The 71,195-nt window shown below is 48.8% G+C and overlaps 1 protein-coding gene and 1 long non-coding RNA gene across 2 annotated transcripts; both read left to right on the top strand.

The window, feature by feature from the left end:
- Positions 1-33,561: 33,561 nt before the first annotated feature.
- LOC309889479 (adenosine 5'-monophosphoramidase HINT1-like) lies at positions 33,562-37,965 on the top strand (the record flags this gene model as incomplete). The annotated part of the gene is made up of 4 exons (XM_082782331.1): positions 33,562-33,679; positions 35,896-36,035; positions 36,740-36,874; positions 37,939-37,965. 4 exons carry the CDS (start codon positions 33,562-33,564, stop codon positions 37,963-37,965), a joined length of 420 nt encoding a protein of 139 aa, XP_082638457.1.
- Positions 37,966-63,325: 25,360 nt separating this feature from the next.
- On the top strand, positions 63,326-64,483 carry LOC309889405. Its single transcript, XR_014319226.1, has 2 exons — positions 63,326-63,433; positions 64,138-64,483. It is a non-coding gene; the product is annotated as an uncharacterized lncRNA (long non-coding RNA).
- The last annotated feature ends 6,712 nt before the right edge of the window (positions 64,484-71,195 follow it).

The raw sequence follows: 71,195 nt of genomic DNA, 5'->3' as shown, positions 1-71,195 counted from the left end.
ACCCTCTAGCTCTGGTCCCTAAAACAAATTTATGTACTTTATTTAATTGTTTCTGAAGTTCAGTTATATAAGCATATAAATATTCTGATCCTAACTGCGTTAGGTCCTCTCCACTAAATAGAAATTGCTATGGCCTTCCATATAAGATTTTGAAGGGACTCAAATTCCCTTTTATTCTAGGTTTAACTCTAATTCCAAGTAATGCTAAAGAGAGGGATTGAGGCCATGACAAATTAGCTTCTTATCCAATTTTAGCTATTTATTGTTTAATTAAATGGTTCATTTTTTCTACCTGTCCACTTGCCTGTGGTCTATAAGGAGTATGCAGTTGCCAATCTATCTTTAGAATCTTACTTATCTGTTCTACCACTTGTGCACAAAAATGTGAAACTCTATCAGAAGACATTGCTACTAGAATCCCAAAGCATGGTATTATTTCATTTAACAAGACTTTAACCACTTCTCTTGCTTTGTTTGTTCGACAGGGAAAGGCTTCAGGCCTTCCTGAAAACGTGTCAGTCAGAACCAGTAAATAATGATACCCCCCTTTTCTAGGGAGTTCTGAAAAATCAATTTGCCACTGTTGCCCCGAATAATTTCCTTTACCGATTATTCCAAATTTTATTCTATTCTTGGTATTGGGGTTATTGTGTAAGCAAATGCTACATTGTTGAGTTACTTGTTTTATCATATCGTCCCACTAATGTCTGACTCAGGCTCTTCTGCAGTGTGCCAGCTCCCCAATGCGTTTTATTGTGTTCTGTAAGAACTATGGGCCATGTCAAACTAGAGGGTATTACTATGTGGTTATCTTTTAAATATACTCATCCATCTGGTTTCATTTTACCTTTCAAATCTTCAATTAATTTTAAGTCTTCTTTTGTATAATTTGGATATAGTTTGGATTTTACCGTCTGGTATCAAAGACAATACCTTCACCTCAGTTATTTCAGCTGCCTGCTTAGCCTCTGCCAATCGATTTCCAATTTCAAAATCGGTGTTCCCCTTTTGGTGTCCCTGACAATGCATGATAGCTACCTTTTCTGGTTGTTTTACAGCCTCTAACAATTTTAAAATTTCTTCAGCATACTTTGTGTTTTCACTGAGCGGTCAGCAATCCATGTTCTTTCCAAATTGCTCCATGAGCATGTACCACGCCGAATGTATATTTAGAATCTGTCCAAATATTTACCCTTTTTCCCACTGCCAGTTCCAATGCTCTCGTGAGAGCAACTATCTCTGCCTTTTAAGCTGATGTTCCAGGGGGTAAAGGCTTAGACTCGATTACCTGCTGAGTAGTTGTTATAGCATATCCAGCTTTACGTTGTCTTTGCATAACAAAACTGCTCCCATCCGTGAACCAAGTTTCTTCCGCATCTTCCATGGGCTCCTCCTTAAGGTCTGGTCAGCTGGAATACACAGTCTCTATAGTTTCTAAACAATCGTGAATCACAGGTTGTGCCGGAGCATCACTAAGAAAAGAGGCTAGATTCACAATATTAGTTATCACAATTTCCACATTGTCCTGTTCTACCAATATTGCTTGATATTTCAAAATCATCAATTCTTGTTTAAGTTGTTTAAAGACTTTTTGTGCTTCTCCAGTCCAGACTAACTTTGACTGGTTAATCTTTATCAATTCACATAGAGGCTTTACCAATAGTCCATAATTATAAATCCAAAGGCGACACCAACCTGTCATTCCTAAAAAGGTTTGTAGCTCCTTTACCATTTGAGGTTCTGGAGTCTGGCAAATGACTTCCTTATGTTCAGTTCCTAGTTCTCGTTGTCCTTCCGAAATTTCAAATCCCAGATAGGTCACACTTTGTTGAGCCAGCTGGACTTTCTGTCAAGAGACTTGATATCCATTTAAACCCAGAAAATTAAGACGACTTATAGTCCATTGAATACAACTCCCTTTAGTCTCGGTAGCTATTAAGAGATCATCTACATATTGTAACAAAGCACCTTCAGTGTCCGGAGGCATCCATGTTTCGAGTTCCCTTGCTAATTGGTTTCCAAAAATAGTGGGGCTATTCTTGAATCCTTGAGGTAGTAATGTCCACGTAAGCTGCGTCTTTCTGCCTGAATCGGGATTTTCCCATTCAAAGGCGAATAGGTTTTGGCTTTCTGTGGCTAAGCCTAGGCAGAAGAAGGCATCTTTTAAATCCAGTACGGTAAACCAGACTTGACTATTCTTTAATTTAGTCAGCAAAGTATAAGGGTTTGCCACTACTGGATGTATTTCCTCAGTGATTTTATTTATGGCCCTCAAATCCTGAACTAGGCTATAGCTTTTTCATCTGCCTTTTTAATTGGCAATATGGGTGTATTGTATTCTGATTCGCATTCAATCAATAATCCATACTGTAAAAATTTATTAATTATCTCTTTAATTCCTTTCCTATCTTCTATCCTCAAAGGATATTACTTAACCTTAACGGGTTTCTCTCCTGGCTTTAATTTAATAATTATTAAGGTCACATTTTTAGCTCTTTCAGGGGTTTCAGTAGCCTAAACTCCTGGACATACTTGATCTGTGATCTCTAAAGGTATTTCACTTTTAGGGTCAGTTTGTATTAGTGCCAAGCTTAACACATTTATTAGTTGTTTTTCTCCTATTCTTAATTCCATTTTCCCTTTTTCAAAGACAATTTCTGCTCCTACTTGCTCTAATAAATCTCTACCTAAGAGTGCCCATGAGGAGCTAGGCATATATAAAAATCTGTGTATGCCCCATTGTTTCCCTAACTTGTACTTCAAAGGATCACAAAAATAAGCCTTTTCGGTTACACCTTGTCCTGGTTTCAGTTAGAACAGAGTTAATTTTCTTCCTAGTAGCTGGTAGAATGCTATGTTTTGGCTTAGGATGAGAAGAGTGTTGATAACACCCTGATGTTTTAATTGTTGCAGAGCAGTGCTTATACCAAGCCAAGGACATCTCAGCCTTTTGCTCTGTCCTGCCAATAGGCAGGCTGGGGGTGCAGTAAGAGCTGGGAGGGGACAGACCCAGGACAGGTGACCCAAACCAGCCAGAGGGGTATTCCATAGCATCTGACGTCAGGCTAAACAATATATAGGGGTGGCTAGCCGGGGGGAGGGGGCCGGACTGCTCGGGGTTAGGCTGGGCATCGGTCAGCGGGTGGTGAGCAATTGCATTGTGCATCACTTGTTTGTACACATTATTATTAGTAGTACTATTATCATCATCATCATCATCATATTATTATTATTATTATTTTGTCTTATTAAACTGTCTTTATCTCAACTCACAGGCTTCACTTTCCATTTCTCTCCCCCGTCCCAGAGAGGGAGGGGGAGGATGAGCAAACGGCTGTGTGGTGTTTAGCTGCCGGCCGGGTTAAACCACGACACGCCTTTTACCCTAACATAATAATTCTGTGAAGGCATTAATGCTTGATTTAGAACTGAATATGTTGCCCCATATCAATAAGAAATTTCACTTCCATTCCTCCCCTAGCTTCATTATAACCAGCGGAGGTACTAGGGTAGATTCCCCAGGTCCCCGTTATTCCTGTTGAAATCAGGGGTCTATTATCCTAGGAAAAGGCTAGTCAATTTGTCCTCCGAAGCCAGGTCCAAACCGTTTTGTTTTATTTATTTATTTATTTATTTATTTATTTTCATTACATTTCAGAGTTGGTCCAAAAATTCCATAGGGGTTTCTTTTAGACCTTGTTGGAAGCATATTCTCAATTCCCAATTCATCCAGATTTTAGTATTTACTTAACCGTTCATAATTTTCAGGATGATTCGGGTCTTAGTGGGGGTCGGTCAGGGGAATGCAATTGTCCACAGTTCCCTGAGCGGTCCCATCGGCAATCTGAGCTCGCACATGAACTCAGGTTGTTTTAAGAGTTAACTGGTTTTCTGTTTCTGTGACAACTCTCTCGGACCCATCATGGTCCCTTTGCCCTAAAGGGCTAACACCCATGATTTTAAGATCTCTGCCTCGGGCAGAGGCAGAACTATTAACATTCCTACATCCTCTTTCCCTGCTCATTCAACTTCAAACACCTTTAACACTTTCAACAACCCTTTTAACACTTCCTTTATCTTTCTCCAGCCTGTACTTCTCTAATGCCAACATCAAAGGCTCAGTCAGGGGCCAACTTAATTCCGTACCTTTTCCCACCAAGATGCTGAAACATCAGTATACAACATTTCATCCTGTTCTGCTTCTCAAAAAACAACGTTAACTGTAGCAAAATATTATAGTTTAAAGTTCCATTTAGGGGCCACTTTTCTCCACATTCCAGCTTATAAAGCGGCCACCACTGATTACGATATTTTATCAATGTTTTCCTGTTCACGCTTCCACCGGCAGATCCTCCGATATCCTTCCAGTGACTTAAAACACATCCTAACACACTTTTCTTTAAAATTTCACTGCTTGTTTGCCCCCCCATTTTCCAGTTTACACTTTCAGAATACACATGTTACTTGCAAAAGCGTATCACAAAACGTATCACTCACAAAAATACGGGCACGCATTATCTTTCAGTAGCGATGTCACAAAGCTACTATTACCAGCAATATTGCTAAAATCACAATAACAATAGTCAGAGTCAAATTCCACATGCGATAAGTCAGAAAACCAAACTGTGTAACACCGTAACGATATCTCTCTTATAACAATGCCACGAACCTACTATTACCACCAGAAAAATAGCCAAAATCACAGTAACAATAACCAAAGTTAAATACCATACTCCATGAGTCAGAAAACCGAAATAGATGACACAATTCCAGATGGACCTTAAAGCGAGCTCTTTCCTTAAGGTCCCCAAATATACTTATGGTGCTTACCACAAAGTATATACCAAACACTGCCTCGCAGAAGATCACCTTCTGACTTACAGACAGTTCCAGATACAGATGGACCCCAAGGTCCCCAGATATACTTGTGGTACTAACCACAAAGTATATACCAAATACTGTCCTGCAGAAGTCACCTTCCGACTTACTGGACAGTCCCAGATGACCGGTCTACCAGAAAACCAAACCAGAATAAAGAATATACTCACTTACAATGATGGGGTCCTTGTCTGCCTCCGCAGTGATCCGGTGAGTCGAGGAGTCCCTCCGGGAAATCCCGGGGGTACCCTAGGGAGTCCTGTTCCCAGCGGGTCCTGCGGTCCGGCAGAGAGGTCGTCCCATCTGGGGTGCCAGATTGATTCAAAGATCGAAGCCGAAATTCCTTTAAGTGGTATATTCTTTATTGCAGCGCTGGATGCACGGGGGATCTCTCCACCTATCGTGCATACCTAAAGCGGAAAGCAGTCTTGAATTTATACAATCAATCTATCAATATTCTACAAGCACCTATACATATGCATTACCTATCCCCACCTTCCCTCGCTTCTTATGCTAATTAGCCTTTTGGCACCTTGCGCCTGCGTAGAGCCTCCCAAGAATTGTGGGCAGGGGTCTTTGGGACGTGGGCAGGGGTCTTTGGGAGGAAGACCCCGAGTCTTCCTCACAGTGTACTTTTCACCTTTGGTCAGGAATCTGCTGAATTGGCAGGTTTCTTAATTGCAAGAGCTGGTTGTTGCTAATTCTTCCATTTGTTGTATCTTTATAATGAATTCCAATGTCCAGTTTTGAAATTTATAGTCCTTACGTTTGTTTCTCTGTCCGTCTGCCGCTTCCTTATCATGAGGTCCAGTGTCTTGTTTCGAGATATACAGTCCATGTCTGGGGATTGTCCTTGCCTCCCCAATACCTCCTTAATCAGAACTAGTAGGCGCGCTCTCCTGCTTGTGGGGCGCCCGCCATTGCAATCAATCGCGAGTAAATTACTACTTCACTGAGATCCTCGCCTGAGCCTAAGCTATCGGCTACGGAGTGTTTCTCGCCCTCCCTTCCAACCCAAGCCACGCTATGATTCTATGAGCGGAGCGCCTGTTCTGTGGAGCTCGTTTCCCAGCCGTGCAGGGCCCAGATTCCCTCCGCGGAGCCGCCCAGCCCGTTTTCGGGCGCCCACTTCCTCCCTCCCGGTCGGCTCCCTCCGCGCCCCGAGGGCACGCGACCTCCCTGAGCGCCGATAAGCACCGGGTCGACGGGAGCGGAGCCGCCGAGAGGGCGGGGACAAGGGAAGAGGGCAGGCGAGGCAGCCAATCGAGGCGCGGGGGCGGTCGGCGGCGATCTGTCGGCCCAATGAGCGCCGCGGAGGGCCGGGCCGAGTGCGGGAAGCGAGGGGGCGTTGTACCGAGCGGGCGCCGTCATGGCCGACGGGATTGTTAGGGCGCAGGCCGCCTGGCCCGGTGGCGGCGCTGCCGCTGCTTTCGGAGCTTTCGGAGAGGTCGCCTGCAAGGGCAAGGAGGTCCCCGCCAACGTTCTCCGTGAGGATGAGCGGTCGTGGACGAGGAGGTAGCCGCGGCGTTGTTGTGCGAGTCTTTCCTTCCTTTCCTTTCCCTCGGCCGCTCGCAGGCCCTCTGAAACGAGGGCCCGTCGCGGGTCCCGGGAGTGCGGCAGGGCGGGTGGTGGCCTTGCTGCGGGAGGGAGGGAGGGACGGACGGTCGGTCGGTCGGGGTCTCTCCGGCTCGTGGCGCTCTCTACTGCAGCGCCTCTAAAACGCCGCGCTTCTTCGGTGCCTGCCCCCGGGGTGCCACGGCGCGTACTGGGTCGCCGGCGCAGTCGGTCTCCTTGGGGGTTCGGACTGTATGCATATAGGCAGTGAGCATCGCAGTAGTGACCGTAATCAGTCGTTTCTGCGTAGCAGAAATGCAGGTCTTGATGCGCCTCGTGATAGCGTTCTAGAGACGCCCCGGCTCGGCTGTGCTAGGCTTTGGTTATGGCACCACCCCCACCGCGCACACGAGCGCGCGCTCTCTCCAAAGTGGCTTGTGAAAGGGAAGAATTGCAGCTTTTCCTAGCTTTCTTAAACACCTAGAAACCAGTCAATCCCGCAGGCTGCGAGAGCTTCCCAGCTCTCATTTCCGTGCTGGAGGTGGACCGTGATAAGAGCACGCTGGCAAGGTTCACTGATGCTGGTGCGCCGCAACGTGCTAGGAACTAAGTGAGCAGCTGCTGAGAGTTATGAAAAAATTGCAGATGTTATCTGCAAGGTGTTAACTCTAAGTTAGTGTCCAGCATAACCGTTGTTGCTGTTTTTAAGTTTGAAATGCTAAAGATAGGACAGTTAGGGATTTCCTCTGCTTCTGACGGCAGGGTTTATCTGCAGCGTGGAAAACAGGCCCTTAGTGAAAGGGGCTGCGTTGCCCGCTCTGCGTGCTGACTCGTAGAATGGTTTGGCTTGGAAGGCACCCTTAAAGATCATCTAGCCCAACCCGCCTGCCGCGGTCAGGGACGTGTTTCACTAGATCGGGTTGCTCAAAGCGTTGACGCGTTGCTTGGAACAGCGCTTTCTTAATAGGTCTCGGTAATGTTGCAGCTGCCGCCCGTTTGGAGTATTGGAAGCGTTCAACTGCTCTCCGGAAACCGTGCTTGCGGTAGCGCCCCGCCTTTACGAAAGGGCGCGTTTCCTGTCTCCTTCGTGGTGAAGGCTGCGCGAGGAGTGTGCGTGTGCGTGTGTGTGTGTGTGTGCGCACGCGCGTCTGTTTTGACTCGGCCGTACTGGCTGCAGCAACGTATGTAACCTGAACGCTGTGCTTGATTGGAGAACCAGGCCGTTAACTTGAGTCTGATGAGTGACTTGAGAGCAGACAACCTACTCTGACCGCTCTTAGTGCGACGCGTTTCCTGGAGGACGAATTAGTTGCAGTTTCTCGCTTGGTCTCAACTTGAGGTGGGGGGAGGGGGCGGGGGCTTAGAACCGCTTTTGGAGCGTAGTTGGCTCTAGCGAATGGTCTTGAATTTGCTTAGCTCGCTGTACCGAAGGCCTGTTTTACGGTTGAGCGATGTTATAGGGAGGAGCGTGAGGAAGGCTTATAATTCTCGATTGTCGTGCAGTGAAAGGCGATGGTGAGTAAGAAGTACAAAGCATCTGTGGAATCGAGTCTTATCGGCAGTGTTTCAGTCGCATCTAAAACAAATAAAAATAGCGGAAGTCGCTAACCTGAAGTACTCGGCTGTCTCGCTGCCCCCGTCACCTTGCGCGCTGGATCCTGCTTCTGGCGCCGTATGCAGTTTCTGTCTGCTGGTGATTTGGGGAGTTCCCTCGCAAGTAGTTGCGAGTTGATGGTTTCCTACAGGTCGGTGGTATTTGTGTTTCGAAGGTGATGCCTTGGCCTCGGTCTGGAGGTGTCTGACGTCGGTCCGGCCGTAACGGGCTAATTTGGAACGTTCCTTCCCCTGAGTACGTGGCGTTCTCGAGGACGGAGAGTTAATACGGCCTCAGCCGGATTACTCCAGGTTCTTTGAAGATGCCTTCCTGCCTCTGGCCGAGGCAATATTTGGGCATAACCGAAGGACAGTTAGCCATTGTTTGCCGCTTGTGTGTCTTGTGCGTAGAAGGTAGAGAACTTTGCCTATTCAAAGCTCGCTTAAGAAGAATCGCTGTTTTGTCGTGCGCGTTTGGGGTGCCTGATAATCTGCTTCGGTAGGACGAGTTCAGTGGGGCATAGTGATTTGCTTAAGCTGTTGCCTTTCTCTGAAGCCGACTAGGTTTTAACTGTTTACTCTTCCTCCAGTGCCTTGCGTTCCGTGATAGTTCGCCTCAGGCTCCAGTGTTTTTTCCTAGTCCTTCCTGAGAAGGCAGTTGTCCGGTTATGTGAAGCAGACGATTCTGGCGGACCCGTGAGTACTGTGGGAGCTTTCTGTTTGCTAGGCTGGCTGTACCTGTAACAGGTTTGTAACTTCCTAGACTCTTTCCCGTCCCCTCTTTTCCTCTGGCTGTTGCAGAGGGGCGCACAGTAGGCTATTTGGGGTTGTCCGATGCTGTAGTCTTTCGCCTCTAGCTTGTAATGGAGTTGAGCTTTTTGACTGAGAGCAGTGATATAAAGCGATGCTCGTCTCCAGCTACGCGCTTGCAGTGCAAAAAGCAGCGTTGTTCCGGCGTGCGGTCTGATGCCCGTTTTCACGGTTTCCGGACAGCGGGGGTGGTGCCTTGACTATGCAGAAGAGGGCTTGGGGTTTGGGCAGGTCAGAGGCGAGGAAAGGGAAAGCTGGTTGAGCGGCGCCTGGGTGTTTGTTTCGCTGTTAGCTATGCAAGTCAAGTTCCAAGGCTCTGTGAGCCCACGCAAGAGAAAAGGCACCGTGAAGCTTTTATTTTCCGCCAGAGTGGCTTACGTTGCCCGAAGCTATGACGGGGGCTTTAAGCCCCAAGACAAATTCAGCTTCTGTGACTGTTTTGTAGTCTGTTACTGTCTAGAGGGTAATTCAAAGAGCGGCGGTTGAATTGTGAAGGATTAGCTAACCGTGTTCTGTGGGTGGTTCTCCGCTCGCGTTCATTCTGTGCGTCGTGGCACAGCACGTTAGGTGACGTTATTTCCTTTTTCCAGCTTCTTGGGCGTTTCGTGGTTGTTGGCAAGAAGTGTGCTGTTAACCTGGACCTGACCAATGGATTCCGGATGGCTGTGAATGCCCACCCTCGGGCCCTTCAGACTATCGTGTACATCTATGTATTCTGGGTGGCGGTCAGTTGGGCCGGCCTCCCGGCTAAGGTTTTTGCACCGCAGGCGTCACTGCACGCGTACGGGTCGCCGCCGAATAGGTTTCATATGTTGCCCATCAGTCTAGCCCCTGTTGAGGTTTGATTTATTATTTTTTTTGGACGGCTGTCTGTGGAGGGTAATAAAGAGCTTTTGAGCAGCATTTGCACAATAAAGATGGAGCATGGGGATATCACCTCTGTCTTGCGTGTCTTACCGATGGAAATAGTTCCGCAAGTTAAAACGGTGTCTCCCTGGAGCGCACGTGCGCAGAATGTTTTGGTCCGTTGACAGTGTCGTGTAGGTGGTGGTTTGCCCATTCATTTGGAACGCGAAGCTAGAAGCGCTCGGCGGTCCTGTGGGTCTCCGTCTTCCTAAGACGATCTAGGATGTGCTGTGTGTTTGAGGCCTTGCTATCTTCCCCCTGCTCCCGAATAAAAGCGTGCCCTTTTATTGCGAAATAGCCGCGTTGAGGACTGGCAGATGTAGAACCAGAGAAGAATAAGGTTGGAAGAAAGCTTCCAGGCATTGTCTGTTGTCTGCCCCTGTCCCGAGGAGGAGGCAGAATAAACTCTACCGGGTGTAATTTCTGACAGGTGCTTGTCAGCCTGTTCTTGACTACCCTAGGAGTTTTGCTACCGCTTTCTTTTCGGTCCTCCTCGTGGGTTTCGCAACTTTGAGAAGGAATTCCTCCCACAGGATGTAGAAGGCTCTGGGATGCTTGAGTCGGCTTCTGATAAGTTCGAGACTCGGCTGCCGTTCTCTTTATTTTTTTTTTGTGTTTATTTTTAGTGTCTTTTTTTTTTTTTCCCTAAACGAAGTCCGTTGTTCAGTAACTAGAAGAAGGATTAGCTAAAGGCACCATAAGGCTTTTAAATGCGATCACCTCTCGTGCTTTGTTAGACCTATGGCTTCGCTCTGCTCCTTGTTTAATCGCGATTACATTCAAGGCTTACTGGAGCGTGGGAACGTTAAAATGCTATTAAATACTCTTAGTGTTTGAAACTTGCTAAATGAAATGATTTTTGTGACTCCGTTCCTCATAAAGAAACTTGATTCGTTAGCCAACCACTAGAACAGGCTGCCCAGAGCTGCATCCAGCCTGGCCTTGAAAGCCCCCAGGGATGGGGCATCCACGACCTCCCTGGGCAACCCGTTCCAGTGCCTCACCACCCTCTGAGTGAAAAACTTTCTCCTAATATCTAACCTAAATCTCCCCTGTCTTAGTTTAAAACCATTCCCCCTTGTCCTATATGATCCTTCCTTGATAATATTGATTATTATTATTAATTAAACAATGTAACTAAAGGGGAAAAGAAAGGGGGAAAGGGGAAAAGAAAGGGGGAAAGGGAAAAAAGGAAAAAACCAAAACAAATAAAGGCTACGTGGAAGTAGTGCAGAGGAAAGAAATTACTCTCTACTTCCCACAAATGAGCGATGCTTGACCACGTCCTTGAAGCAGGGCCTCAACGTGCGTAGCCGGTGTTTGGGAGGAAGACCGACGTTTTCACAACGAGAGCCCAGCCTTCCCCTCTTCTTCCTGTTTCCACCTTTTATTGCTGAGTGTGACATCATACGGTATGGAATATCCCTTTGGTTGGTTGAAGTCAGCTGCCCTGGTGATGTTTGTCTTCTTGCTTTTTTGCCCACCCCCTAGGAGGGTTAGAGAGAGTCCTGATGCTGTGCCAGCGCTGCTCGGCAGTAGACACAACACTGGTGTGATACCACTGCTGTTCTAGCTACAAGTGCAGAGCACAGCACTGTATGGGCTGCTGCAGGGAAAGTTAACGTCCCAGCCAGACCCAGTACAGGCTGTTGCCCCTTGTCCTATCCCCACTAACCACTGCACAGAGGGTGGCGAAATCCCACTGTCTCCCACGCAGAAGATATTTGTAAACATTGATAAGATCCCCTCTCAGTCTTCTCTTCTCCAGGCTGAACAGACCCAGGTCTCTCAGTCTTTGCTCATAGGGAAGATGCTCCAGGCCCCGTATCATCTTTGTTGCCCTCCGCTGGACTCTTTCCAGGAGATCCTTGTCTTTTTTTGTACCGGGGAGCCCAGAAGTGGACACAGTACTCCAGGTGAGGCCTGCCCAGGGCAGAGTAGAGGGGGGGGATCACCTCCCTTGACCTGCTGGCCACGCTTCTTTTAATGCACGCCAGGATCCCATTGGCCTTCTTGGCCACCAGGGCGCACTGCTGGCTCGTGGTCAACCTGTCGTCCACCAGGACCCGCAGGTCCTTCTCCGCAGAGCTCCTCTCCAGCAGGTCATCCCCCAGCCTGTACTGATACATGCGGTTGTTCCTTCCCAGGTGCAGGACTCTACACTTGCTCTTGTTAAACTTCATTTGGTTTCTTCCCGCCCAGGTCTCGCTGAATGGCAGCACAGCCTTCTGGCGTGTCGGCCACTCCTCCCAGCTTTGTATCATCGGCGTACTTGCGGAGGGTGGACACTATTCCCTCATCAAGGTCGTCGATGAAGATGTTGAACAAGACCGGACCCAGCACCGACCCCTGGGGAACACCGCTAGTCACAGATCTCCAGCCGGACTCTGCGCCACCGATCGCCACCCTCTGAGCTCGGCCAGTCAGCCAGTTCTCAACCCACCTTACCGTCCACTTGTCTATCCCACGCCTTCTCAGCTTTGCTAGCAGGATGTCATGGGAGACAGTGTCAAAAGCCTTGCTAAAGTCAAGGTAGATGGCGTCCACTGCTCTCCCTCCATCAACCCAGCTGGTGATGCCATCATAGAAGGCTACAAGGTTGGTCGAGCACGATTTCCCCTTGGTGAATCCATGCTGACTACTCCTCATAATTTTCTTCTCTTCCAGTGGCTTGGAGATGGCATCTGGAACAAGCTGTTCCAACAGCTTTTTCAGGGACAGAGGTGAGACTGACCTTTCCAAGAGCTCCACATCCTTCTTGTGCTGGGGGCCCCAGGCCTGCACGCAGTATTCCGGGTGGGGTCTCCCAAGAGCAGGGTAGAGGGGGAGAATCTCCTCCCTCTCCCTGCTGGTCACCCCTTTTTTAATGCAGCCCAGGACTTAGTTGGCCTTCCGGGCTGCAAGCGTGCGCTGCTGGCTCACGTCCAGTTTCTCGTCCATCAGGACCCCCAAGTCCTTCTCCGCGGGGCTGCTCTGAAGTTCTTCTTCTCCCAGCCTATAGAGATACCTAGGATTGCCCCAGCCCAAGGTCAACGCCTTGCACTTATGGCATCCCTTCCCTCTATTGTATCGACTGCACCGCTCAGCTTGGTGTCATCTGCAAACTTGCGCGATTCCGTCGTCTATGCCATTGCTAAGGGTGTTGAAGAGCACCGGTCCCGAGCCCGACCCCTGAGGGACGCCACTTGTGACCGGCCTGCGCCCAGACATAGAGCCATTGGCCACAACCCTTTGGCCGCGACCAGCCAACCAATTCTTTATCCACCCAACAGTCCATCCTTCAAAGCCCTACCTGTGAAATTTAGAGAGAAGAATGTGGTGAGGGACCACATCAAAGGCTTTGCTCGGTCCAGGTAGCATATCCTATCCCAGGACTGGTTTCAGCCGTAAACAACAAACAGTTATGAAGAGAGATGTAGCTTTGTAAATATTTTTGTTGCCTTGGGTGAATTGGTGTCTGGTCACATTGATTGGCCCACGTGGTAGCTGGGAGATGGCCGACGGGGAGGACTGAGATGTTAAAGCTGCCTGTGGTTGCCTGCCCCCAGCCCCGTCCCCGTGGGCCATCCCGATGGCAGTAGCGCCCGCCTGGAAGCTCAAACTGAAGCGAGCGTGTTCTGATGTCATTACCCTCCAAGCCTGTCAGAGAGGCAGAAGCGCTGTGGCCTCCTCAGGCAGGAACTGCACGTGTGGGGAGGGCCGCGTCCCTGCCGCCGTGTCGGGCCAGTTTGAGCTCCGCTCTCCGTGCGGCTGCAGGGCACCGCGGACCACGCTTGGGCAGCCTCGGGGGCCGCTGCCTAGTTTTCCAGAAGCTTCCTCCCCAGCTGAGCAGAAACCCAGTTGTGATGCGTCAGGGCTGAGCGCAGGCTTTGTATTCCTTCCCGCCACCCCCTGCACGGGAGGTGCAGCTTTCCCCCTCGGAAACACCAGCAGTTGAAGTGGGGCTCTCAGGGAAGGTTGTGGAGCAAGTTCTGAAAAGGTAAGGCCTGCCCTGGCAAAAGCGGGGATTTGCCTGCAGGGAGCAGCGCCCAAAAGCCACCAGCGCGTTTGGGGTGGAGCTGATAGGGTCATAAATAACGCTTGGGGCTACGAGCGTGAGGTCCCACATCTGGTCCGGGGCAATCCTAAGCACAAATCCAGGCTGGGCGGAGAATGGATTGAGAGCAGCTCTGAGGAGAAGGGCCTGGGGGCGTTGGTTGATGAGAAGCTCGTCAACCGGAGCCGGCAATGCAACGTGCGCTTGCAGCCCGGAAAGCCAACCGTATCCTGGGCCGCATCAAAAGGAGGGTGGCCGGCAGGTGGAGGGAGGTGATTCTCCCTCTCTGCTGCTGTGCTCTTGTGAGGCCCCACCTAGAGTAAGTACTGTGTTCAGCTCTGGGGTCCCCAGCACAAGAAGGACGTGGACGTACTAGAAGGCGTCCAGAGGAGGGCCACGAAGATGACCGGGGGCTGGGGCACCTCTCCTAGGAAGGCAGGCTGAGGGAGTTGGGGTGGTTTGGCCTGGAGAAGAGAAGGCGCCGGGGAGACCTTGGAGGGGCCTTCCAGTACCTAAAGGGGGGGGGGGCCCTACAGGAAAGCTGGGGAGGGACTCTTTGCCAGGGAGAGGAGCGATAGGGCCAGGAGTAATGGTTTTGAAGTCAGAGAGGGTAGACTTAGGTTGGATAGTTGGAAGCGATTCTTTCCTGAGAGGGGGGTGAGGCACTGGAACGGGTTGCCCAGAGAAGTGGTGGATGCCCTGTCCCTGGACGTGTTTAAGGCCAGGTTGGATGGGGCTTTGAGCAACCTGGTCTAGTGGAAGGTGTCCCTGCCCAGGGTGGGGGGGGGGGTTGGAATTAGGTGATCTTTAAGGTCCCTGGATTACCCCCTCAAGTGGGGAAACGGGGGAGGGTCCTGTCATCAAAAAGCATATAAACTGTGTTTTGGAACTAGTAGGCGCGCTCTCCTGCTTGTGGGGCGCCCGCCATTGCAATCAATCGCGAGTAAATTACTACTTCACTGAGATCCTCGCCTGAGCCTAAGTTATTGGCTACGGAGTGTTTCTCGCAATTTGGGGGCTCGTCCGGGATCCAGTCACCTACCGGGGAGCCCCACCGCCGCAGCAGGAGGAAAGCATGCCCCGCTGATTTCAACGGTCCTGTGCATCGACGGTGGCGGTTCTGCGGAGAGCTGACAGAGGGCCCGAGACTGATTAAAGAGGCGGGATCCGTGAAGTACTGGGAAAGAGAAGAAGGTAGGCACTTCGGGTTTGCTAATTGATCCGGTAACTCTGTGCACAGACCAAGGTAAGAAATGTTAAGTATTGCCTTGGGGGTCGGGTGAGACTCTGCGTGATGTGTGATTGAGACGTACTTTTGTACGAAGCGAGTGTGGAGTCCTGATCCGCGGTTCCGTGGCTCCGTGAGGGGCGCGGCCGGAGACGGACGAAGCGTGAGATAAGGGAGAGAAAGGAAGAGTCTCGGGAAATTTGGTGTACGGTAAGCCCTTGCGCAGGGAAGTGCTTGGAAGTACACCAGGGAAATTTGGTGTACGGTAATCCTTGCACGGGGGAAGTGCTTGGAAGTACACCAGGGAATCTGGTAAATTCATAGGTGTGTGGTAGCCCTTGCACGGGGAAGTGCTTGGCAGTACACCCCCATTTTCCAGAATCGGAACGTTAGTGTGAGGTACCCTGCAGGAGGGAAATTTCTGTAGCAGCACACTGACAAGGGCTAGGAAAAATGGGAAATATCCCTGGGGGAGTGCCTACCAACAGTTCTTCCTGAAGAATGATAAGAAATTGGAAACGTAATCCCAAAATTAGAGGAGATTGTAGAAGGGGAGAAAAAAAATTAAATATTGTGTATCAGTCTGGACAAAAGAACCAATTAAGGAAACAGCAGTATTTTGGCCAAAATACGGGTCTGATGAAAATTCAGGCTTTACGTTTATGTGTAAACAATAAGCTTCCTTTTTCGGAGAAGGAGCCAAGTTATGCTCCCTATAATCCTAATATTGTACCCGTGGCAGCAGCAGTCACTCCAGGAAGGGAGACAGGGACTGTAGTTAACACTGTCCCTAAAGAAGGATCGTACTCTAGGCTCTGTCAAGAATTAGAACAAGGTAGAAGATATATTGAGAATTTTGCCTTCCCTGGCACTAACAGTACTAACACTAACGGTGTATCCTCTTAGGTGAACTACCCCCCCTCCTTAGCAGCAGAGAGGTTAGGACTTTTAAGAAGGAGAGGAAGTCTTTATTCGAGGACCCCAACAGCCTAGCTGAACAATTAGACCAGTTCCTAGGACCTGACTTATACTCTTGGGGGAGGGAATTATGCCTATAAGTATGTTGTTTACAGGGAAAGAGATGGGAATGATCAGGAGGAGAGCTGCTATACAAGAATGGGAAAGAGCTCATCCTCCGGGACCAGGGGTACTACCGGCAGAGCAGAAATACCCACTTGCCAATCCTGGCTGGAGTAAGGATAGTGTGCAACACAGAAATCATATGAGAGACTTGGGGTCAGAATGAGAAAGTACTCGGGGATGAGTCCCGAGGACCCGGTATCCCAAGGGCTCTTGAAAGTTCATTGTGTGATTAAAGCCTGGCAAGATATGCAGAAAATGCTCCAGAAGGTGGGGGGATGTAGTGAACAGTCACTGGGGGGCCCTCCTGCGGGAGGCCCTGGAGGTGTGTGTCCGGAGGGGAGATGAGAAGGAAAAGCAGAGAGCGAAACTAATGGTATTGACAGTGCAGCGGGTAGTGAGGCAGAGGGTTGGAGAAAGAGGAAGAAAATCTTCAGGGGGAGTCAGGGCCAGGATGGAAAGGAGAGGAAGAGAGATGAAGGAATGGCAGGCAAAGAAGGCTGCCTGTGTTGTGGCCTAAATCCTAGCAGGGACAGGCTTTGATAAGATGTTTTAAGTGTGACCAAGGATTCCCAGGGGATGCAATGTATGATTACATTGTACCAAGAAAAGACTGCCTGGGGAAATGAGGCCTGTAAGTCTCTCTTTGCTGTTCCTTGTGTGATAGCAACATCGCGGTTCCCCCTGCATTCTCTACAGCTATAGGTAACCATACAGCTTGCCTCTCACGGCAGGGTGTGAGTGCTACCCAGCATCTGGGAGAATTTGCCTTGTGCTACCAAGGACTTGATGGGAAACTGCTCAAGACTTGAGATCCCCACCCAGGGCAGATCTCTGGTGGTACGGTGGAGGGAAGATCTTACGGTCCACCCTACCATATAACTGGGGAGGCACTTGTGCGCTTGTTCGTTTAGCTATACCCTTCACCCTGGCATTTGAAAGAGAAACATCACAAATACCCAGAAGAAGTTAAAGAAGCTTAGGAGTATCATTCGATGACAGAGTATACGTAGATTCTATTGGGGTGCCTAGAGGAGTTTCCGGTGAACAGAAAGCCAGGAATCAAATTGCTGCAGGGTTTGAGTCACTGTTCTGGTGGGTAACGATCGATAAGAATGTGGATTGGATTAATTATATTTATTCTAATCAGCGGAGAGTCATAAATTATACAAGGGATGCGATGAGAGGAATTGCCGAACAACTAGATGGCACCAGCAAACTGGCTTGGGAAAACAGAACATCATTAGGTATGATGCTCGCGGAGGAAGGAGGTGGGGTGTGTGTGTGTGATACTGAGCAACCATTGTTGCACTCTTACACCCAGCAATACTGCCCCAGATGGCTCAGTAACTAGAGCATTGCAAGGGCTTACCACCCTTGCCAGTGAATTGGCAGAAAAAGTAGGCATATTTACATCCTTGATCGTAGTTGTAGGAGTTTTGACAGCCATTGGTTGCTGCATTATCCCCCGTGTAAGAGGACTAGTACAGTGGTTAACTGAAACCGCACTATTGAAACAAATGACCATGGAGCCACCACCTTACTCAGATAAGGTGATAATGAGGAGATGGAAAGCAAAGAAAGCGAAGGAGAAGACGAAATCTACCAAATTACACCTTAGAGAAAGGTTTTTCAAAAATCAACGGTTTATAAAGAAGAAAAGGGGGGAATTGTCATTTATAACAGTTGGGGGCTCGTCCGGGATGGCTTTGGTTCCTGAATTCTGATTTGATCTAGGAGAGGCGCCTCACCATTTGGTGGCTCCTGTTTGAGTCAGGTCGGGACTAATGGCATCTTGAACCTGAATAAAGGTAAGCAAAGAATTTGATTTTGTTACGAGCTCCCTTGCCGGCTGCAGCACTGTATTTTGCCCGTAATTCTGCGCGCGAAGATCCGAACGAAGACGACGGAGTCGTAAGCATTTAAGGCGTATACCGTTTGGTTGGGTGGGATTCGGTTGCCTGCGTGTGTAAGAGTGTGACTGAGACGGAACTTAGTTCCGAAGCGAGTGTGGAGGTCTTCTAACCGCGGCTCCAGTCTCCCGCGAGGGACTTGGCCGGTGAAGGACCGAAGCGATTCCTATAGGATTCGTGGGTGGGTGATAGGTCCTGAACCCCCTGCAAGACACTCTTACTAAGGTAACCAAGGGCTGTGGGAATTGCCATGGTAAAATTCCTAGATGGGTCAGACAGAACTGAAGACCAAGGACCAGAAGAAAGGGAGCAAATTACCAGACATACCACCAGAAAGTCCATTAGGAATAATGATTAGCGGACGCCCCTAGGTGCAGCCTGAGTGTTTTGCTCGGAGGGGACTCCGCTCTCGGCCGCTCACCGCAGGAGCAGACAAAGGCCTCCTGAAGCTGCGGACAAGCGGTATGTTTTCAGCTGCTGGAGGGATACTAACTGGAGTGTTAATAATTGTATGTCTTATTCTTAAACGTGCAGGTATTTTGTGTTGAAAGCGTTTGTGTAAGGGTTTGAAACCAAGTGGAATGAGTCACTCCACGAAGAACACAGTCAGAGGCAATACTTGTTTGGTTGGTTATCATTCTAAATTATATTCTTGTGGTATGAATGAGATGTGCTAGAGGCCTCTCTGTGTGATTGCATGATTGTGCTGTGGGAGTGAGACGCAGCGTCGCTGCGAAGCGAGTGCGGAGTTCCGATCCGCGGTTCCGTGTTCTCCGTGAGGGGAGCGGCCGGAGACGAACGAAGTGCGTGACAGACTGAAAAGAAGTGCTGTTTTATCCAAGTGTTGATTGGTGGTGCCCAATATGTGGGCCTGGCAGTGTATCTTGTGATCCTATTTTTGCTCTTTAAATGCTTTGAGTGTGACAAGAAAAAAGGCGGGAGCATTATCTAAGTAACTAACAGTTTAGAAGCCTTGGTGTATTTGCTGTGGTGTTTGGTCAGTTTCCCAAGTACTGGAGAGGGGGAGGGGGCTGACTGATTATCGAAGCGGTAGAACGGAGAGAGTCATTTCTTTGGTGGTTCGGGTTTGAGCCCTGGGAATCCGGTAAGAAGGGGGAGAGCGAATTTATTTAGGCCTCAATACCTTTTTAAAGCCCCCATATTGACGGATACACAGGAGTGATCCCTTGTTTTGTATGGGCTTACTAAGAAAGTGCATGAGAAAAATCGGCATTCGGCTTGAAATTCGGTCCTGTTGAAATGTAAATTTTGTGGAAAAGGTGGTCACGTTCGTCTAGAAGACGGAAGGCTGAGTGCTTCATCTCTTTTCCTGAAGTTCCGTGGATTTATGATTGGAACGGGGCTCCTTAATAATCTGAAATAGTAAAGTTTGTATGCGGGAAGAAGCATTTAATCCCAGAGAACTGGGACATTTGGGAAGAAGATTAGGAAAAGATAGTAAAAAGGTTTGCGTGGAAATTGAAACAAAGGGCGGCAACTAATAAGGAACAGTAATAAATAAATAAAAGGGAATGGAAAATCAAAGAAATGAGTAATATCCAAAACAAAGACGTTTTAAAGAAAGCCTCCTTGGGTGCATATTGGCACATTCGAAGGATATTGTTAGAACTTGGAGCGCAGAAAGGAAGAGGACTTCCACTAAGTATTGCAACCAGTGGTGGCCACTACATAAGCTAAATGGCCACTTTATGGATCAGTCGACTGTAACACTATCTTGCAACTAATGTTTTTGAGGAGAGAAGGAAAATAGGATGAAGTGTAGTATACTGATACGTTGTTTCAGCATCTTAGAGAGAAAAGGAGTGGAATTAATTGGCCCTTGACTGAGCCTTTGGTGTTGGCATGAGAAAAGTACAGGCTGGAGAAAGATAAAAGGAAGTGTTAAAAGAGTTGTGGACGGTGTTAAAGGTGTGGCATGTAGTATTTAACAGAGCTGTTTGAAGTTGAATGAGCAGGGAAAGAGGATGTAGGAATGTTAATAGTTCTGCCTCAACAGGAGGCTGTGATCTCAAAATCACCGGTGTGAGCCCTTTGGGGCAGAGGGACCATGATGGGTCCGAGAGAGTTGTCATGGAAACAGAAGGGCAGCTAACTCTTAAAACAACCTGAGTTTATGAGTGAGCTCAGATTGCCGATGGGACCGCTCAGGGAACTGTTGACAATTGCATTCCCCTGACCGACCCCCCACTGAGACTATAGCCACCCCGGAAATAATGAACGGTAAATACCAAAATCTGGTTAAATTGGGAATGGAGAATCAGTTCCAACAAGGTCCAAAAGAAACCCCTATGGAACTTTTGGACCAACTTTGAAATGCAATGGAAAACAAAACAAACAAATGAAACTGGAGAAAATAGGGGCTAAGTTAGAACAAGGAAAATGGACGCTGCCAGACAGGCGAGAGATACTGCCAAAAGCTTACGCGAAGCAAATATTGGGACGTTTGCATGCACAAACATATTGGGGTACAAAGGTGTTAACTGATCATTTGCTAAAACAGTTTGGTTACATGTTTTTTGTTTTTTTTTTTTTGAAATAGCAAAGCCAATTACACCACGTTGCTTACCTTGTCAGAAGATAAATAAGAAAGTGTTTCGACAAGCAGCCACAGGAGGGAGGAAAACAGCTTATGGGCCTTCCGAGAGAGTACAAGTTGATTTCACTGAATTGCCCAAGGTAGGGAGGATAAAATATCTATTGGTAATAGTAGATCATTTAACGCAATGGGTAGAAGCTTATCCCGTAGCATGAGCTACGGCACAAATGGTGGTAAAAATTCTATTAGAACACCTGATACCTAAATATGGGATAATCCAGTACATTGACTCTGCTCAGGACACACACCTTACTTCTAAAATAATAAAAGTATTCTGTCAATCATTGGGTATTCAGTGGGAATACCATACTCCGTGGCACCCACAAAGCTCAGGGAAAGTAGAAATCATTGAATTGAATTGAATCAAACAATAAAACAACAATTGGCTAAATCAATGATCGAGACACAAATGCCCTGGATGAAATGCTTACCATTGGCACTTCGAAACATAAGAACTAAACCACACAGTGAGACTGGATTATCGCCATATGAAATGTTATATGGTATGCCTTATTCTCAAGGGATGCCTCTAGGCAACAATGTAGTTGAGGGTCGTAGCATCCAGAAATATATAATTACTATTGGAAGGAGATTACAAGAGCTAAGAGAAATTGGAGTGATGGCTCAAACACCACCTTTAGGATTTGCTATTCATAAGATAGAACCAGGAGACAAGGTCTTAATAAAAACCTGGAGGGAAGAATCATTGAACCCCCGATGGGAGGGACCGTACTGTGGAGGAATGGTTAAGTAAAATAGGACATGTGGATGTTGGGCAGTTAGGAGGCAATGGGCTAGTAAAGTACCGTACTCAACTCACATGAGTCTGGCACATACGCAGCTGGCTGAGAGCCAATCAGGATCAAGGACACGATGCCCTTGAGCGATGGGGAAAGTCCCTAAGGCAGGACGGTGGCTAAAAGAAGGAGGAACTAACTGAAAAGAGTGGGAAATGTTAGCCAATCCTGAGCTTAGTTTTTGCAATATGTATGAGTTGATTATGTTCAAACTAGATAAAAGGCGACTGAGCTATCAATGAAAGTTGAAGTTCATTGTTCACTCATATTGAGTGTTTGTGTCTTCCTTCCGTCGACAACACCGTACCTTGTTTTACTTACTACTGAAACAGCTGTGAGAACAGCAGAAAGGGGTTGGACCCGCACATCCAGAATAAAAGGACCAGTAACTACCGAAACTTGGAGGGTTGAGTCCGCTCCTGGGGAACTGAAACTAAAGCTAAAGAAGAACTAATGTTCTGGCAGTGACGCTCTGCATGAATTAAGGACGCCAAATAAGGGGGACAAGCCTAAAGGGAGGAAAGGGAGAAGGCAAGACCGGGGCAGGACCCTCGACTGCGGTGTGCATGGTCTACCGAGGGAGGCAACCCCTATGGGTATTGACTGCCGAGTGAGAGGGCCTCGACCGGACTTCTCCCACGCTAAGGTTAGGTTGTCCCGAGAAAATAACATAAGAACCTTTTTTTTTAAACCCATATAAAATTGTGATTTGTTTTCCAGGAGCTGCATCACGCCGACAGGCTGAACTGAATGGTAACACAAGCCCCAATCGACCCTGAAAGCGGGCCCAACCCCTTGATTGAAGGCGTCTTGCCTATTATGATCTGTGAGGAATGTTTTAACCATTCGTGTCAATGGAGAGCTTGAAGGAAAATGTATTCGTATGTTCTTTCCTTGAAGTCTCTGATACCTGGGGGTTTCAGAACAACTGCTAACTGTTCTGGCTTCTGAACGGGACACTATGCAAGCCCCTGATATCTGGCCAGGAGATTAAGGAGAAGGGAAAAGCTGAAGGACGGCTAAAAGACAAAGCTCGCAGGGAACGCTGTGCAAGCTTTTGACATGCAGCCAAGGAGTACAAAGAAGAAGGACAAGAAAAAAAAAGCCGGAGGGGAAGACTATGAGCCTTCATCATGGAAGACCCCCAGAGGGACCACCAGAGACTGATACGCATGCTCCAGTAGGAGGGTTCAGATTCCGGAACTAATTATAATAACTCTGTTGTGTTTTTTTGGTTTTTTTTTAGAAATAGTAATGAATATGTATTAGTCTAGGAGCATAAAAAATCAGCATCTTGATGTAACGGGTGTGCGACTAGGTGGAGCGGAGACTCCTGGCGCACCCAGCGCTGTTTGCTTACCTCTATTCTTTTAATAAATTGTAAACTTTGATTATAGTCCTCTTTTGGGACTGAGCTATTTATAACAACTTGGGGGCTCGTCCAGGATGGTTTTGGTTCCTGGATTTTAATCTAGAAGAGGCGCCCCACCATTTGGTGGCTCCTGTCCGGAACCAATGCCATTTGAACCTGAATAAAGGTAAGCAAAGATTTTGTTTTTGTTATGAGCTCCCTTGCCGGCTGCAGCATTGTTTTTGCCCGTAATTCTGCGCGCGAAGATCTGGACGAAGACGACAGAGTCGTAAGTGTTTAAGGCGTATACCGTTCAGTTGGGTGGGATTCGGTTGCCTGCGTGTGTGTAAGAGTGTGACTGAGACGGAACTTAGTTCCGAAGCGAGTGCGGAGGTCTTCTAACCGATAAGCAAATATTGGGACGTTTGCATGCACAAACACATTGGGGTACACAGGTGTTAAGTGACCATTTACTAAAACAATTTGGTTGCATTGTTTTTTTTTGTTTTTTTTTTTTAAATAGCAAAGCCAATTACACCACGTTGCTTAACTTGTCAGAAGATAAATAAGAAAGTGTTTCGACAAGCAGCCACGGGAGGGAGAAAAACAGCTTATGGGCCTTCCGAGAGAGTACAAGTTGATTTCACTGAATTGCCCAAGGTAGGGAGGATAAAGTATGTATTGGTAATAGTAGATCATTTAATGCAATGGGTAGAAGCTTATCCCGTAGCACGAGCTACGGCACAAATGGTGGCAAAAATTTTATTAGAACACCTGATACCTAGATATGGGATAATACAGTACATTGGTTCTGATCAGGGCACACACTTTACTTCTAAAATAATAAGATTATTATGTCAATCATTAGGTATTCAGTGGGAATATTCTAAGTGGTATTGGAATATTCTAAGTGGTATTCTTTATCTGCTAGATTATTTCCTCTGGTGTGGTAATCTAATTGGGTATTCAGTGGGAAAATTCTAAGGAGAATCTCCATCCTTTACTGGATGCGGGGGGGAAACCTTGTTACAAAAGATGAGGAAAAGGTGGAGGTGCTTATGCCTTCTTTGCCTCAGTCTTTAGCGGCAATACCGGTTGTTCTCTGGATACCCAGTACCCTGAGCTGGCAGAAGGGGATGGGGGGCTGAATGTGGCCCTCACTATCCACGAAGAAATGGTTGGTGACCTGGTACGGCACTTGGATGCGCGCAAGTCGATGTGGCCGGATGGGATCCACCCGAGGGTACTGAGAGAACTGGCAGAGGAGCTGGCCAAGGCGCTTACCATCATTTATCAACAGTCCTGGCTATCGGGGGAGGTCCTAGTTGACTGGCGGCTAGGAAATGTGACGCCCATCTACAAGAAGGGCCGTAGGGCAGACCCGGGCAACTATAGGCCTGTCAGTTTGACCTCAGTGCCAGGGAAGCTCATGGAGCAGATTATCTTGAGAGTCATCACGCGGCACTTGCAGGGCAAGCAGGCGATCAGGCCCAGTCAGCATGGGTTTATGAAAGGCAGGTCCTGCTTGACGAGCCTGATCTCCTTCTATGACAAAGTGACGCGCTTGGTGGATGAGGGAAAGGCTGTGCATGTGGTCTACCTTGACTTGAGCAAGGCTTTTGACACCGTTTCCCACAGCATTCTCCTCGAGAAACTGGCTGCTCTTGGCTTGGACTGGCGCATGCTTCGTTGGGTTAGAAACTGGCTGGATAGCCGGGCCCAAAGAGTCGTGGTAAATGGAGTCAAATCCAGTTGGAGGCCGGTTACTAGTGGTGTTCCCCAGGGCTCGGTGCTGGGGCCAGTCCTCTTTAATATCTTCATCGATGATCTGGATGAGGGCATTGAGTGTACCCTCAGTAAGTTCGCAGATGACACCAAGCTAGGCGCGTGTGTCGATCTGCTCGAGGGTAGGAAGGCTCTGCAGGAGGATCTGGATAGGCTGGACCGATGGGCTGAGGTCAACTGCATGAAGTTCAACAAGGCCAAGTGCCGGGTCCTGCACCTGGGGCGCAATAACCCCAAGCAGAGCTACGGGCTGGGAGAGGAATGGTTGGAAAGCTGCCAGGCGGAGAAGGACCTGGGAGTATTGGTTGATAGTCGGCTGAATATGAGCCAGCAGTGTGCTCAGGTGGCCAAGAAGGCCAACGGCATCCTGGCTTGTATAAGAAGCAGTGTGGCCAGCAGGGCTAGGGAAGTGATCGTCCCCCTGTACTCGGCTCTGGTGAGGCCACACCTCGAGTACTGTGTTCAGTTTTGGGCCCCTCGCTACAAGAAGGACATCGAGGCGCTTGAGCGAGTCCAGAGAAGGGCGACGAAGCTGGTGAGGGGTCTGGAGAACAAGTCCTACGAGGAGCGGCTGAGGGAGCTGGGCTTGTTCGGCCTGGAGAAGAGGAGGCTCAGGGGCGACCTTATCGCTCTCTATAGGTACCTCAAGGGAGGCTGTAGCGAGGTGGGGGTTGGTCTGTTCTCCCATGTGCCTGGTGACAGGACGAGGGGGAACGGGCTAAAGTTGCGCCAGGGGAGTTTTAGGTTGGATGTTAGGAAGAACTTCTTTACCGAAAGGTTTGTTAGACATTGGAACAGGCTGCCCAGGGAAGTGGTGGAGTCACCATCCCTGGAAGTCTTTAAAAGACGTTTAGATGTAGAGCTTAGGGATATGGTTTAGAGGGGACTGTTAGTGTTAGGTCAGAGGTTGGACGCGATGATCTTGAGGTCTCTTCCAACCTAGAAATTCTGTGATTCTGTGAATATCATACTCCGTGGCACCCACAAAGCTCAGGGAAAGTAGAAAGATTGAATCAAACAATAAAACAACAATTGGCTAAATCAATGATCGAGACACAAATGCCCTGGATGAAATGCTTACCATTGGCACTTCGAAACATAAGAACTAAACCACACAGTGAGACTGGATTATCGCCATATGAAATGTTATATGGTATGCCTTATTCTCAAGGGATGCCTCTAGGCAACAATGTAGTTGAGGGTCGTAGCATCCAGAAATATATAATTACTATTGGAAGGAGATTACAAGAGCTAAGAGAAATTGGAGTGATGGCTCAAACACCACCTTTAGGATTTGCTATTCATAAGGTAGAACCAGGAGACAAGGTCTTAATAAAAACCTGGAGGGAAGAATCATTGAACCCCCGATGGGAGGGACCGTACCTTGTTTTACTTACTACTGAAACAGCTGTGAGAACAGCAGAAAGGGGTTGGACCCATGCATCCAGGGTAAAAGGACCAATAAATACCGAAACTTGGAGGGTTGAGTCCGCTCCTGGGGAACTGAAATTAAAGCTAGAAAAGAACTAATGTTCTGGCAATAAGGCTCTGCATAAATTAAGGATGCCAGAAGAAGGGGACGAGCCTGAAGGGAAGAAAGGGAGAAGGCAAGACCGGGGCAGGACTCTCCACTGCGGTGTGTATGGTCTACCGAGGGAGGCAACCCCTACGGGTATTGACTGCCGAGTGAGAGGGCCTCGACCGGACTTCTCCCGCACTAAAGCCAGGTTGTCCCAGGAAAAAAAAACAAACAAGCAAGCAAAGATATATGTATATAATAAATAAGATTTTTTTTTTAACCTATTGTAATTAGTTTCCCAGGAGCTGGATCACCCTCAAAGGCTGAACAGTAACCCAAGCTCAAATAGATCCTGGAAGTGGGCCCAACCCCTTGATTGAAGGCGTTTCTCACACCCCCACGATACCCCCTGGACGACGCAGAAAGATGTTATACTTCCTGGTACTATTTTTACAAGGGCAATTAAGCCATGGGAATAACTTTTTCATTCTGGGGGAGGAAGTGGCCAAGGCTTTTAACCTTAGCAATTGCTGGGTTTGTGGGGGACCAGGGGGAGCTGAAAGTTGGCCCTGGGTAGCTGGCCCGGTTGAACCTAAGCGGTGGGTTAGTAATTTGAGTGAAGTTCATAATGGTACACAATTCTGGAAAGAGGAAGAAGGCCCGTGGCAATTGCACTCGTCAGAGAAAGGTATATACTGTTTAAACAGAACAGGAACAGTAAAGGTGGGAAAAAGCGTTTGTAAATGGGCTCTATCTCCTGGGTATGAATGTACTGATCCTGAATGTGGACCTATAAACTGTACAGCAAGTAAAGGAAAATGGAATGCTAGGCATGTCCAGCTGAAAAACGGGACTTGGCTGAAATGCTCATATAAGAAAGTTTTTGGACCTGGATGTGAAGCCATGGCAAGAGCACAATCAAAGGGACAATTCGACGTTCAAATCCTGAGTTGTCAGCGTGATAACACCACTAGGGAGCAGCATGTGGTAAGAGTCTACCGCTGGAGGTGGCAAAATGAGCATGGGACACAAGTGTTCTTTAAACATTTCTGGTCAGCTCGTAATATGACAAGTCGTGAAGGAGAACTTAGTCGTCATTGTGAGTGGGAATCTAGTGCGGGAGCTTGGAGGTGTATATATATGTGAGTACTAATGGGGCAAACATTGTAACAGGACCGCTTGGTAATGGAAACACTTTTGTATTTTCACGCCCCAAGGAATAAAAGAGAATGGGACGGTCCTTTTCCAAATGGGACGTGGGCTCTAAAGGGACATTATTGGGTGTGTGGCAAACAGGCCTATAAAAGGCTACCAAAGGACTGGTCAGGAATATGCTATGTGGGGTACATAAGACCCTTGTCCTTTTTATTGTCACAAATACAAGGAAATCACTTAGGAATAAAATTATATGATGATCTGAATAGAGAAAAACGATCTATTGATGCTTCCTTAGCCGGAGGTAGTGCTCAAAAATGGAGAGAAAATGAATGGCCCCCTGAAAGAATCATACAGTATTATGGACCAGCTACCTGGAACCCGAACGAGGTAATATCTGGAGCCCGAGAACCTATTTATAATTTGAATCGAATAATTAGGTTGCAAGCTGTCCTCGAAATAATAACCAATCAAACAGCGACAGCTTTGGATCTTTTAGCTGACCAGTCCACCCAGATGAGGAATGCTATTTTTCAACATAGAATGTTGTTCTGCTATTTACTAGCAGAAGGGGGGGGTGGGGTGTGGAAAACTAAATGAAACTAAACTAAACTTCATGGCTGCCTGGTGGACCATGGGTTAAAAGGATGTTATTTTTATTTTTATGTGCTGTAATGATGTTATTATTCATACCTTGTATGATACCTTGCTTTACATTATTGATGCGCCGGATGATAAATAGTACATTTGTAATGACTTCATTAAAAAAGGAAGGGGATATGTCAATTATGCTGCTTAAGAATTGGACCTTCCGAGAACGGACTGATGAAATCCAGTTATTAATGACAAAAGTTGAAAAAGAGACACGAATTGAGGATATTAAAAAGAAGATAAGGGATTGTGAGGAATGTTTTAACAATGCGTGTCAATAGAGAGCTTGAAGGAAAATGTATTCGTATGTTCTTTCCTTGAAGTCTCTGATACCTGGGGGTTTCAGAACAACTGCTAACAACTGCTAACTGTTCTGGCTTCTGAACGGGACACTATGCAAGCCCCTGATATCTGGCCAGGAGATTAAGGAGAAGGGAAAAGCTGAAGGACGGCTAAAAGACAAAGCTCGCAGGGAACGCTGTGCAAGCTTTTGACATGCAGCCAAGGAGTACAAAGAAGAAGGACAAGAAAAAAAAAGCCGGAGGGGAAGACTATGAGCCTTCATCATGGAAGACCTCCAGAGGGACCACCAGAGACTGATACGCATGCTCCAGTAGGAGGGTTCAGATTCCGGAACTAATTATAATAACTCCGTTGTGTTTTTTTTTTAGAAATAGTAATGAATATGTATTAGTCTAGGAGCATAAAAAATCAGCATCTTGATGTAACGGGTGTGCGACTAGGTGGAGCGGAGACTCCCGGCACACCCAGTGCCGTTTGCTTTACCTCTATTCTTTTAATAAATTGTAAACTTTGATTATAATCCTTCTGATGTTTTACATCAGAAGAGTCATTAGGAGGTGCAAGCAATGTGTGATGTTGTTCTAAGAAAGCATGTCTGCGTAGGAATATATACTTTAGGGAAGCACGCATGCAGAGGATGTACTATGTGTCAAAAGGTAAATAAAAAGGTCTTCTGTAACCTATCTTGAGGGGGACGGGAGCCAGGGCTTTGACCTTTCCAAAATATACAGGTAGACTTTACTGAGTTACTTGTTTGTCCTAATTGACCACGTGACTGAATGGGTGTAAAGCTTTACTGCAAGGATTAAAGCAGGCCTTAGAGATTGAGTGGGATTTTCACAGCCCCTGGCACCCCTCCTCTTCTGGAAAGGTAGAGCGAATGAATGGTGAAATTAAGAAACAGCTAACAAAACTTATGCTGGAAACTAAGGCTTCTTGGGTAAAATGCTTACCCCTTGCACTGTTAAACATATGGACGCAGTCCAGAACTGATGTAGGAATTTCTCCTTTTGAAATGCTATATGGTATGCCCTATGACTTGGAATTGCCACTTGATCACCCTCAATTCTAATTAAGACTTGGAAAGAGACTTTTTTTAACACCACGATGGGGAAGGCCCCTATGTTGTTTTGCTTACTACAGAAACAGCCGTCCGGACTGCGGAGAAAGGATGGACGCATGCCAGCCGTGTTAAAGGACCCATCTGTGACAAGAAGTGGGAGATCGCTCCAGGAAACAAAGACCTGAAGCTCACATTGCGACGAACTCGATAGGTACCGTGGGTTAAGGTAGAGGCTCTCCCCTGAAGAACACTACTGCTGCCGAGAAGAACTAAAACCTCGTAGTTGGCTGCAACCCAACTGACGAGTGAGGCAGAGGAGTGAATAAGTGGGGAAAGACATGGGCCTCAGCCATTCCTATCGGTATTTGGGGGTTCTCGCAGTGATTTCATCCTGCGTAGCGACTCAACACCACCCCCACCAACCTTTTAAATGGACTTTAAGTCGATTCGAAGATCAACAGGTTATTGCAACCCAGATAACATCGGGGGGGGGCCAAGCTTTACTTCTACACTATGTCAGCTGATCTCGAGGCCCCGATGCTGGGAATATATGGGATTTTATTTCTGCCCAAGTTCTAACCTGGGAAGGGGGTACTGTAAATGCCTGAACGTGTATTATTGTGCATACCGGGGGTGTGAAACCATTGCTACAGACTGGACACTCGGGGCTGGTCGGGATAAATTCTTACAAGTGGGCTATGGGCTGCAAGCTTGTAACCGACAATTGGATCCCCGTTGCAGGTGGTGAGGGCATGGTATAGGGTATACAGGAACCTTCCACGGAAATAAAGAAATTTGCAAGGTTCTATATATAAATCTAACAAACTCGGACGATACTAGCTGGGTACTAGGAAAAATGTCAGATTTTACGAACACGGAACAGATAGGGGAGGACTCATACTAATAAAGAAGGGAAAACCCGAGACTTCCAAGGTAGTCGGGCCTAATAAAGAGTTACTAGGGGAAGGTTTGGTTGTCCAGACTGTAAATATACCTGGGACTGCCCAACCTACTACAGTGTTTTCTAGTAAATCGACAGAGTTATCCTTTCCCACACTGCTTCCAAACATTGTGAAAAAAAAAAAAAAGGGGGTCGTACCCGAGAGTAGTATGTGGAAAGTTATAAATGCTAGTTTCCAGGTACTAAATCAAACTAATCCTGAGATAACTGAAGGGTGCTGGCTATGTGTAAGTGTTAAGCCCCCATATTATGAAGCTATAGGAGATATGGGGAGGTCTGAATATTCAAATGAGTTAAATCCTTCCAAATGCAGTTGGGGTCAGGAAATCGGGATAACTTTGACTCAAGTTACGGGAAAAGGTAGATGTATCGGCACAGTTCCAAGAGATAAAAATGATCTGTGCCATGTCACTGAAAAAATGGACCAAACACACAAATGGTTAATTCCTGCAAATAACACTAGGTGGGTATGTTCATCGTTAGGAGTCACTCCTTGCATATCTTTAAAATTGTTTAGCACATCTCATGATTTTTGTGTACAGGTGGTCATTATACCAAGGATTCTATACCACACTGAAGAGTATATGTATACCCATCACACAGTGGCTGAATACCATCTGGTAAAGAGGGAGCCTATTACGGCCGTCACCTTAGCCACTTTAATGGCTCTCGGGGCTGCAGGTGCAGGAACTGGAATTGCTTCCCTGATAAAACAAAGCCAGGAATTTACTTCTCTACGCTTTGCCGTAGATGAGGATCTGGCCCGTATAGAGCAGTCAATAACAGCTCTGGAAAAATCGGTTAGGTCATTATCCGAAGTGGTACTCCAAAACCGTAGAGGGTTGGATTTGATTTTCTTACAACAAGGAGGACTGTGTGCAGCCCTACGTGAAGAATGTTGTGTATATGCAGATCATACTGGGGTGGTAAGAGATACAATGACTAAATTGCGAGAAGGATTAGAAAAACGCAAAAGGGAAAATGAGGCTCGTCAGAATTGGTATGAATCCTGGTTTAATTACTCACCTTGGCTTACTACCCTGCTATCAACCATAGCGGGGCTCTTGTTGTTACTTACATTAGCACTGACTTTTGGACCATGTATATTCAATCGAGCAATCACAGTTGTGAAAAGCCGATTAGAGGCAGCTCATCTTATGCTCGTGCGTGCTAAGTATGAATCTCTTGAGCAGGAGAAGGACGACGCAGAAACTTTGATGCTCAGCAAGCAAATATTGCAAAAATTCAATGAACAAAATATGTTAGAAAAAGAAAAAGGAGGGATTGTGATAAATTAGTGGGGGTTTGTTCATTGTCTTTGAGGAATTTGGAGAATCTGCTGGGGAGAAAAGGTTGTAAAATTTAATGGCCTTGATAAGGGAGGAAGCAGGAGGGGGTGTTGGGTGAACATCCTTGAGTTAAACCAGACTCTGTGAAATTCCTTACCACAAGACATCCTTTTTGCCGCTTCACTACCCCCACCTGAACACGAAGCAGAGGAATAACGACTTCCCCTCTCAACAATAGACTGCGCAGCCTCAGCCAGTTCAACAAGTCCTGATAAGCCGGAATTCAACTGCTATAAAACAGCAACACTGGAAAGGGAAGTTGCGTGCTGTTGCGGAGCAGAGACTCCCCAGCCGCCCAGCGCTGTTTTGCTTGTGTCTGCTTACTTGATTAATAAAATAATTTCAATAGACCAGTAAATTGTGTGGTCTAATTTATAACAGTAAATAAAACCGGAGATGCACTTGGATTAATTGCAAAGCAAAATACTAAGATGAGGACTGCTTTGTATCAAAATCGCTTAGCTTTGGATTATTTGCACAAGAAGGAGAAGTCTGTGGAAAATTTAACCTTAGTAATTGCTGTTTTATAGATTGGTGATGAAGGTGTTTCTTCCTAGTAGCTGGTAGAATGCTATGTTTTGGCTTAGGATGAGAAGAGTGCTGATAACATGCTGATGTTTTAATTGTTGCAGAGTAGTGCTTACACCAAGCCAAGGACGTTTCAGCTTCTCACTCTGTCCTGCCAGCGAGCAGGCTGGGGGTGTAGCAAGAGCTGGGAGGAGGGCCGGACTGCTCAGGGTTAGGCTGGGCATCGGACAGCGGGTGGTGAGCAATTGCATTGTGCATCACTTGTTTCATACACGTTATTATTAGTAATACTATTATCATAATGATTGTCTTTATTGTTATTATTATTATTTATCTGTCTTTATCTCAACTCACAGGCTTCGCTTTCCCGTTTCCCCGTTTCTCTCCCCATCCCAGAGAGGGAGGGGAGAGGGTGAGCGAACGGCTGTGTGGTGTTTAGCTGCCGGCCGGCTTAAACCACAACAGAAGGAAAAGCTGTAAATGAACTTGTAAAAGAAACGAAGAAAATTGCACATGCCCCAGTTCAAACTCGCTATGGAATCGATCTAGGAGGATTATCGGGGGGGGGGGGGGGGGGGGCGCGCTTTATGGGTGTTGATTGGCTTACTAAAATTGGGATGGTTGTACTGGGGGGATATGTGGAGGATTTAAATAATTCCATGTTTTACCAGCCCAATACACTCGGTTATACAAGGAATGCAAATACCTGCGGTACCTGTTGTGGGAATAGAAACGTTGTTTTTGCAGAGTTCCGCTGTTTAGAGGGAAGGAACGTGGTACTGAGATATGCTTGCAGTGATAAGAAAGCTTAGCAGGCGACCTCGTAAAATGCAGACAACCAGACTCCTTAGGACAATTAGGTGAAAATGGCGGTGTCAAGTCAGATAAGTGAAGAAACATTACCACATCAGATAGATTGTGAACCTGGATTACCCCCTCAAGTGGGGAAACGGGGGAGGGTCCTGTCATCAAAAAGCACATAAACTGTGTTTTGGAACTAGTAGGCGCGCTCTCCTGCTTGTGGGGCGCCCGCCATTGCAATCAATCGCGAGTAAATTACTACTTCACTGAGATCCTCGCCTGAGCCTAAGCTATCGGCTACGGAGTGTTTCTCGCCCTCCCTTCCAACCCAAGCCACGCTATGATTCTATGAGCGGAGCGCCTGTTCTGTGGAGCTCGTTTCCCAGCCGTGCAGGGCCCAGATTCCCTCCGCGGAGCCGCCCAGCCCGTTTTCGGGCGCCCACTTCCTCCCTCCCGGTCGGCTCCCTCCGCGCCCCGAGGGCACGCGACCTCCCTGAGCGCCGATAAGCACCGGGTCGACGGGAGCGGAGCCGCCGAGAGGGCGGGGACAAGGGAAGAGGGCAGGCGAGGCAGCCAATCGAGGCGCGGGGGCGGTCGGCGGCGATCTGTCGGCCCAATGAGCGCCGCGGAGGGCCGGGCCGAGTGCGGGAAGCGAGGGGGCGTTGTACCGAGCGGGCGCCGTCATGGCCGACGGGATTGTTAGGGCGCAGGCCGCCTGGCCCGGTGGCGGCGCTGCCGCTGCTTTCGGAGCTTTCGGAGCGGTCGCCTGCAAGGGCAAGGAGGTCCCTGCCAACGTTCTCCGTGAGGATGAGCGGTCGTGGACGAGGAGGTAGCCGCGGCGTTGTTGTGCGAGTCTTTCCTTCCTTTCCTTTCCCTCGGCCGCTCGCAGGCCCTCTGAAACGAGGGCCCGTCGCGGGTCCCGGGAGTGCGGCAGGGCGGGTGGTGGCCTTGCTGCGGGAGGGAGGGAGGGACGGACGGTCGGTCGGTCGGTCGGTCGGGGTCTCTCCGGCTCGTGGCGCTCTCTACTGCAGCGCCTCTAAAACGCCGCGCTTCTTCGGTGCCTGCCCCCGGGGTGCCACGGCGCGTACTGGGTCGCCGGCGCAGTCGGTCTCCTTGGGGGTTCGGACTGTATGCATATAGGCAGTGAGCATCGCAGTAGTGACCGTAATCAGTCGTTTCTGCGTAGCAGAAATGCAGGTCTTGATGCGCCTCGTGATAGCGTTCTAGAGACGCCCCGGCTCGGCTGTGCTAGGCTTTGGTTATGGCACCACCCCCACCGCGCACACGAGCGCGCGCTCTCTCCAAAGTGGCTTGTGAAAGGGAAGAATTGCAGCTTTTCCTAGCTTTCTTAAACACCTAGAAACCAGTCAATCCCGCAGGCTGCGAGAGCTTCCCAGCTCTCATTTCCGTGCTGGAGGTGGACCGTGATAAGAGCACGCTGGCAAGGTTCACTGATGCTGGTGCGCCGCAACGTGCTAGGAACTAAGTGAGCAGCTGCTGAGAGTTATGAAAAAATTGCAGATGTTATCTGCAAGGTGTTAACTCTAAGTTAGTGTCCAGCATAACCGTTGTTGCTGTTTTTAAGTTTGAAATGCTAAAGATAGGACAGTTAGGGATTTCCTCTGCTTCTGACGGCAGGGTTTATCTGCAGCGTGGAAAACAGGCCCTTAGTGAAAGGGGCTGCGTTGCCCGCTCTGCGTGCTGACTCGTAGAATGGTTTGGCTTGGAAGGCACCCTTAAAGATCATCTAGCCCAACCCGCCTGCCGCGGTCAGGGACGTGTTTCACTAGATCGGGTTGCTCAAAGCGTTGACGCGTTGCTTGGAACAGCGCTTTCTTAATAGGTCTCGGTAATGTTGCAGCTGCCGCCCGTTTGGAGTATTGGAAGCGTTCAACTGCTCTCCGGAAACCGTGCTTGCGGTAGCGCCCCGCCTTTACGAAAGGGCGCGTTTCCTGTCTCCTTTGTGGTGAAGGCTGCGCGAGGAGTCTGCGTGTGTGTGTGTGTGCGCACGCGTGTCTGTTTTGACTCGGCCGTACTGGCTGCAGCAACGTATGTAACCTGAACGCTGTGCTTGATTGGAGAACCAGGCCGTTAACTTGAGTCTGATGAGTGACTTGAGAGCAGACAACCTACTCTGACCGCTCTTAGTGCGACGCGTTTCCTGGAGGACAAATTAGTTGCAGTTTCTCGCTTGGTCTCAACTTGAGGTGGGGGGAGGGGGCGGGGGCTTAGAACCGCTTTTGGAGTGTAGTTGGCTCTAGCGAATGGTCTTGAATTTGCTTAGCTCGCTGTACCGAAGGCCTGTTTTACGGTTGAGCGATGTTATAGGGAGGAGCGTGAGGAAGGCTTATAATTCTCGATTGTCGTGCAGTGAAAGGCGATGGTGAGTAAGAAGTACAAAGCATCTGTGGAATCGAGTCTTATCGGCAGTGTTTCAGTCGCATCTAAAACAAATAAAAATAGCGGAAGTCGCTAACCTGAAGTACTCGGCTGTCTCGCTGCCCCCGTCACCTTGCGCGCTGGATCCTGCTTCTGGCGCCGTATGCAGTTTCTGTCTGCTGGTGATTTGGGGAGTTCCCTCGCAAGTAGTTGCGAGTTGATGGTTTCCTACAGGTCGGTGGTATTTGTGTTTCGAAGGTGATGCCTTGGCCTCGGTCTGGAGGTGTCTGACGTCGGTCCGGCCGTAACGGGCTAATTTGGAACGTTCCTTCCCCTGAGTACGTGGCGTTCTCGAGGACGGAGAGTTAATACGGCCTCAGCCGGATTACTCCAGGTTCTTTGAAGATGCCTTCCTGCCTCTGGCCGAGGCAATATTTGGACATAACCGAAGGACAGTTAGCCATTGTTTGCCGCTTGTGTGTCTTGTGCGTAGAAGGTAGAGAACTTTGCCTATTCAAAGCTCGCTTAAGAAGAATCGCTGTTTTGTCGTGCGCGTTTGGGGTGCCTGATAATCTGCTTCGGTAGGACGAGTTCAGTGGGGCATAGTGATTTGCTTAAGCTGTTGCCTTTCTCTGAAGCCGACTACGTTTTAACTGTTTACTCTTCCTCCAGTGCCTTGCGTTCCGTGATAGTTCGCCTCAGGCTCCAGTGTTTTTTCCTAGTCCTTCCTGAGAAGGCAGTTGTCCGGTTATGTGAAGCAGACGATTCTGGCGGACCCGTGAGTACTGTGGGAGCTTTCTGTTTGCTAGGCTGGCTGTACCTGTAACAGGTTTGTAACTTCCTAGACTCTTTCCCGTCCCCTCTTTTCCTCTGGCTGTTGCAGAGGGGCGCACAGTAGGCTATTTGGGGTTGTCCGATGCTGTAGTCTTTCGCCTCTAGCTTGTAATGGAGTTGAGCTTTTTGACTGAGAGCAGTGATATAAAGCGATGCTCGTCTCCAGCTACGCGCTTGCAGTGCAAAAAGCAGCGTTGTTCCGGCGTGCGGTCTGATGCCCGTTTTCACGGTTTCCGGACAGCGGGGGTGGTGCCTTGACTATGCAGAAGAGGGCTTGGGGTTTGGGCAGGTCAGAGGCGAGGAAAGGGAAAGCTGGTTGAGCAGCGCCTGGGTGTTTGTTTCGCTGTTAGCTATGCAAGTCAAGTTCCAAGGCTCTGTGAGCCCACGCAAGAGAAAAGGCACCGTGAAGCTTTTATTTTCCGCCAGAGTGGCTTACGTTGCCCGAAGCTATGACGGGGGCTTTAAGCCCCAAGACAAATTCAGCTTCTGTGACTGTTTTGTAGTCTGTTACTGTCTAGAGGGTAATTCAAAGAGCGGCGGTTGAATTGTGAAGGATTAGCTAACCGTGTTCTGTGGGTGGTTCTCCGCTCGCGTTCATTCTGTGCGTCGTGGCACAGCACGTTAGGTGACGTTATTTCCTTTTTCCAGCTTCTTGGGCGTTTCGTGGTTGTTGGCAAGAAGTGTGCTGTTAACCTGGACCTGACCAATGGATTCCGGATGGCTGTGAATGCCCACCCTCGGGCCCTTCAGACTATCGTGTACATCTATGTATTCTGGGTGGCGGTCAGTTGGGCCGGCCTCCCGGCTAAGGTTTTTGCACCGCAGGCGTCACTGCACGCGTACGGGTCGCCGCCGAATAGGTTTCATATGTTGCCCATCAGTCTAGCCCCTGTTGAGGTTTGATTTATTATTTTTTTTGGACGGCTGTCTGTGGAGGGTAATAAAGAGCTTTTGAGCAGCATTTGCACAATAAAGATGGAGCATGGGGATATCACCTCTGTCTTGCGTGTCTTACCGATGGAAATAGTTCCGCAAGTTAAAACGGTGTCTCCCTGGAGCGCACGTGTGCAGAATGTTTTGGTCCGTTGACAGTGTCGTGTAGGTGGTGGTTTGCCCATTCATTTGGAACGCGAAGCTAGAAGCGCTCGGCGGTCCTGTGGGTCTCTGTCTTCCTAAGACGATCTAGGATGTGCTGTGTGTTTGAGGCCTTGCTATCTTCCCCCTGCTCCCGAATAAAAGCGTGCCCTTTTATTGCGAAATAGCCGCGTTGAGGACTGGCAGATGTAGAACCAGAGAAGAATAAGGTTGGAAGAAAGCTTCCAGGCATTGTCTGTTGTCTGCCCCTGTCCCGAGGAGGAGGCAGAATAAACTCTACCGGGTGTAATTTCTGACAGGTGCTTGTCAGCCTGTTCTTGACTACCCTAGGAGTTTTGCTACCGCTTTCTTTTCGGTCCTCCTCGTGGGTTTCGCAACTTTGAGAAGGAATTCCTCCCACAGGATGTAGAAGGCTCTGGGAAGCTTGAGTCGGCTTCTGATAAGTTCGAGACTCGGCTGCCGTTCTCTTTATTTTTTTTTTGTGTTTATTTTTAGTGTCTTTTTTTTTTTTTCCCCTAAACGAAGTCCGTTGTTCAGTAACTAGAAGAAGGATTAGCTAAAGGCACCATAAGGCTTTTAAATGCGATCACCTCTCGTGCTTTGTTAGACCTCTGGCTTCGCTCTGCTCCTTGTTTAATCGCGATTACATTCAAGGCTTACTGGAGCGTGGGAACGTTAAAATGCTATTAAATACTCTTAGTGTTTGAAACTTGCTAAATGAAATGATTTTTGTGACTCCGTTCCTCATAAAGAAACTTGATTCGTTAGCCAACCACTAGAACAGGCTGCCCAGAGCTGCATCCAGCCTGGCCTTGAAAGCCCCCAGGGATGGGGCATCCACGACCTCCCTGGGCAACCCGTTCCAGTGCCTCACCACCCTCTGAGTGAAAAACTTTCTCCTAATATCTAACCTAAATCTCCCCTGTCTTAGTTTAAAACCATTCCCCCTTGTCCTATATGATCCTTCCTTGATAATATTGATTATTATTATTAATTAAACAATGTAACTAAAGGGGAAAAGAAAGGGGGAAAGGGGAAAAGAAAGGGGGAAAGGGAAAAAAGGAAAAAACCAAAACAAATAAAGGCTACGTGGAAGTAGTGCAGAGGAAAGAAATTACTCTCTACTTCCCACAAATGAGCGATGCTTGACCACGTCCTTGAAGCAGGGCCTCAACGTGCGTAGCCGGTGTTTGGGAGGAAGACCGACGTTTTCACAACGAGAGCCCAGCCTTCCCCTCTTCTTCCTGTTTCCACCTTTTATTGCTGAGTGTGACATCATACGGTATGGAATATCCCTTTGGTTGGTTGAAGTCAGCTGCCCTGGTGATGTTTGTCTTCTTGCTTTTTTGCCCACCCCCTAGGAGGGTTAGAGAGAGTCCTGATGCTGTGCCAGCGCTGCTCGGCAGTAGACACAACACTGGTGTGATACCACTGCTGTTCTAGCTACAAGTGCAGAGCACAGCACTGTATGGGCTGCTGCAGGGAAAGTTAACGTCCCAGCCAGACCCAGTACAGGCTGTTGCCCCTTGTCCTATCCCCACTAACCACTGCACAGAGGGTGGCGAAATCCCACTGTCTCCCACGCAGAAGATATTTGTAAACATTGATAAGATCCCCTCTCAGTCTTCTCTTCTCCAGGCTGAACAGACCCAGGTCTCTCAGTCTTTGCTCATAGGGAAGATGCTCCAGGCCCCGTATCATCTTTGTTGCCCTCCGCTGGACTCTTTCCAGGAGATCCTTGTCTTTTTTTGTACCGGGGAGCCCAGAAGTGGACACAGTACTCCAGGTGAGGCCTGCCCAGGGCAGAGTAGAGGGGGGGGATCACCTCCCTTGACCTGCTGGCCACGCTTCTTTTAATGCACGCCAGGATCCCATTGGCCTTCTTGGCCACCAGGGTGCACTGCTGGCTCGTGGTCAACCTGTCGTCCACCAGGACCCGCAGGTCCTTCTCCGCAGAGCTCCTCTCCAGCAGGTCATCCCCCAGCCTGTACTGATACATGCGGTTGTTCCTTCCCAGGTGCAGGACTCTACACTTGCTCTTGTTAAACTTCATTTGGTTTCTTCCCGCCCAGGTCTCGCTGAATGGCAGCACAGCCTTCTGGCGTGTCGGCCACTCCTCCCAGCTTTGTATCATCGGCGTACTTGCGGAGGGTGGACACTATTCCCTCATCAAGGTCGTCGATGAAGATGTTGAACAAGACCGGACCCAGCACCGACCCCTGGGGAACACCGCTAGTCACAGATCTCCAGCCGGACTCTGCGCCACCGATCGCCACCCTCTGAGCTCGGCCAGTCAGCCAGTTCTCAACCCACCTTACCGTCCACTTGTCTATCCCACGCCTTCTCAGCTTTGCTAGCAGGATGTCGTGGGAGACAGTGTCAAAAGCCTTGCTAAAGTCAAGGTAGATGACGTCCACTGCTCTCCCTCCATCAACCCAGCTGGTGATTCCATCATAGAAGGCTACAAGGTTGGTCGAGCACGATTTCCCCTTGGTGAATCCATGCTGACTACTCCTCATAATTTTCTTCTCTTCCAGTGGCTTGGAGATGGCATCTGGAACAAGCTGTTCCAACAGCTTTTTCAGGGACAGAGGTGAGACTGACCTTTCCAAGAGCTCCACATCCTTCTTGTGCTGGGGGCCCCAGGCCTGCACGCAGTATTCCGGGTGGGGTCTCCCAAGAGCAGGGTAGAGGGGGAGAATCTCCTCCCTCTCCCTGCTGGTCACCCCTTTTTTAATGCAGCCCAGGACTTAGTTGGCCTTCCGGGCTGCAAGCGTGCGCTGCTGGCTCACGTCCAGTTTCTCGTCCATCAGGACCCCCAAGTCCTTCTCCGCGGGGCTGCTCTGAAGTTCTTCTTCTCCCAGCCTATAGAGATACCTAGGATTGCCCCAGCCCAAGGTCAACGCCTTGCACTTATGGCATCCCTTCCCTCTATTGTATCGACTGCACCGCTCAGCTTGGTGTCATCTGCAAACTTGCGCGATTCCGTCGTCTATGCCATTGCTAAGGGTGTTGAAGAGCACCGGTCCCGAGCCCGACCCCTGAGGGACGCCACTTGTGACCGGCCTGCGCCCAGACATAGAGCCATTGGCCACAACCCTTTGGCCGCGACCAGCCAACCAATTCTTTATCCACCCAACAGTCCATCCTTCAAAGCCCTACCTGTGAAATTTAGAGAGAAGAATGTGGTGAGGGACCACATCAAAGGCTTTGCTCGGTCCAGGTAGCATATCCTATCCCAGGACTGGTTTCAGCCGTAAACAACAAACAGTTATGAAGAGAGATGTAGCTTTGTAAATATTTTTGTTGCCTTGGGTGAATTGGTGTCTGGTCACATTGATTGGCCCACGTGGTAGCTGGGAGATGGCCGACGGGGAGGACTGAGATGTTAAAGCTGCCTGTGGTTGCCTGCCCCCAGCCCCGTCCCCGTGGGCCATCCCGATGGCAGTAGCGCCCGCCTGGAAGCTCAAACTGAAGCGAGCGTGTTCTGATGTCATTACCCTCCAAGCCTGTCAGAGAGGCAGAAGCGCTGTGGCCTCCTCAGGCAGGAACTGCACGTGTGGGGAGGGCCGCGTCCCTGCCGCCGTGTCGGGCCAGTTTGAGCTCCGCTCTCCGTGCGGCTGCAGGGCACCGCGGACCACGCTTGGGCAGCCTCGGGGGCCGCTGCCTAGTTTTCCAGAAGCTTCCTCCCCAGCTGAGCAGAAACCCAGTTGTGATGCGTCAGGGCTGAGCGCAGGCTTTGTATTCCTTCCCGCCACCCCCTGCACGGGAGGTGCAGCTTTCCCCCTCGGAAACACCAGCAGTTGAAGTGGGGCTCTCAGGGAAGGTTGTGGAGCAAGTTCTGAAAAGGTAAGGCCTGCCCTGGCAAAAGCGGGGATTTGCCTGCAGGGAGCAGCGCCCAAAAGCCACCAGCGCGTTTGGGGTGGAGCTGATAGGGTCATAAATAACGCTTGGGGCTACGAGCGTGAGGTCCCACATCTGGTCCGGGGCAATCCTAAGCACAAATCCAGGCTGGGCGGAGAATGGATTGAGAGCAGCTCTGAGGAGAAGGGCCTGGGGGCGTTGGTTGATGAGAAGCTCGTCAACCGGAGCCGGCAATGCAACGTGCGCTTGCAGCCCGGAAAGCCAACCGTATCCTGGGCCGCATCAAAAGGAGGGTGGCCGGCAGGTGGAGGGAGGTGATTCTCCCTCTCTGCTGCTGTGCTCTTGTGAGGCCCCACCTAGAGTAAGTACTGTGTTCAGCTCTGGGGTCCCCAGCACAAGAAGGACGTGGACGTACTAGAAGGCGTCCAGAGGAGGGCCACGAAGATGACCGGGGGCTGGGGCACCTCTCCTAGGAAGGCAGGCTGAGGGAGTTGGGGTGGTTTGGCCTGGAGAAGAGAAGGCGCCGGGGAGACCTTGGAGGGGCCTTCCAGTACCTAAAGGGGGGGGGGCCCTACAGGAAAGCTGGGGAGGGACTCTTTGCCAGGGAGAGGAGCGATAGGGCCAGGAGTAATGGTTTTGAAGTCAGAGAGGGTAGACTTAGGTTGGATAGTTGGAAGCGATTCTTTCCTGAGAGGGGGGTGAGGCACTGGAACGGGTTGCCCAGAGAAGTGGTGGATGCCCTGTCCCTGGACGTGTTTAAGGCCAGGTTGGATGGGGCTTTGAGCAACCTGGTCTAGTGGAAGGTGTCCCTGCCCAGGGTGGGGGGGGGGGTTGGAATTAGGTGATCTTTAAGGTCCCTGGATTACCCCCTCAAGTGGGGAAACGGGGGAGGGTCCTGTCATCAAAAAGCATATAAACTGTGTTTTGGAACTAGTAGGTGCGCTCTCCTGCTTGTGGGGCGCCCGCCATTGCAATCAATCGCGAGTAAATTACTACTTCACTGAGATCCTCGCCTGAGCCTAAGTTATTGGCTACGGAGTGTTTCTCGCAATTTGGGGGCTCGTCCGGGATCCAGTCACCTACCGGGGAGCCCCACCGCCGCAGCAAGAGGAAAGCATGCCCCGCTGATTTCAACGGTCCTGTGCATCGACGGTGGCGGTTCTGCGGAGAGCTGACAGAGGGCCCGAGACTGATTAAAGAGGCGGGATCCGTGAAGTACTGGGAAAGAGAAGAAGGTAGGCACTCCGGGTTTGCTAATTGATCCGGTAACTCTGTGCACAGACCAAGGTAAGAAATGTTAAGTATTGCCTTGGGGGTCGGGTGAGACTCTGCGTGATGTGTGATTGAGACGTACTTTTGTACGAAGTGAGTGTGGAGTCCTGATCCGCGGTTCCGTGGCTCTGTGAGGGGCGCGGCCGGAGACGGACGAAGCGTGAGATAAGGGAGAGAAAGGAAGAGTCTCGGGAAATTTGGTGTACGGTAAGCCCTTGCGCAGGGAAGTGCTTGGAAGTACACCAGGGAAATTTGGTGTACGGTAATCCTTGCACGGGGGAAGTGCTTGGAAGTACACCAGGGAATCTGGTAAATTCATAGGTGTGTGGTAGCCCTTGCACGGGGAAGTGCTTGGCAGTACACCCCCATTTTCCAGAATCGGAACGTTAGTGTGAGGTACCCTGCAGGAGGGAAATTTCTGTAGCAGCACACTGACAAGGGCTAGGAAAAATGGGAAATATCCCTGGGGGAGTGCCTACCAACAGTTCTTCCTGAAGAATGATAAGAAATTGGAAACGTAATCCCAAAATTAGAGGAGATTGTAGAAGGGGAGAAAAAAAATTAAATATTGTGTATCAGTCTGGACAAAAGAACCAATTAAGGAAACAGCAGTATTTTGGCCAAAATATGGGTCTGATGAAAATTCAGGCTTTACGTTTATGTGTAAACAATAAGCTTCCTTTTTCGGAGAAGGAGCCAAGTTATGCTCCCTATAATCCTAATATTGTACCCGTGGCAGCAGCAGTCACTCCAGGAAGGGAGACAGGGACTGTAGTTAACACTGTCCCTAAAGAAGGATCGTACTCTAGGCTCTGTCAAGAATTAGAACAAGGTAGAAGATATATTGAGAATTTTGCCTTCCCTGGCACTAACAGTACTAACACTAACGGTGTATCCTCTTAGGTGAACTACCCCCCCCCTCCTTAGCAGCAGAGAGGTTAGGACTTTTAAGAAGGAGAGGAAGTCTTTATTCGAGGACCCCAACAGCCTAGCTGAACAATTAGACCAGTTCCTAGGACCTGACTTATACTCTTGGGGGAGGGAATTATGCCTATAAGTATGTTGTTTACAGGGAAAGAGATGGGAATGATCAGGAGGAGAGCTGCTATACAAGAATGGGAAAGAGCTCATCCTCCGGGACCAGGGGTACTACCGGCAGAGCAGAAATACCCACTTGCCAATCCTGGCTGGAGTAAGGATAGTGTGCAACACAGAAATCATATGAGAGACTTGGGGTCAGAATGAGAAAGTACTCGGGGATGAGTCCCGAGGACCCGGTATCCCAAGGGCTCTTGAAAGTTCATTGTGTGATTAAAGCCTGGCAAGATATGCAGAAAATGCTCCAGAAGGTGGGGGGATGTAGTGAACAGTCACTGGGGGGCCCTCCTGCGGGAGGCCCTGGAGGTGTGTGTCCGGAGGGGAGATGAGAAGGAAAAGCAGAGAGCGAAACTAATGGTATTGACAGTGCAGCGGGTAGTGAGGCAGAGGGTTGGAGAAAGAGGAAGAAAATCTTCAGGGGGAGTCAGGGCCAGGATGGAAAGGAGAGGAAGAGAGATGAAGGAATGGCAGGCAAAGAAGGCTGCCTGTGTTGTGGCCTGAATCCTAGCAGGGACAGGCTTTGATAAGATGTTTTAAGTGTGACCAAGGATTCCCAGGGGATGCAATGTATGATTACATTGTACCAAGAAAAGACTGCCTGGGGAAATGAGGCCTGTAAGTCTCTCTTTGCTGTTCCTTGTGTGATAGCAACATCGCGGTTCCCCCTGCATTCTCTACAGCTATAGGTAACCATACAGCTTGCCTCTCACGGCAGGGTGTGAGTGCTACCCAGCATCTGGGAGAATTTGCCTTGTGCTACCAAGGACTTGATGGGAAACTGCTCAAGACTTGAGATCCCCACCCAGGGCAGATCTCTGGTGGTACGGTGGAGGGAAGATCTTACGGTCCACCCTACCATATAACTGGGGAGGCACTTGTGCGCTTGTTCGTTTAGCTATACCCTTCACCCTGGCATTTGAAAGAGAAACATCACAAATACCCAGAAGAAGTTAAAGAAGCTTAGGAGTATCATTCGATGACAGAGTATACGTAGATTCTATTGGGGTGCCTAGAGGAGTTTCCGATGAACAGAAAGCCAGGAATCAAATTGCTGCAGGGTTTGAGTCACTGTTCTGGTGGGTAACGATCGATAAGAATGTGGATTGGATTAATTATATTTATTCTAATCAGCGGAGAGTCATAAATTATACAAGGGATGCGATGAGAGGAATTGCCGAACAACTAGATGGCACCAGCAAACTGGCTTGGGAAAACAGAACATCATTAGGTATGATGCTCGCGGAGGAAGGAGGTGGGGGGTGTGTGTGTGATACTGAGCAACCATTGTTGCACTCTTACACCCAGCAATACTGCCCCAGATGGCTCAGTAACTAGAGCATTGCAAGGGCTTACCACCCTTGCCAGTGAATTGGCAGAAAAAGTAGGCATATTTACATCCTTGATCGTAGTTGTAGGAGTTTTGACAGCCATTGGTTGCTGCATTATCCCCCGTGTAAGAGGACTAGTACAGTGGTTAACTGAAACCGCACTATTGAAACAAATGACCATGGAGCCACCACCTTACTCAGATAAGGTGATAATGAGGAGATGGAAAGCAAAGAAAGCGAAGGAGAAGACGAAATCTACCAAATTACACCTTAGAGAAAGGTTTTTCAAAAATCAACGGTTTATAAAGAAGAAAAGGGGGGAATTGTCATTTATAACAGTTGGGGGCTCGTCCGGGATGGCTTTGGTTCCTGAATTCTGATTTGATCTAGGAGAGGCGCCTCACCATTTGGTGGCTCCTGTTCAGGTCAGGTCGGGACTAATGGCATCTTGAACCTGAATAAAGGTAAGCAAAGAATTTGATTTTGTTACAAGCTCCCTTGCCGGCTGCAGCACTGTATTTTGCCCGTAATTCTGCGCGCGAAGATCCGAACGAAGACGACGGAGTCGTAAGCATTTAAGGCGTATACCGTTTGGTTGGGTGGGATTCGGTTGCCTGCGTGTGTAAGAGTGTGACTGAGACGGAACTTAGTTCCGAAGCGAGTGTGGAGGTCTTCTAACCGCGGCTCCAGTCTCCCGCGAGGGACTTGGCCGGTGAAGGACCGAAGCGATTCCTATAGGATTCGTGGGTGGGTGATAGGTCCTGAACCCCCTGCAAGACACTCTTACTAAGGTAACCAAGGGCTGTGGGAATTGCCATGGTAAAATTCCTAGATGGGTCAGACAGAACTGAAGACCAAGGACCAGAAGAAAGGGAGCAAATTACCAGACATACCACCAGAAAGTCCATTAGGAATAATGATTAGCGGACGCCCCTAGGTGCAGCCTGAGTGTTTTGCTCGGAGGGGACTCCGCTCTCGGCCGCTCACCGCAGGAGCAGACAAAGGCCTCCTGAAGCTGCGGACAAGCGGTATGTTTTCAGCTGCTGGAGGGATACTAACTGGAGTGTTGATAATTGTATGTCTTATTCTTAAACGTGCAGGTATTTTGTGTTGAAAGCGTTTGTGTAAGGGTTTGAAACCAAGTGGAATGAGTCACTCCACGAAGAACACAGTCAGAGGCAATACTTGTTTGGTTGGTTATCATTCTAAATTATATTCTTGTGGTATGAATGAGATGTGCTAGAGGCCTCTCTGTGTGATTGCATGATTGTGCTGTGGGAGTGAGACGCAGCGTCGCTGCGAAGCGAGTGCGGAGTTCCGATCCGCGGTTCCGTGTTCTCTGTGAGGGGAGCGGCCGGAGACGAACGAAGTGCGTGACAGACTGAAAAGAAGTGCTGTTTTATCCAAGTGTTGATTGGTGGTGCCCAATATGTGGGCCTGGCAGTGTATCTTGTGATCCTATTTTTGCTCTTAAATGCTTTGAGTGTGACAAGAAAAAAGGCGGGAGCATTATCTAAGTAACTAACAGTTTAGAAGCCTTGGTGTATTTGCTGTGGTGTTTGGTCAGTTTCCCAAGTACTGGAGAGGGGGAGGGGGCTGACTGATTATCGAAGTGGTAGAACGGAGAGAGTCATTTCTTTGGTGGTTCGGGTTTGAGCCCTGGGAATCCGGTAAGAAGGGGGAGAGCGAATTTATTTAGGCCTCAATACCTTTTTAAAGCCCCCATATTGACGGATACACAGGAGTGATCCCTTGTTTTGTATGGGCTTACTAAGAAAGTGCATGAGAAAAATCGGCATTCGGCTTGAAATTCGGTCCTGTTGAAATGTAAATTTTGTGGAAAAGGTGGTCACGTTCGTCTAGAAGACGGAAGGCTGAGTGCTTCATCTCTTTTCCTGAAGTTCCGTGGATTTATGATTGGAACGGGGCTCCTTAATAATCTGAAATAGTAAAGTTTGTATGCGGGAAGAAGCATTTAATCCCAGAGAACTGGGACATTTGGGAAGAAGATTAGGAAAAGATAGTAAAAAGGTTTGCGTGGAAATTGAAACAAAGGGCGGCAACTAATAAGGAACAGTAATAAATAAATAAAAGGGAATGGAAAATCAAAGAAATGAGTAATATCCAAAACAAAGACGTTTTAAAGAAAGCCTCCTTGGGTGCATATTGGCACATTCGAAGGATATTGTTAGAACTTGGAGCGCAGAAAGGAAGAGGACTTCCACTAAGTATTGCAACCAGTGGTGGCCACTACATAAGCTAAATGGCCACTTTATGGATCAGTCGACTGTAACACTATCTTGCAACTAATGTTTTTGAGGAGAGAAGGAAAATAGGATGAAGTGTAGTATACTGATACGTTGTTTCAGCATCTTAGAGAGAAAAGGAGTGGAATTAATTGGCCCTTGACTGAGCCTTTGGTGTTGGCATGAGAAAAGTACAGGCTGGAGAAAGATAAAAGGAAGTGTTAAAAGAGTTGTGGACGGTGTTAAAGGTGTGGCATGTAGTATTTAACAGAGCTGTTTGAAGTTGAATGAGCAGGGAAAGAGGATGTAGGAATGTTAATAGTTCTGCCTCAACAGGAGGCTGTGATCTCAAAATCACCGGTGTGAGCCCTTTGGGGCAGAGGGACCATGATGGGTCCGAGAGAGTTGTCATGGAAACAGAAGGGCAGCTAACTCTTAAAACAACCTGAGTTTATGAGTGAGCTCAGATTGCCGATGGGACCGCTCAGGGAACTGTTGACAATTGCATTCCCCTGACCGACCCCCCACTGAGACTATAGCCACCCCGGAAATAATGAACAGTAAATACCAAAATCTGGTTAAATTGGGAATGGAGAATCAGTTCCAACAAGGTCCAAAAGAAACCCCTATGGAACTTTTGGACCAACTTTGAAATGCAATGGAAAACAAAACAAACAAACGAAACTGGAGAAAATAGGGGCTAAGTTAGAACAAGGAAAATGGACGCTGCCAGACAGGCGAGAGATACTGCCAAAAGCTTACGCGAAGCAAATATTGGGACGTTTGCATGCACAAACACATTGGGGTACAAAGGTGTTAACTGATCATTTGCTAAAACAGTTTGGTTACATGTTTTTTTTTTTTTTTTTTTTTTTTTTTTTTTTTTTTTTTTTTTGAAATAGCAAAGCCAATTACACCACGTTGCTTACCTTGTCAGAAGATAAATAAGAAAGTGTTTCGACAAGCAGCCACGGGAGGGAGAAAAACAGCTTATGGGCCTTCCGAGAGAGTACAAGTTGATTTCACTGAATTGCCCAAGGTAGGGAGGATAAAATATCTATTGGTAATAGTAGATCATTTAACGCAATGGGTAGAAGCTTATCCCGTAGCATGAGCTACGGCACAAATGGTGGTAAAAATTCTATTAGAACACCTGATACCTAAATATGGGATAATCCAGTACATTGACTCTGCTCAGGACACACACCTTACTTCTAAAATAATAAAAGTATTCTGTCAATCATTGGGTATTCAGTGGGAATACCATACTCCGTGGCACCCACAAAGCTCAGGGAAAGTAGAAATCATTGAATTGAATTGAATCAAACAATAAAACAACAATTGGCTAAATCAATGATCGAGACACAAATGCCCTGGATGAAATGCTTACCATTGGCACTTCTAAACATAAGAACTAAACCACACAGTGAGACTGGATTATCGCCATATGAAATGTTATATGGTATGCCTTATTCTCAAGGGATGCCTCTAGGCAACAATGTAGTTGAGGGTCGTAGCATCCAGAAATATATAATTACTATTGGAAGGAGATTACAAGAGCTAAGAGAAATTGGAGTGATGGCTCAAACACCACCTTTAGGATTTGCTATTCATAAGGTAGAACCAGGAGACAAGGTCTTAATAAAAACCTGGAGGGAAGAATCATTGAACCCCCGATGGGAGGGACCGTACTGTGGAGGAATGGTTAAGTAAAATAGGACATGTGGATGTTGGGCAGTTAGGAGGCAATGGGCTAGTAAAGTACCGTACTCAACTCACATGAGTCTGGCACATACGCAGCTGGCTGAGAGCCAATCAGGATCAAGGACACGATGCCCTTGAGCGATGGGGAAAGTCCCTAAGGCAGGACGGTGGCTAAAAGAAGGAGGAACTAACTGAAAAGAGTGGGAAATGTTAGCCAATCCTGAGCTTAGTTTTTGCAATATGTATGAGTTGATTATGTTCAAACTAGATAAAAGGCGACTGAGCTATCAATGAAAGTTGAAGTTCATTGTTCACTCATATTGAGTGTTTGTGTCTTCCTTCCGTCGACAACACCGTACCTTGTTTTACTTACTACTGAAACAGCTGTGAGAACAGCAGAAAGGGGTTGGACCCGCACATCCAGAATAAAAGGACCAGTAACTACCGAAACTTGGAGGGTTGAGTCCGCTCCTGGGGAACTGAAACTAAAGCTAAAGAAGAACTAATGTTCTGGCAGTGACGCTCTGCATGAATTAAGGACGCCAAATAAGGGGGACAAGCCTAAAGGGAGGAAAGGGAGAAGGCAAGACCGGGGCAGGACCCTCGACTGCGGTGTGCATGGTCTACCGAGGGAGGCAACCCCTATGGGTATTGACTGCCGAGTGAGAGGGCCTCGACCGGACTTCTCCCACGCTAAGGTTAGGTTGTCCCGAGAAAATAACATAAGAACCTTTTTTTTTAAACCCATATAAAATTGTGATTTGTTTTCCAGGAGCTGGATCACGCCGACAGGCTGAACTGAATGGTAACACAAGCCCCAATCGACCCTGAAAGCGGGCCCAACCCCTTGATTGAAGGCGTCTTGCCTATTATGATCTGTGAGGAATGTTTTAACCATTCGTGTCAATGGAGAGCTTGAAGGAAAATGTATTCGTATGTTCTTTCCTTGAAGTCTCTGATACCTGGGGGTTTCAGAACAACTGCTAACAACTGCTAACTGTTCTGGCTTCTGAACGGGACACTATGCAAGCCCCTGATATCTGGCCAGGAGATTAAGGAGAAGGGAAAAGCTGAAGGACGGCTAAAAGACAAAGCTCGCAGGGAACGCTGTGCAAGCTTTTGACATGCAGCCAAGGAGTACAAAGAAGAAGGACAAGAAAAAAAAAGCCGGAGGGGAAGACTATGAGCCTTCATCATGGAAGACCCCCAGAGGGACCACCAGAGACTGATACGCATGCTCCAGTAGGAGGGTTCAGATTCCGGAACTAATTATAATAACTCTGTTGTGTTTTTTTGTTTTTTTTTTTAGAAATAGTAATGAATATGTATTAGTCTAGGAGCATAAAAAATCAGCATCTTGATGTAACGGGTGTGCGACTAGGTGGAGCGGAGACTCCTGGCGCACCCAGCGCTGTTTGCTTACCTCTATTCTTTTAATAAATTGTAAACTTTGATTATAGTCCTCTTTTGGGACTGAGCTATTTATAACAACTTGGGGGCTCGTCCAGGATGGTTTTGGTTCCTGGATTTTAATCTAGAAGAGGCGCCCCACCATTTGGTGGCTCCTGTCCGGAACCAATGCCATTTGAACCTGAATAAAGGTAAGCAAAGATTTTGTTTTTGTTATGAGCTCCCTTGCCGGCTGCAGCATTGTTTTTGCCCGTAATTCTGCGCGCGAAGATCTGGACGAAGACGACAGAGTCGTAAGTGTTTAAGGCGTATACCGTTCAGTTGGGTGGGATTCGGTTGCCTGCGTGTGTGTAAGAGTGTGACTGAGACGGAACTTAGTTCCGAAGCGAGCGCGGAGGTCTTCTAACCGATAAGCAAATATTGGGACGTTTGCATGCACAAACACATTGGGGTACACAGGTGTTAAGTGACCATTTACTAAAACAATTTGGTTGCATTGTTTTTTTGTTTTTTTTTAAAATAGCAAAGCCAATTACACCACGTTGCTTAACTTGTCAGAAGATAAATAAGAAAGTGTTTCGACAAGCAGCCACGGGAGGGAGAAAAACAGCTTATGGGCCTTCCGAGAGAGTACAAGTTGATTTCACTGAATTGCCCAAGGTAGGGAGGATAAAGTATGTATTGGTAATAGTAGATCATTTAATGCAATGGGTAGAAGCTTATCCCGTAGCACGAGCTACGGCACAAATGGTGGCAAAAATTTTATTAGAACACCTGATACCTAGATATGGGATAATACAGTACATTGGTTCTGATCAGGGCACACACTTTACTTCTAAAATAATAAGATTATTATGTCAATCATTAGGTATTCAGTGGGAATATTCTAAGTGGTATTGGAATATTCTAAGTGGTATTCTTTATCTGCTAGATTATTTCCTCTGGTGTGGTAATCTAATTGGGTATTCAGTGGGAAAATTCTAAGGAGAATCTCCATCCTTTACTGGATGCGGGGGGGAAACCTTGTTACAAAAGATGAGGAAAAGGTGGAGGTGCTTATGCCTTCTTTGCCTCAGTCTTTAGCGGCAATACCGGTTGTTCTCTGGATACCCAGTACCCTGAGCTGGCAGAAGGGGATGGGGGGCTGAATGTGGCCCTCACTATCCACGAAGAAATGGTTGGTGACCTGGTACGGCACTTGGATGCGCGCAAGTTGATGTGGCCGGATGGGATCCACCCGAGGGTACTGAGAGAACTGGCAGAGGAGCTGGCCAAGGCGCTTACCATCATTTATCAACAGTCCTGGCTATCGGGGGAGGTCCTAGTTGACTGGCGGCTAGGAAATGTGACGCCCATCTACAAGAAGGGCCGTAGGGCAGACCCGGGCAACTATAGGCCTGTCAGTTTGACCTCAGTGCCAGGGAAGCTCATGGAGCAGATTATCTTGAGAGTCATCACGCGGCACTTGCAGGGCAAGCAGGCGATCAGGCCCAGTCAGCATGGGTTTCTGAAAGGCAGGTCCTGCTTGACGAGCCTGATCTCCTTCTATGACAAAGTGACGCGCTTGGTGGATGAGGGAAAGGCTGTGCATGTGGTCTACCTTGACTTGAGCAAGGCTTTTGACACCGTTTCCCACAGCATTCTCCTCGAGAAACTGGCTGCTCTTGGCTTGGACTGGCGCATGCTTCGTTGGGTTAGAAACTGGCTGGATAGCCGGGCCCAAAGAGTCGTGGTAAATGGAGTCAAATCCAGTTGGAGGCCGGTTACTAGTGGTGTTCCCCAGGGCTCGGTGCTGGGGCCAGTCCTCTTTAATATCTTCATCGATGATCTGGATGAGGGCATTGAGTGTACCCTCAGTAAGTTCGCAGATGACACCAAGCTAGGCGCGTGTGTCGATCTGCTCGAGGGTAGGAAGGCTCTGCAGGAGGATCTGGATAGGCTGGACCGATGGGCTGAGGTCAACTGCATGAAGTTCAACAAGGCCAAGTGCCGGGTCCTGCACCTGGGGCGCAATAACCCCAAGCAGAGCTACGGGCTGGGAGAGGAATGGTTGGAAAGCTGCCAGGCGGAGAAGGACCTGGGAGTATTGGTTGATAGTCGGCTGAATATGAGCCAGCAGTGTGCTCAGGTGGCCAAGAAGGCCAACGGCATCCTGGCTTGTATAAGAAGCAGTGTGGCCAGCAGGGCTAGGGAAGTGATCGTCCCCCTGTACTCGGCTCTGGTGAGGCCACACCTCGAGTACTGTGTTCAGTTTTGGGCCCCTCGCTACAAGAAGGACATCGAGGCGCTTGAGCGAGTCCAGAGAAGGGCGACGAAGCTGGTGAGGGGTCTGGAGAACAAGTCCTACGAGGAGCGGCTGAGGGAGCTGGGCTTGTTCGGCCTGGAGAAGAGGAGGCTCAGGGGCGACCTTATCGCTCTCTATAGGTACCTCAAGGGAGGCTGTAGCGAGGTGGGGGTTGGTCTGTTCTCCCATGTGCCTGGTGACAGGACGAGGGGGAACGGGCTAAAGTTGCGCCAGGGGAGTTTTAGGTTGGATGTTAGGAAGAACTTCTTTACCGAAAGGTTTGTTAGACATTGGAACAGGCTGCCCAGGGAAGTGGTGGAGTCACCATCCCTGGAAGTCTTTAAAAGACGTTTAGATGTAGAGCTTAGGGATATGGTTTAGAGGGGACTGTTAGTGTTAGGTCAGAGGTTGGACGCAATGATCTTGAGGTCTCTTCCAACCTAGAAATTCTGTGATTCTGTGAATATCATACTCCGTGGCACCCACAAAGCTCAGGGAAAGTAGAAAGATTGAATCAAACAATAAAACAACAATTGGCTAAATCAATGATCGAGACACAAATGCCCTGGATGAAATGCTTACCATTGGCACTTCTAAACATAAGAACTAAACCACACAGTGAGACTGGATTATCGCCATATGAAATGTTATATGGTATGCCTTATTCTCAAGGGATGCCTCTAGGCAACAATGTAGTTGAGGGTCGTAGCATCCGGAAATATATAATTACTATTGGAAGGAGATTACAAGAGCTAAGAGAAATTGGAGTGATGGCTCAAACACCACCTTTAGGATTTGCTATTCATAAGATAGAACCAGGAGACAAGGTCTTAATAAAAACCTGGAGGGAAGAATCATTGAACCCCCAATGGGAGGGACCGTACCTTGTTTTACTTACTACTGAAACAGCTGTGAGAACAGCAGAAAGGGGTTGGACCCATGCATCCAGGGTAAAAGGACCAATAAATACCGAAACTTGGAGGGTTGAGTCCGCTCCTGGGGAACTGAAATTAAAGCTAAAAAAGAACTAATGTTCTGGCAATAAGGCTCTGCATAAATTAAGGATGCCAGAAGAAGGGGATGAGCCTGAAGGGAAGAAAGGGAGAAGGCAAGACCGGGGCAGGACTCTCCACTGCGGTGTGTATGGTCTACCGAGGGAGGCAACCCCTACGGGTATTGACTGCCGAGTGAGAGGGCCTCGACCGGACTTCTCCCGCACTAAAGCCAGGTTGTCCCAGGAAAAAAAAAAACAAGCAAGCAAAGATATATGTATATAATAAATAAGATTTTTTTTTTAACCTATTGTAATTAGTTTCCCAGGAGCTGGATCACCCTCAAAGGCTGAACAGTAACCCAAGCTCAAATAGATCCTGGAAGTGGGCCCAACCCCTTGATTGAAGGCGTTTCTCACACCCCCACGATACCCCCTGGACGACGCAGAAAGATGTTATACTTCCTGGTACTATTTTTACAAGGGCAATTAAGCCATGGGAATAACTTTTTCATTCTGGGGGAGGAAGTGGCCAAGGCTTTTAACCTTAGCAATTGCTGGGTTTGTGGGGGACCAGGGGGAGCTGAAAGTTGGCCCTGGGTAGCTGGCCCGGTTGAACCTAAGCGGTGGGTTAGTAATTTGAGTGAAGTTCATAATGGTACACAATTCTGGAAAGAGGAAGAAGGCCCGTGGCAATTGCACTCGTCAGAGAAAGGTATATACTGTTTAAACAGAACAGGAACAGTAAAGGTGGGAAAAAGCGTTTGTAAATGGGCTCTATCTCCTGGGTATGAATGTACTGATCCTGAATGTGGACCTATAAACTGTACAGCAAGTAAAGGAAAATGGAATGCTAGGCATGTCCAGCTGAAAAACGGGACTTGGCTGAAATGCTCATATAAGAAAGTTTTTGGACCTGGATGTGAAGCCATGGCAAGAGCACAATCAAAGGGACAATTCGACGTTCAAATCCTGAGTTGTCAGCGTGATAACACCACTAGGGAGCAGCATGTGGTAAGAGTCTACCGCTGGAGGTGGCAAAATGAGCATGGGACACAAGTGTTCTTTAAACATTTCTGGTCAGCTCGTAATATGACAAGTCGTGAAGGAGAACTTAGTCGTCATTGTGAGTGGGAATCTAGTGCGGGAGCTTGGAGGTGTATATATATATGAGTACTAATGGGGCAAACATTGTAACAGGACCGCTTGGTAATGGAAACACTTTTGTATTTTCACGCCCCAAGGAATAAAAGAGAATGGGACGGTCCTTTTCCAAATGGGACGTGGGCTCTAAAGGGACATTATTGGGTGTGTGGCAAACAGGCCTATAAAAGGCTACCAAAGGACTGGTCAGGAATATGCTATGTGGGGTACATAAGACCCTTGTCCTTTTTATTGTCACAAATACAAGGAAATCACTTAGGAATAAAATTATATGATGATCTGAATAGAGAAAAACGATCTATTGATGCTTCCTTAGCCGGAGGTAGTGCTCAAAAATGGAGAGAAAATGAATGGCCCCCTGAAAGAATCATACAGTATTATGGACCAGCTACCTGGAACCCGAACGAGGTAATAGCTGGAGCCCGAGAACCTATTTATAATTTGAATCGAATAATTAGGTTGCAAGCTGTCCTCGAAATAATAACCAATCAAACAGCGACAGCTTTGGATCTTTTAGCTGACCAGTCCACCCAGATGAGGAATGCTATTTTTCAACATAGAATGTTGTTCTGCTATTTACTAGCAGAAGGGGGGGGTGGGGTGTGGAAAACTAAATGAAACTAAACTAAACTTCATGGCTGCCTGGTGGACCATGGGTTAAAAGGATGTTATTTTTATTTTTATGTGCTGTAATGATGTTATTATTCATACCTTGTATGATACCTTGCTTTACATTATTGATGCGCCGGATGATAAATAGTACATTTGTAATGACTTCATTAAAAAAGGAAGGGGATATGTCAATTATGCTGCTTAAGAATTGGACCTTCCGAGAACGGACTGATGAAATCCAGTTATTAATGACAAAAGTTGAAAAAGAGACACGAATTGAGGATATTAAAAAGAAGATAAGGGATTGTGAGGAATGTTTTAACAATGCGTGTCAATAGAGAGCTTGAAGGAAAATGTATTCGTATGTTCTTTCCTTGAAGTCTCTGATACCTGGGGGTTTCAGAACAACTGCTAACAACTGCTAACTGTTCTGGCTTCTGAACGGGACACTATGCAAGCCCCTGATATCTGGCCAGGAGATTAAGGAGAAGGGAAAAGCTGAAGGACGGCTAAAAGACAAAGCTCGCAGGGAACGCTGTGCAAGCTTTTGACATGCAGCCAAGGAGTACAAAGAAGAAGGACAAGAAAAAAAAAGCCGGAGGGGAAGACTATGAGCCTTCATCATGGAAGACCTCCAGAGGGACCACCAGAGACTGATACGCATGCTCCAGTAGGAGGGTTCAGATTCCGGAACTAATTATAATAACTCCGTTGTGTTTTTTTTTTTTAGAAATAGTAATGAATATGTATTAGTCTAGGAGCATAAAAAATCAGCATCTTGATGTAACGGGTGTGCGACTAGGTGGAGCGGAGACTCCCGGCACACCCAGTGCCGTTTGCTTTACCTCTATTCTTTTAATAAATTGTAAACTTTGATTATAATCCTTCTGATGTTTTACATCAGAAGAGTCATTGGGAGGTGCAAGCAATGTGTGATGTTGTTCTAAGAAAGCATGTCTGCGTAGGAATATATACTTTAGGGAAGCACACATGCAGAGGATGTACTATGTGTCAAAAGGTAAATAAAAAGGTCTTCTGTAACCTATCTTGAGGGGGACGGGAGCCAGGGCTTTGACCTTTCCAAAATATACAGGTAGCCTTTACTGAGTTACTTGTTTGTCCTAATTGACCACGTGACTGAATGGGTGTAAAGCTTTACTGCAAGGATTAAAGCAGGCCTTAGAGATTGAGTGGGATTTTCACAGCCCCTGGCACCCCTCCTCTTCTGGAAAGGTAGAGCGAATGAATGGTGAAATTAAGAAACAGCTAACAAAACTTATGCTGGAAACTAAGGCTTCTTGGGTAAAATGCTTACCCCTTGCACTGTTAAACATATGGACGCAGTCCAGAACTGATGTAGGAATTTCTCCTTTTGAAATGCTATATGGTATGCCCTATGACTTGGAATTGCCACTTGATCACCCTCAATTCTAATTAAGACTTGGAAAGAGACTTTTTTTAACACCACGATGGGGAAGGCCCCTATGTTGTTTTGCTTACTACAGAAACAGCCGTCCGGACTGCGGAGAAAGGATGGACGCATGCCAGCCGTGTTAAAGGACCCATCTGTGACAAGAAGTGGGAGATCGCTCCAGGAAACAAAGACCTGAAGCTCACATTGCGACGAACTCGATAGGTACCGTGGGTTAAGGTAGAGGCTCTCCCCTGAAGAACACTACTGCTGCCGAGAAGAACTAAAACCTCGTAGTTGGCTGCAACCCAACTGACGAGTGAGGCAGAGGAGTGAATAAGTGGGGAAAGACATGGGCCTCAGCCATTCCTATCGGTATTTGGGGGTTCTCGCAGTGATTTCATCCTGCGTAGCGACTCAACACCACCCCCACCAACCTTTTAAATGGACTTTAAGTCGATTCGAAGATCAACAGGTTATTGCAACCCAGATAACATCGGGGGGGGGCCAAGCTTTACTTCTACACTATGTCAGCTGATCTCGAGGCCCCGATGCTGGGAATATATGGGATTTTATTTCTGCCCAAGTTCTAACCTGGGAAGGGGGTACTGTAAATGCCTGAACGTGTATTATTGTGCATACCGGGGGTGTGAAACCATTGCTACAGACTGGACACTCGGGGCTGGTCGGGATAAATTCTTACAAGTGGGCTATGGGCTGCAAGCTTGTAACCGACAATTGGATCCCCGTTGCAGGTGGTGAGGGCATGGTATAGGGTATACAGGAACCTTCCACGGAAATAAAGAAATTTGCAAGGTTCTATATATAAATCTAACAAACTCGGACGATACTAGCTGGGTACTAGGAAAAATGTCAGATTTTACGAACACGGAACAGATAGGGGAGGACTCATACTAATAAAGAAGGGAAAACCCGAGACTTCCAAGGTAGTCGGGCCTAATAAAGAGTTACTAGGGGAAGGTTTGGTTGTCCAGACTGTAAATATACCTGGGACTGCCCAACCTACTACAGTGTTTTCTAGTAAATCGACAGAGTTATCCTTTCCCACACTGCTTCCAAACATTGTGAAAAAAAAAAAAAAGGGGGTCGTACCCGAGAGTAGTATGTGGAAAGTTATAAATGCTAGTTTCCAGGTACTAAATCAAACTAATCCTGAGATAACTGAAGGGTGCTGGCTATGTGTAAGTGTTAAGCCCCCATATTATGAAGCTATAGGAGATATGGGGAGGTCTGAATATTCAAATGAGTTAAATCCTTCCAAATGCAGTTGGGGTCAGGAAATCGGGATAACTTTGACTCAAGTTACGGGAAAAGGTAGATGTATCGGCACAGTTCCAAGAGATAAAAATGATCTGTGCCATGTCACTGAAAAAATGGACCAAACACACAAATGGTTAATTCCTGCAAATAACACTAGGTGGGTATGTTCATCGTTAGGAGTCACTCCTTGCATATCTTTAAAATTGTTTAGCACATCTCATGATTTTTGTGTACAGGTGGTCATTATACCAAGGATTCTATACCACACTGAAGAGTATATGTATACCCATCACACAGTGGCTGAATACCATCTGGTAAAGAGGGAGCCTATTACGGCCGTCACCTTAGCCACTTTAATGGCTCTCGGGGCTGCAGGTGCAGGAACTGGAATTGCTTCCCTGATAAAACAAAGCCAGGAATTTACTTCTCTACGCTTTGCCGTAGATGAGGATCTGGCCCGTATAGAGCAGTCAATAACAGCTCTGGAAAAATCGGTTAGGTCATTATCCGAAGTGGTACTCCAAAACCGTAGAGGGTTGGATTTGATTTTCTTACAACAAGGAGGACTGTGTGCAGCCCTACGTGAAGAATGTTGTGTATATGCAGATCATACTGGGGTGGTAAGAGATACAATGACTAAATTGCGAGAAGGATTAGAAAAACGCAAAAGGGAAAATGAGGCTCGTCAGAATTGGTATGAATCCTGGTTTAATTACTCACCTTGGCTTACTACCCTGCTATCAACCATAGCGGGGCTCTTGTTGTTACTTACATTAGCACTGACTTTTGGACCATGTATATTCAATCGAGCAATCACAGTTGTGAAAAGCCGATTAGAGGCAGCTCATCTTATGCTCGTGCGTGCTAAGTATGAATCTCTTGAGCAGGAGAAGGACGACGCAGAAACTTTGATGCTCAGCAAGCAAATATTGCAAAAATTCAATGAACAAAATATGTTAGAAAAAGAAAAAGGAGGGATTGTGATAAATTAGTGGGGGTTTGTTCATTGTCTTTGAGGAATTTGGAGAATCTGCTGGGGAGAAAAGGTTGTAAAATTTAATGGCCTTGATAAGGGAGGAAGCAGGAGGGGGTGTTGGGTGAACATCCTTGAGTTAAACCAGACTCTGTGAAATTCCTTACCACAAGACATCCTTTTTGCCGCTTCACTACCCCCACCTGAACACGAAGCAGAGGAATAACGACTTCCCCTCTCAACAATAGACTGCGCAGCCTCAGCCAGTTCAACAAGTCCTGATAAGCCGGAATTCAACTGCTATAAAACAGCAACACTGGAAAGGGAAGTTGCGTGCTGTTGCGGAGCAGAGACTCCCCAGCCGCCCAGCGCTGTTTTGCTTGTGTCTGCTTACTTGATTAATAAAATAATTTCAATAGACCAGTAAATTGTGTGGTCTAATTTATAACAGTAAATAAAACCGGAGATGCACTTGGATTAATTGCAAAGCAAAATACTAAGATGAGGACTGCTTTGTATCAAAATCGCTTAGCTTTGGATTATTTGCACAAGAAGGAGAAGTCTGTGGAAAATTTAACCTTAGTAATTGCTGTTTTATAGATTGGTGATGAAGGTGTTTCTTCCTAGTAGCTGGTAGAATGCTATGTTTTGGCTTAGGATGAGAAGAGTGCTGATAACATGCTGATGTTTTAATTGTTGCAGAGTAGTGCTTACACCAAGCCAAGGACGTTTCAGCTTCTCACTCTGTCCTGCCAGCGAGCAGGCTGGGGGTGTAGCAAGAGCTGGGAGGAGGGCCGGACTGCTCAGGGTTAGGCTGGGCATCGGACAGCGGGTGGTGAGCAATTGCATTGTGCATCACTTGTTTCATACACGTTATTATTAGTAATACTATTATCATAATGATTGTCTTTATTGTTATTATTATTATTTATCTGTCTTTATCTCAACTCACGGGCTTCGCTTTCCCGTTTCCCCGTTTCTCTCCCCATCCCAGAGAGGGAGGGGAGAGGGTGAGCGAACGGCTGTGTGGTGTTTAGCTGCCGGCCGGCTTAAACCACAACAGAAGGAAAAGCTGTAAATGAACTTGTAAAAGAAACGAAGAAAATTGCACATGCCCCAGTTCAAACTCGCTATGGAATCGATCTAGGAGGATTATCGGGGGGGGGGGGGCGGGGGGCGCGCTTTATGGGTGTTGATTGGCTTACTAAAATTGGGATGGTTGTACTGGGGGGATATGTGGAGGATTTAAATAATTCCATGTTTTACCAGCCCAATACACTCGGTTATACAAGGAATGCAAATACCTGCGGTACCTGTTGTGGGAATAGAAACGTTGTTTTTGCAGAGTTCCGCTGTTTAGAGGGAAGGAACGTGGTACTGAGATATGCTTGCAGTGATAAGAAAGCTTAGCAGGCGACCTCGTAAAATGCAGACAACCAGACTCCTTAGGACAATTAGGTGAAAATGGCGGTGTCAAGTCAGATAAGTGAAGAAACATTACCACATCAGATAGATTGTGAACCTGGATTACCCCCTCAAGTGGGGAAACGGGGGAGGGTCCTGTCATCAAAAAGCACATAAACTGTGTTTTGGAACTAGTAGGCGCGCTCTCCTGCTTGTGGGGCGCCCGCCATTGCAATCAATCGCGAGTAAATTACTACTTCACTGAGATCCTCGCCTGAGCCTAAGCTATCGGCTACGGAGTGTTTCTCGCCCTCCCTTCCAACCCAAGCCACGCTATGATTCTATGAGCGGAGCGCTTGTTCTGTGGAGCTCGTTTCCCAGCCACGCTATGATTCTATGAGCGGAGCGCCTGTTCTGTGGAGCTCGTTTCCCAGCCGTGCAGGGCCCAGATTCCCTCCGCGGAGCCGCCCAGCCCGTTTTCGGGCGCCCACTTCCTCCCTCCCGGTCGGCTCCCTCCGCGCCCCGAGGGCACGCGACCTCCCTGAGCGCCGATAAGCACCGGGTCGACGGGAGCGGAGCCGCCGAGAGGGCGGGGACAAGGGAAGAGGGCAGGCGAGGCAGCCAATCGAGGCGCGGGGGCGGTCGGCGGCGATCTGTCGGCCCAATGAGCGCCGCGGAGGGCCGGGCCGAGTGCGGGAAGCGAGGGGGCGTTGTACCGAGCGGGCGCCGTCATGGCCGACGGGATTGTTAGGGCGCAGGCCGCCTGGCCCGGTGGCGGCGCTGCCGCTGCTTTCGGAGCTTTCGGAGCGGTCGCCTGCAAGGGCAAGGAGGTCCCCGCCAACGTTCTCCGTGAGGATGAGCGGTCGTGGACGAGGAGGTAGCCGCGGCGTTGTTGTGCGAGTCTTTCCTTCCTTTCCTTTCCCTCGGCCGCTCGCAGGCCCTCTGAAACGAGGGCCCGTCGCGGGTCCCGGGAGTGCGGCAGGGCGGGTGGTGGCCTTGCTGCGGGAGGGAGGGAGGGACGGACGGTCGGTCGGTCGGTCGGTCGGGGTCTCTCCGGCTCGTGGCGCTCTCTACTGCAGCGCCTCTAAAACGCCGCGCTTCTTCGGTGCCTGCCCCCGGGGTGCCACGGCGCGTACTGGGTCGCCGGCGCAGTCGGTCTCCTTGGGGGTTCGGACTGTATGCATATAGGCAGTGAGCATCGCAGTAGTGACCGTAATCAGTCGTTTCTGCGTAGCAGAAATGCAGGTCTTGATGCGCCTCGTGATAGCGTTCTAGAGACGCCCCGGCTCGGCTGTGCTAGGCTTTGGTTATGGCACCACCCCCACCGCGCACACGAGCGCGCGCTCTCTCCAAAGTGGCTTGTGAAAGGGAAGAATTGCAGCTTTTCCTAGCTTTCTTAAACACCTAGAAACCAGTCAATCCCGCAGGCTGCGAGAGCTTCCCAGCTCTCATTTCCGTGCTGGAGGTGGACCGTGATAAGAGCACGCTGGCAAGGTTCACTGATGCTGGTGCGCCGCAACGTGCTAGGAACTAAGTGAGCAGCTGCTGAGAGTTATGAAAAAATTGCAGATGTTATCTGCAAGGTGTTAACTCTAAGTTAGTGTCCAGCATAACCGTTGTTGCTGTTTTTAAGTTTGAAATGCTAAAGATAGGACAGTTAGGGATTTCCTCTGCTTCTGACGGCAGGGTTTATCTGCAGCGTGGAAAACAGGCCCTTAGTGAAAGGGGCTGCGTTGCCCGCTCTGCGTGCTGACTCGTAGAATGGTTTGGCTTGGAAGGCACCCTTAAAGATCATCTAGCCCAACCCGCCTGCCGCGGTCAGGGACGTGTTTCACTAGATCGGGTTGCTCAAAGCGTTGACGCGTTGCTTGGAACAGCGCTTTCTTAATAGGTCTCGGTAATGTTGCAGCTGCCGCCCGTTTGGAGTATTGGAAGCGTTCAACTGCTCTCCGGAAACCGTGCTTGCGGTAGCGCCCTGCCTTTACGAAAGGGCGCGTTTCCTGTCTCCTTCGTGGTGAAGGCTGCGCGAGGAGTCTGCGTGTGTGTGTGTGTGCGCACGCGCGTCTGTTTTGACTCGGCCGTACTGGCTGCAGCAACGTATGTAACCTGAACGCTGTGCTTGATTGGAGAACCAGGCCGTTAACTTGAGTCTGATGAGTGACTTGAGAGCAGACAACCTACTCTGACCGCTCTTAGTGCGACGCGTTTCCTGGAGGACGAATTAGTTGCAGTTTCTCGCTTGGTCTCAACTTGAGGTGGGGGGAGGGGGCGGGGGCTTAGAACCGCTTTTGGAGCGTAGTTGGCTCTAGCGAATGGTCTTGAATTTGCTTAGCTCGCTGTACCGAAGGCCTGTTTTACGGTTGAGCGATGTTATAGGGAGGAGCGTGAGGAAGGCTTATAATTCTCGATTGTCGTGCAGTGAAAGGCGATGGTGAGTAAGAAGTACAAAGCATCTGTGGAATCGAGTCTTATCGGCAGTGTTTCAGTCGCATCTAAAACAAATAAAAATAGCGGAAGTCGCTAACCTGAAGTACTCAGCTGTCTCGCTGCCCCCGTCACCTTGCGCGCTGGATCCTGCTTCTGGCGCCGTATGCAGTTTCTGTCTGCTGGTGATTTGGGGAGTTCCCTCGCAAGTAGTTGCGAGTTGATGGTTTCCTACAGGTTGGTGGTATTCGTGTTTCGAAGGTGATGCCTTGGCCTCGGTCTGGAGGTGTCTGACGTCGGTCCGGCCGTAACGGGCTAATTTGGAACGTTCCTTCCCCTGAGTACGTGGCGTTCTCGAGGACGGAGAGTTAATACGGCCTCAGCCGGATTACTCCAGGTTCTTTGAAGATGCCTTCCTGCCTCTGGCCGAGGCAATATTTGGACATAACCGAAGGACAGTTAGCCATTGTTTGCCGCTTGTGTGTCTTGTGCGTAGAAGGTAGAGAACTTTGCCTATTCAAAGCTCGCTTAAGAAGAATCGCTGTTTTGTCGTGCGCGTTTGGGGTGCCTGATAATCTGCTTCGGTAGGACGAGTTCAGTGGGGCATAGTGATTTGCTTAAGCTGTTGCCTTTCTCTGAAGCCGACTACGTTTTAACTGTTTACTCTTCCTCCAGTGCCTTGCGTTCCGTGATAGTTCGCCTCAGGCTCCAGTGTTTTTTCCTAGTCCTTCCTGAGAAGGCAGTTGTCCGGTTATGTGAAGCAGACGATTCTGGCGGACCCGTGAGTACTGTGGGAGCTTTCTGTTTGCTAGGCTGGCTGTACCTGTAACAGGTTTGTAACTTCCTAGACTCTTTCCCGTCCCCTCTTTTCCTCTGGCTGTTGCAGAGGGGCGCACAGTAGGCTATTTGGGGTTGTCCGATGCTGTAGTCTTTCGCCTCTAGCTTGTAATGGAGTTGAGCTTTTTGACTGAGAGCAGTGATATAAAGCGATGCTCGTCTCCAGCTACGCGCTTGCAGTGCAAAAAGCAGCGTTGTTCCGGCGTGCGGTCTGATGCCCGTTTTCACGGTTTCCGGACAGCGGGGGTGGTGCCTTGACTATGCAGAAGAGGGCTTGGGGTTTGGGCAGGTCAGAGGCGAGGAAAGGGAAAGCTGGTTGAGCAGCGCCTGGGTGTTTGTTTCGCTGTTAGCTATGCAAGTCAAGTTCCAAGGCTCTGTGAGCCCACGCAAGAGAAAAGGCACCGTGAAGCTTTTATTTTCCGCCAGAGTGGCTTACGTTGCCCGAAGCTATGACGGGGGCTTTAAGCCCCAAGACAAATTCAGCTTCTGTGACTGTTTTGTAGTCTGTTACTGTCTAGAGGGTAATTCAAAGAGCGGCGGTTGAATTGTGAAGGATTAGCTAACCGTGTTCTGTGGGTGGTTCTCCGCTCGCGTTCATTCTGTGCGTCGTGGCACAGCACGTTAGGTGACGTTATTTCCTTTTTCCAGCTTCTTGGGCGTTTCATGGTTGTTGGCAAGAAGTGTGCTGTTAACCTGGACCTGACCAATGGATTCCGGATGGCTGTGAATGCCCACCCTCGGGCCCTTCAGACTATCGTGTACATCTATGTATTCTGGGTGGCGGTCAGTTGGGCCGGCCTCCCGGCTAAGGTTTTTGCACCGCAGGCGTCACTGCACGCGTACGGGTCGCCGCCGAATAGGTTTCATATGTTGCCCATCAGTCTAGCCCCTGTTGAGGTTTGATTTATTATTTTTTTTGGACGGCTGTCTGTGGAGGGTAATAAAGAGCTTTTGAGCAGCATTTGCACAATAAAGATGGAGCATGGGGATATCACCTCTGTCTTGCGTGTCTTACCGATGGAAATAGTTCCGCAAGTTAAAACGGTGTCTCCCTGGAGCGCACGTGCGTAGAATGTTTTGGTCCGTTGACAGTGTCGTGTAGGTGGTGGTTTGCCCATTCATTTGGAACGCGAAGCTAGAAGCGCTCGGCGGTCCTGTGGGTCTCTGTCTTCCTAAGACGATCTCGGATGTGCTGTGTGTTTGAGGCCTTGCTATCTTCCCCCTGCTCCCGAATAAAAGCGTGCCCTTTTATTGCGAAATAGCCGCGTTGAGGACTGGCAGATGTAGAACCAGAGAAGAATAAGGTTGGAAGAAAGCTTCCAGGCATTGTCTGTTGTCTGCCCCTGTCCCGAGGAGGAGGCAGAATAAACTCTACCGGGTGTAATTTCTGACAGGTGCTTGTCAGCCTGTTCTTGACTACCCTAGGAGTTTTGCTACCGCTTTCTTTTCGGTCCTCCTTGTGGGTTTCGCAACTTTGAGAAGGAATTCCTCCCACAGGATGTAGAAGGCTCTGGGATGCTTGAGTTGGCTTCTGATAAGTTCGAGACTCGGCTGCCGTTCTCTTTATTTTTTTTTTGTGTTTATTTTTAGTGTCTTTTTTTTTTTTTTCCCTAAACGAAGTCCGTTGTTCAGTAACTAGAAGAAGGATTAGCTAAAGGCACCATAAGGCTTTTAAATGCGATCACCTCTCGTGCTTTGTTAGACCTATGGCTTCGCTCTGCTCCTTGTTTAATCGCGATTACATTCAAGGCTTACTGGAGCGTGGGAACGTTAAAATGCTATTAAATACTCTTAGTGTTTGAAACTTGCTAAATGAAATGATTTTTGTGACTCCGTTCCTCATAAAGAAACTTGATTTGTTAGCCAACCACTAGAACAGGCTGCCCAGAGTTGCATCCAGCCTGGCCTTGAAAGCCCCCAGGGATGGGGCATCCACGACCTCCCTGGGCAACCCGTTCCAGTGCCTCACCACCCTCTGAGTGAAAAACTTTCTCCTAATATCTAACCTAAATCTCCCCTGTCTTAGTTTAAAACCATTCCCCCTTGTCCTATATGATCCTTCCTTGATAATATTGATTATTATTATTAATTAAACAATGTAACTAAAGGGGAAAAGAAAGGGGGAAAGGGGAAAAGAAAGGGGGAAAGGGAAAAAAGGAAAAAACCAAAACAAATAAAGGCTACGTGGAAGTAGTGCAGAGGAAAGAAATTACTCTCTACTTCCCACAAATGAGCGATGCTTGACCACGTCCTCGAAGCAGGGCCTCAACGTGCGTAGCCGGTGTTTGGGAGGAAGACCGACGTTTTCACAACGAGAGCCCAGCCTTCCCCTCTTCTTCCTGTTTCCACCTTTTATTGCTGAGTGTGACATCATACGGTATGGAATATCCCTTTGGTTGGTTGAAGTCAGCTGCCCTGGTGATGTTTGTCTTCTTGCTTTTTTGCCCACCCCCTAGGAGGGTTAGAGAGAGTCCTGATGCTGTGCCAGCGCTGCTCGGCAGTAGACACAACACTGGTGTGATACCACTGCTGTTCTAGCTACAAGTGCAGAGCACAGCACTGTATGGGCTGCTGCAGGGAAAGTTAACGTCCCAGCCAGACCCAGTACAGGCTGTTGCCCCTTGTCCTATCCCCACTAACCACTGCACAGAGGGTGGCGAAATCCCACTGTCTCCCACGCAGAAGATATTTGTAAACATTGATAAGATCCCCTCTCAGTCTTCTCTTCTTCAGGCTGAACAGACCCAGGTCTCTCAGTCTTTGCTCATAGGGAAGATGCTCCAGGCCCCGTATCATCTTTGTTGCCCTCCGCTGGACTCTTTCCAGGAGATCCTTGTCTTTTTTTGTACCGGGGAGCCCAGAAGTGGACACAGTACTCCAGGTGAGGCCTGCCCAGGGCAGAGTAGAGGGGGGGGATCACCTCCCTTGACCTGCTGGCCACGCTTCTTTTAATGCACGCCAGGATCCCATTGGCCTTCTTGGCCACCAGGGCGCACTGCTGGCTCGTGGTCAACCTGTCGTCCACCAGGACCCGCAGGTCCTTCTCCGCAGAGCTCCTCTCCAGCAGGTCATCCCCCAGCCTGTACTGATACATGCGGTTGTTCCTTCCCAGGTGCAGGACTCTACACTTGCTCTTGTTAAACTTCATTTGGTTTCTTCCCGCCCAGGTCTTGCTGAATGGCAGCACAGCCTTCTGGCGTGTCGGCCACTCCTCCCAGCTTTGTATCATCGGCGTACTTGCGGAGGGTGGACACTATTCCCTCATCAAGGTCGTCGATGAAGATGTTGAACAAGACCGGACCCAGCACCGACCCCTGGGGAACACCGCTAGTCACAGATCTCCAGCCGGACTCTGCGCCACCGATCGCCACCCTCTGAGCTCGGCCAGTCAGCCAGTTCTCAACCCACCTTACCGTCCACTTGTCTATCCCACGCCTTCTCAGCTTTGCTAGCAGGATGTCGTGGGAGACAGTGTCAAAAGCCTTGCTAAAGTCAAGGTAGATGACGTCCACTGCTCTCCCTCCATCAACCCAGCTGGTGATGCCATCATAGAAGGCTACAAGGTTGGTCGAGCACGATTTCCCCTTGGTGAATCCATGCTGACTACTCCTCATAACTTTCTTCTCTTCCAGTGGCTTGGAGATGGCATCCGGAACAAGCTGTTCCAACAGCTTTTTCAGGGACAGAGGTGAGACTGACCTTTCCAAGAGCTCCACATCCTTCTTGTGCTGGGGGCCCCAGGCCTGCCCGCAGTATTCCGGGTGGGGTCTCCCAAGAGCAGGGTAGAGGGGGAGAATCTCCTCCCTCTCCCTGCTGGTCACCCCTTTTTTAATGCAGCCCAGGTCTTAGTTGGCCTTCCGGGCTGCAAGCGTTCGCTGCTGGCTCACGTCCAGCTTCTCGTCCATCAGGACCCCCAAGTCTTTCTCCGCGGGGCTGCTCTGAAGTTCTTCTCCCAGCCTATAGAGATACCTAGGATTGCCCCAGCCCAAGGTCAACGCCTTGCACTTATGGCATCCCTTCCCTCTATTGTATCGACTGCACCGCTCAGCTTGGTGTCATCTGCAAACTTGCGCGATTCCGTCGTCCATGCCATTGCTAAGGGTGTTGAAGAGCACCGGTCCCGAGCCCGACCCCTGAGGGACGCCACTTGTGACCGGCCTGCGCCCAGACATAGAGCCGTTGGCCACAACCCTTTGGCCGCGACCAGCCAACCAATTCTTTATCCACCCAACAGTCCATCCTTCAAAGCCCTACCTCTGCAATTTAGAGAGAAGAATGTGGTGAGGGACCACATCAAAGGCTTTGCTCGGTCCAGGTAGCATATCCTGTCCCAGGACTGGTTTCAGCCGTAAACAACAAACAGTTATGAAGAGAGATGTAGCTTTGTAAATATTTTTGTTGCCTTGGGTGAATTGGTGTCTGGTCACATTGATTGGCCCACGTGGTAGCTGGGAGATGGCCGACGGGGAGGACTGAGATGTTAAAGCTGCCTGTGGTTGCCTGCCCCCAGCCCCGTCCCCGTGGGCCATCCCGATGGCAGTAGCGCCCGCCTGGAAGCTCAAACTGAAGCGAGCGTATTCTGATGTCATTACCCTCCAAGCCTGTCAGAGAGGCAGAAGCGCTGTGGCCTCCTCAGGCAGGAACTGCACGTGTGGGGACGGCCGCGTCCCTGCCGCCGTGTCGGGCCAGTTTGAGCTCCGCTCTCCGTGCGGCTGCAGGGCACCGCGGACCACGCTTGGGCAGCCTCGGGGGGCGCTGCCTAGTTTTCCAGAAGCTTCCTCCCCAGCTGAGCAGAAACCCAGTTGTGATGCGTCAGGGCTGAGCGCAGGCTTTGTATTCCTTCCCGCCACCCCCTGCACGGGAGGTGCAGCTTTCCCCCTCGGAAACACCAGCAGTTGAAGTGGGGCTCTCAGGGAAGGTTGTGGAGCAAGTTCTGAAAAGGTAAGGCCTGCCCTGGCAAAAGCGGGGATTTGCCTGCAGGGAGCAGCGCCCAAAAGCCACCAGCGCGTTTGGGGTGGAGCTGATAGGGTCATAAATAACGCTTGGGGCTATGAGCGTGAGGTCCCACATCTGGTCCGGGGCAATCCTAAGCACAAATCCAGGCTGGGCGGAGAATGGATTGAGAGCAGCTCTGAGGAGAAGGGCCTGGGGGTGTTGGTTGATGAGAAGCTCGTCAACCGGAGCCGGCAATGCAACGTGCGCTTGCAGCCCGGAAAGCCAACCGTATCCTGGGCCGCATCAAAAGGAGGGTGGCCGGCAGGTGGAGGGAGGTGATTCTCCCTCTCTGCTGCTGTGCTCTTGTGAGGCCCCACCTAGAGTAAGTACTGTGTTCAGCTCTGGGGTCCCCAGCACAAGAAGGACGTGGACGTACTAGAAGGCGTCCAGAGGAGGGCCACGAAGATGACCGGGGGCTGGGGCACCTCTCCTAGGAAGGCAGGCTGAGGGAGTTGGGGTGGTTCGGCCTGGAGAAGAGAAGGCGCCGGGGAGACCTTGGAGGGGCCTTCCAGTACCTAAAGGGGGGGGGGCCCTACAGGAAAGCTGGGGAGGGACTCTTTGCCAGGGAGAGGAGCGATAGGGCCTGGAGTAATGGTTTTGAAGTCAGAGAGGGTAGACTTAGGTTGGATAGTTGGAAGCGATTCTTTCCTGAGAGGGGGGTGAGGCACTGGAACGGGTTGCCCAGAGAAGTGGTGGATGCCCTGTCCCTGGACGTGTTTAAGGCCAGGTTGGATGGGGCTTTGAGCAACCTGGTCTAGTGGAAGGTGTCCCTGCCCAGGGTGGGGGGGGGGGTTGGAATTAGGTGATCTTTAAGGTCCCTGGATTACCCCCTCAGTGGGGAAACAGGGGAGGGTCCTGTCATCAAAAAGCATATAAACTGTGTTTTGGAACTAGTAGGTGTGCTCTCCTGCTTGTGGGGCGCCCACCATTGCAATCAATCGTGAGTAAATTACTACTTCACTGAGATCCTCGCCTGAGCCTAAGTTATTGGCTACGGAGTGTTTCTCGCAATTTGGGGGCTCGTCCGGGATCCAGTCACCTACCGGGGAGCCCCACCGCCGCAGCAGGAGGAAAGCATGCCCCGCTGATTTCAACGGTCCTGTGCATTGACGGTGGCGGTTCTGCGGAGAGCTGACAAGAGGGCCCGAGACTGATTAAAGAGGCGGGATCCGTGAAGTACTGGGAAAGAGAAGAAGGTAGGCACTCCGGGTTTGCTAATTGATCCGGTAACTCTGTGCACAGACCAAGGTAAGAAATGTTAAGTATTGCCTTGGGGGTCGGGTGAGACTCTGCGTGATGTGTGATTGAGACGTTCTTTTGTACGAAGCGAGTGTGGAGTCCTGATCCGCGGTTCCGTGGCTCCGTGAGGGGCGCGGCCGGAAACGGACGAAGCGTGAGATAAGGGAGAGAAAGGAAGAGTCTCGGGAAATTTGGTGTACGGTAATCCTTGCACGGGGGAAGTGCTTGGAAGTACACCAGGGAATCTGGTAAATTCATAGGTGTGTGGTAGCCCTTGCACGGGGAAGTGCTTGGCAGTACACCCCCATTTTCCAGAATCGGAACGTTAGTGTGAGGTACCCTGCAGGAGGGAAATTTCTGTAGCAGCACACTGACAAGGGCTAGGAAAAATGGGAAATATCCCTGGGGGAGTGCCTACCAACAGTTCTTCCTGAAGAATGATAAGAAATTGGAAACGTAATCCCAAAATTAGAGGAGATTGTAGAAGGGGAGAAAAAAAATTAAATATTGTGTATCAGTCTGGACAAAAGAACCAATTAAGGAAACAGCAGTATTTTGGCCAAAATACGGGTCTGATGAAAATTCAGGCTTTACGTTTATGTGTAAACAATAAGCTTCCTTTTTCGGAGAAGGAGCCAAGTTATGCTCCCTATAATCCTAATATTGTACCCGTGGCAGCAGCAGTCACTCCAGGAAGGGAGACAGGGACTGTAGTTAACACTGTCCCTAAAGAAGGATCGTACTCTAGGCTCTGTCAAGAATTAGAACAAGGTAGAAGATATATTGAGAATTTTGCCTTCCCTGGCACTAACAGTACTAACACTAACGGTGTATCCTCTTAGGTGAACTACCCCCCCCCTCCTTAGCAGCAGAGAGGTTAGGACTTTTAAGAAGGAGAGGAAGTCTTTATTCGAGGACCCCAACAGCCTAGCTGAACAATTAGACCAGTTCCTAGGACCTGACTTATACTCTTGGGGGAGGGAATTATGCCTATAAGTATGTTGTTTACAGGGAAAGAGATGGGAATGATCAGGAGGAGAGCTGCTATACAAGAATGGGAAAGAGCTCATCCTCCGGGACCAGGGGTACTACCGGCAGAGCAGAAATACCCACTTGCCAATCCTGGCTGGAGTAAGGATAGTGTGCAACACAGAAATCATATGAGAGACTTGGGGTCAGAATGAGAAAGTACTCGGGGATGAGTCCCGAGGACCCGGTATCCCAAGGGCTCTTGAAAGTTCATTGTGTGATTAAAGCCTGGCAAGATATGCAGAAAATGCTCCAGAAGGTGGGGGGATGTAGTGAACAGTCACTGGGGGGCCCTCCTGCGGGAGGCCCTGGAGGTGTGTGTCCGGAGGGGAGATGAGAAGGAAAAGCAGAGAGCGAAACTAATGGTATTGACAGTGCAGCGGGTAGTGAGGCAGAGGGTTGGAGAAAGAGGAAGAAAATCTTCAGGGGGAGTCAGGGCCAGG

The sequence above is a fragment of the Aythya marila genome (assembly GCF_965140915.1).
Source record: "Aythya marila genome assembly, chromosome: W".
Taxonomy (NCBI): Eukaryota; Metazoa; Chordata; class Aves; order Anseriformes; family Anatidae; genus Aythya; species Aythya marila.
The sequence above is the reverse complement of the archived record's forward strand: the minus strand, read 5'-3'. Positions and strand labels throughout refer to the sequence as shown.